The sequence below is a fragment of the Sesamum indicum genome, linkage group LG2, assembly GCF_026168435.1.
Source record: "Sesamum indicum cultivar Baizhima isolate 11 linkage group LG2, ASM2616843v1, whole genome shotgun sequence".
In the NCBI taxonomy this organism is placed as follows: domain Eukaryota; kingdom Viridiplantae; phylum Streptophyta; class Magnoliopsida; order Lamiales; family Pedaliaceae; genus Sesamum; species Sesamum indicum.
The window spans coordinates 19,829,407-19,895,012 of NC_142658.1; the positions used below are offsets into that span (position 1 = coordinate 19,829,407).

At 32.9% G+C, this 65,606-nt stretch overlaps 8 protein-coding genes across 12 annotated transcripts; 2 read left to right on the forward strand and 6 right to left on the reverse strand.

Moving 5' to 3' along the window:
* Positions 1 to 951: 951 nt before the first annotated feature.
* Positions 952 to 4,956, reverse strand: LOC148789257 (uncharacterized protein At1g66480-like). Its single transcript, XM_088877419.1, has 2 exons — positions 4,212 to 4,956; positions 952 to 1,249 (listed from the first exon to the last, which is right to left on the reverse strand). The coding sequence occupies exons 1-2, from the start codon at positions 4,821 to 4,823 to the stop codon at positions 1,190 to 1,192; spliced, it is 672 nt and encodes a 223-aa protein (XP_088733545.1). The 5' UTR covers positions 4,824 to 4,956; the 3' UTR covers positions 952 to 1,189.
* A 4,766-nt stretch (positions 4,957 to 9,722) lies between these two features.
* LOC105156258 (U-box domain-containing protein 11) lies at positions 9,723 to 13,475 on the reverse strand. The gene is made up of 4 exons (XM_011072336.3): positions 13,057 to 13,475; positions 11,777 to 11,893; positions 11,253 to 11,705; positions 9,723 to 11,142 (listed from the first exon to the last, which is right to left on the reverse strand). The coding sequence occupies exons 1-4, from the start codon at positions 13,372 to 13,374 to the stop codon at positions 10,072 to 10,074; spliced, it is 1,959 nt and encodes a 652-aa protein (XP_011070638.1). The 5' UTR covers positions 13,375 to 13,475; the 3' UTR covers positions 9,723 to 10,071.
* Positions 13,476 to 21,096: 7,621 nt separating this feature from the next.
* LOC105156259 (Heavy metal transport/detoxification superfamily protein) lies at positions 21,097 to 23,497 on the reverse strand. Its single transcript, XM_011072337.3, has 4 exons — positions 23,300 to 23,497; positions 22,896 to 22,966; positions 22,665 to 22,740; positions 21,097 to 22,375 (listed from the first exon to the last, which is right to left on the reverse strand). The coding sequence occupies exons 2-4, from the start codon at positions 22,932 to 22,934 to the stop codon at positions 21,324 to 21,326; spliced, it is 1,167 nt and encodes a 388-aa protein (XP_011070639.1). The 5' UTR covers positions 22,935 to 22,966; positions 23,300 to 23,497; the 3' UTR covers positions 21,097 to 21,323.
* A 7,686-nt stretch (positions 23,498 to 31,183) lies between these two features.
* On the reverse strand, positions 31,184 to 32,327 carry LOC105156260 (heavy metal-associated isoprenylated plant protein 21). Its single transcript, XM_011072339.3, has 3 exons — positions 32,162 to 32,327; positions 31,995 to 32,070; positions 31,184 to 31,573 (listed from the first exon to the last, which is right to left on the reverse strand). The coding sequence occupies exons 1-3, from the start codon at positions 32,234 to 32,236 to the stop codon at positions 31,281 to 31,283; spliced, it is 444 nt and encodes a 147-aa protein (XP_011070641.1). The 5' UTR covers positions 32,237 to 32,327; the 3' UTR covers positions 31,184 to 31,280.
* A 4,170-nt stretch (positions 32,328 to 36,497) lies between these two features.
* Positions 36,498 to 37,975, forward strand: FLA20 (putative fasciclin-like arabinogalactan protein 20). Its single transcript, XM_011072426.3, has one exon. It carries the CDS (start codon positions 36,517 to 36,519, stop codon positions 37,654 to 37,656), a length of 1,140 nt encoding a protein of 379 aa, XP_011070728.2. The 5' UTR covers positions 36,498 to 36,516; the 3' UTR covers positions 37,657 to 37,975.
* An 87-nt stretch (positions 37,976 to 38,062) lies between these two features.
* Positions 38,063 to 40,895, reverse strand: LOC105156261 (pentatricopeptide repeat-containing protein At1g71060, mitochondrial). The gene has a single exon (XM_011072340.3). It carries the CDS (start codon positions 40,632 to 40,634, stop codon positions 38,970 to 38,972), a length of 1,665 nt encoding a protein of 554 aa, XP_011070642.1. The 5' UTR covers positions 40,635 to 40,895; the 3' UTR covers positions 38,063 to 38,969.
* Positions 40,896 to 41,835: 940 nt separating this feature from the next.
* LOC105156262 (Core-2/I-branching beta-1,6-N-acetylglucosaminyltransferase family protein) lies at positions 41,836 to 46,115 on the reverse strand. The gene is made up of 4 exons (XM_011072341.3): positions 45,242 to 46,115; positions 43,193 to 43,268; positions 42,990 to 43,105; positions 41,836 to 42,879 (listed from the first exon to the last, which is right to left on the reverse strand). Exons 1-4 carry the CDS (start codon positions 45,744 to 45,746, stop codon positions 42,365 to 42,367), a joined length of 1,212 nt encoding a protein of 403 aa, XP_011070643.1. The 5' UTR covers positions 45,747 to 46,115; the 3' UTR covers positions 41,836 to 42,364.
* Positions 46,116 to 50,482: 4,367 nt separating this feature from the next.
* On the forward strand, positions 50,483 to 60,474 carry ABCG7 (ABC-2 type transporter family protein). 5 transcript variants are annotated; one of them, XM_011072343.3, is made up of 12 exons: positions 50,488 to 50,870; positions 52,305 to 52,495; positions 52,585 to 52,735; positions 53,297 to 53,429; positions 54,027 to 54,228; positions 55,642 to 55,915; positions 56,577 to 56,708; positions 57,675 to 57,895; positions 58,584 to 58,796; positions 58,913 to 58,997; positions 59,685 to 59,922; positions 60,057 to 60,474. In XM_011072343.3, the coding sequence occupies exons 1-12, from the start codon at positions 50,637 to 50,639 to the stop codon at positions 60,086 to 60,088; spliced, it is 2,106 nt and encodes a 701-aa protein (XP_011070645.1). In that variant the 5' UTR covers positions 50,488 to 50,636; the 3' UTR covers positions 60,089 to 60,474. The 5 variants fall into 5 exon arrangements, with proteins under 5 accessions (XP_011070646.1, XP_011070644.1, XP_011070645.1 ...); XM_088877777.1 differs by adding an exon at positions 52,038 to 52,152 and having other exon boundaries at positions 50,731 to 50,870; positions 59,685 to 60,474; XM_088877778.1 differs by adding an exon at positions 52,042 to 52,152 and having other exon boundaries at positions 50,737 to 50,870; positions 59,685 to 60,474.
* The last annotated feature ends 5,132 nt before the right edge of the window (positions 60,475 to 65,606 follow it).

Sequence of the window (65,606 nt, forward strand, 5' to 3'; positions counted from 1 at the left end):
ACAGACAATGGATAAGTAAGAAATGCAGAGTATAATTGTACCACGTTCTTCGACATATTTATGGAATTGACTTATATATTTTGAGAGTGACATCAACTTACCTATTTTTTAGGCAATTGACTTTATGTTTCAACTCACCGATTATATGTTTAACAAGTCTACATGACCCTGTGGCTGTTATACTGTGCTAATTATGCAACTTTAAACTTGAATATTTTGTATTTTCTTTTTTGAATAATTACACATCTTTGTCTGAGATTTGGTGTAATTATACGTAAATTTTCTATAATTTAAAAAATTACATTCAGTATCCATGACGTTTGTTTTTATCTAAATAATAAATTTTTTCATTAATCAAAATTCACCGAATATACTGATATTAGCAAAAAGGTTAAATGAAAATATATATTTACTCCCACTTATTGCAGGCCAAACATATTTTTTCTAATCAAAATACCTACCCTTGGTAAAAGATATATCTCCTCACACATATTAACGTGTGAAGATGTATAACAGTAGTTTGATCATAAAATATTTGTTTGACCTAGAACAAATCAGTAATAAGTCAATCGCGATAAATATAGATTTTCATTCAACTTTTTTTTTTTTATTAAATATGAACAAATTTAGTAAATTTTGAACTTAAAGATCTATTTGTTATACAAAAACAAACGTCGAGGATACAAAATGTAATTTTTCAAACTACAAATAATTCAATATGTAATTACATCAAGCCTTCAGAGAGGGCAGTGTAATGATCTCTTTCTTCCTTTTTATATCATGTTATTAATCATATCATTTAATACATTCAAATTCAGATAAAATCACAATAACAGATATTATTGCATCTGTCATTTGTTTAGCTTGCAGGCCATGTAAAAATGTTATGTTTTTTATAGGTACTTGTTTGTTTTCAAGAATGTAATAAAAGAAAAGTTGATGGAAAGAAACTTGAAAACAAAAACTGAGACGTACTCTCTCATAATTCACCTAGTCAATCCCAAAAACTAAAACATTCTGGTTCTCAGCATCTTAACATTTGCATTCATTTTCCATGTACAAAACCAACCCAAAAATACTCTTCGTTGCTGAGAAACCTTCTAGGGAATTTGGGGAGGAAAATACAGAATATATCGCTATCAGTTAATCACTTTGATTGATATGCTCTGCAAGCGCGACCTCTCTTTTGCTATGACGACACAGCAAGCTGAATCTCCCCTTCATTAATTGGCAAAAATCCAACACGCTTCTGCAAGACACGAATTTGTAACCTCAAAATAATTGTAATTCATGACACATGCTACATTGAGATAAATACTCGTACGTTCGACATGATTCAAATATATGACCTCGAATTTATTCATAGGACAAGAAGATTAAGACATTATGGACGACTTTAATTATGGGCATGTCCAAAGTTGTTAAAACATATAGCTTTAACCTTAAAGTCGTCACTGAGGTTGTTCCTCAACAAGCTAAAGCCATCCTTTACAGACTGCAATAACTATAATCCACCACACATTAATTTCAAAAGCGAAAAAACTGGTTGTCAAAGTGAAAAGACACCCAACTTTCTGTCAAGCACACGAAATTTGAAAAGAATTTATCGACAAAAATTAAAATGTAAAGAGCCTTTCCTAAAGTTAAAGTAAGGTAGGACCATTGGACGGCTTTGATCTTTCCATATAATAATTTGGGCCATGCTTATCTTAATAGCAAGCTGTAGCTTTGCTTGAGAAAGTAATAGATATTAATATTAAATAATTTTGTGTCTAACAAATTAATTTTTTAAATAAAATGATCATTTAATTCAATAACAGTATTAGAATCCGATCAAATCAAAGGTCCTTGGTTTGAATTTCATTATTGTCTATATAAAGAAAAATATTTACGTACAAAGTTTTTTTATGAGCGAGACATATTAAAATATTAATATTAAATAATTCTTCTTAAATGAAATGATCATTAGATACTTTCGCACTAAGCGACATAGCAAATAGTTCTACAAGAACAGTGGACAAATTACAGTGGGGGGGGGGGGGAGGAAAACAACTTAAGTAAAAGAAGAGACAGTTAGTTCAACTGGATATATATTTATTCTGCTTATGGAAGGCTTATAAATGAATAATTGAAAGCAAAAATTAGATTATTTACTTGCATATGGCAATGGATAGGTAGACCTACTTATAACTAAATATCTATATTTATGAATTAATTGGTTTAAATTCAATCATCCACTTTCAACTGCTGTTGAGTTGTGTAAACTGTGTATGTTGTAGTTTTAATTAGTTCCACCAGAATGATCTATTTAAAGTACTTACATTGTTGCCAATCCCATTGTATCTTATAGTCCGAATTTTGTTGTATCTTTTATTCCTATTATTATATATGTACAGTATCCTACTGTTATAGAAATTATTCCGTTTATTTTATTTAAGAAAAATATTTATACACGTATTTTATATATTAAATGAAATAAAAATGCAATATAATTTAAAATAGAAAATTTAATCCGCCTGGCAGGACATTTGCGGTCCGATTATTCTTTCCCATTTTGTGGAATAAATGTGAGAAAAAGAAATAAAGGGACCCATTGGTTCATTACGAACTAATATAATTATGTACCGACCTAATCGCAAGAATTGGAAGTAATTAATTTGGTACAGTTTCTTCTGATCTAAGCATGTTTATATGACTCTGCACGATGAGCCGACTTCCGGAAAATATAAATATTCAGCATGTTGGATGCTTTTCTAAGGATGATTTCGACCGAATAAAGTTGCCTACATTGTACAAAGACATGAAGTTCCGCGAAACTCTGATGAACAATTAATTAGTGAAATTATATTTTAATCTAAGTTCAATATTTTAAATTTTTTATTCTATTTTTTTTCAAACTGATCCTAAAATTAAAAAAAAAAAATTCAACATATTTAGTGACATAAATTCCAGTAAGCTCAACACATTAGTAAAATCATAGTATTATTCTTCTGAGCTAATCATTTTTCAATAAGGTAAATTGCATAAAATTCCTTTGTTTTTTGAAAATTCAGACAAAAAAACCCCTTCTAATTGAAAAAGGCAAAACAACTTTATGTTTTAAAAACTCAACTCACTCTCTTCTTTTGACCAAAGTTGTAACGGCATTATATTTATCACCGCGGACCATTATATTATATATAAATAATTAAAAAATATTATTATATATATAATTGAAAAAAAAAAAAGAAAATCTAATTCCCACCCCACCCTCGTGCTGCCCCCCAGATCTGGCGGCGGCCAAAAAGAAAAGAGGATGACGGTCGGCTGTCGTCCAGCGTCACCGTCGCCCTCTGTGCAAGGGCGGTGGCCGGGGCCGTCTCCACCAGGTTTTTTTTAAAAAAATTAATTATTATTCTAATAATTATTAGATATTTAATTAATTATTCAGTCTGATATACATATTATTAGATTTCTATTTTGTTTTAAGTACATATGATACTAATTTAAATATAAATATCATTTACAAAAAAAAATATAATTAATAAAATATTTAACATAAATAATAATTTAAATTAATTTATAAATTATAATTACTATAATTGCTTAAGATTTATATTCATGTACATATCTAATTTAAAAAATAAAACTTAGTATATTATTTTTTTAATGTAATTTTTTTTTGGTATTGTTAAAAAAAATTATAATGTAATAAATTTAAATATGATCTATTTAATATTTTTAATTATATAATATTTGAATTTGTTAATTGTATAATTTCTATAATTAATTTATATCCATATTTGTTGAGATATTTAAATTTTAATTTTTTAGAGAAATAAAAAAGAAAAAGAAATATTCAAAATAAATTAATAATTCAAAAATGTCATAAACTATTATATAGTCATATAGGGACATCTTAGTCAAAATAACAAAAAAAATCATGTAAGGAAATCAAAACAGTTTTTAAACCGCACCACTTGCTGGTTGCGCTTCAAAGGGGGTTTTTGCATGAGTTTACAAAATATAAGGATTTTTTGTCTATTTTCAAATCACTGAGGATTTTTTAGTTAATTTAACAAAACACATGGGATAAAAAGGAATTTAGCCTTCAATAATCACATCTAATTTTTGTGAAAAAGAAATCTGAAGGAACATATGAATTCAGATGTCGAACCCGGGAAAATGGAGGCGATGTTGGAATTGAAATAAATAAATAAATAACAACAAACCTGGCGTGATTTGGGGTCTGGTTCAACCAATCCACGATCACCCTGCCAATGCACGTTCTGCTCCGCCGCACCGCCGCCGGCCATGCAAAGGCTGACAATTTTCTCCGCTACCTCAGCCCCGTCCTTGCTCTCAGCCATCAACCTCTCCACCTCCGCCTTCGGCAACCTCATCCTCACCCTCACTCCTCCTCCTCCTCCTCCGCCGCCGCCGCCACTATTTTCCAGAATTCCTTTATTAATCTCCTTCTCGAGCTCAATGCTCACCGGCCTCATGATGGACAAATCCGAAGCCGATCTCCGCGCCAGCATCAGGCTCTCGAGCCGGTCTTTGGCGCTCATATGAATTCCGGAGCGCACTCTCCGCGGCCGTTTCTGCTCTGGAGATTTCGGCAGTTGGACGAGAAAATAGAGCCGTCTCGGCTTCAGCTCCTGGTGCGGCTCCAACGGCTTGGCTCGGACGCCGTAATGCCTCACCGCCTCCGAGTCCAATAACACATGACCCGGGTGGTTTCCAACCACCGACCCGACCCGAACCGGAGTTTTCAATTTGAACGTCTCCCCATTGATTTTCATCACCTTTGCACTTCTTTTTCCACCCAAACTGTTCCCCATTGCTTCAGTTGAAAATGGGGTGGGAGATGGAGAATTGGGCCGGTTTTATGGGGGTGACGGGTGGTGGGGCGGTTTAATTTTTTAATGGAGTAGGGGTCAAATAAAGTATAAATTTAAGAGTTGAGAGCTACTTTGACAAAATGTTATACAATTGAGCACACTTATAACTCCTTTAGCCACACTCTTTGCAACATAGCTCGATTGGGTCATCGCAACCCCGCCAATATATTAAAAAATTAAGTTAATTTTTATTAAATTAAAATATTTTTTATTGATAATTGCAATCTTATAATACACTCACATAATATGACAAGTTCTAAATTAATATGACAAGCACGACATTCTTCATGATATTCAAATTCATGACAAAATTAAACAAAATTTAACTGCCAAACTACCTTATTGGTAATATTTGTATGCGGGCCTAAGTGGTGTCCTGCCGTTCAGTGAATTTATACTCACATGAAGTGTGAATCATTAAATTAATACATAATGATGATATCATACATAATTTAATAACTAATAGTTTATGTGAATATAAACTTATATAGCCAAATCACGGAGACCTGTTTGTGATTTGTTACTTTTGGTTATAAAGTAACGGTGCTTGTAGATGTGAAAGGGATGAGTCAGACGTCGGAAGCAGACATGTCTTGATGTCAACATTGCCTGGCCAGTCGATGAGGTGAATATCATGGAAATTGGTCGACCTGATTTGCTAAATACTTTCGAGTAGAGAGAATAGAATGATTTTCACATCATAACTTTGTTTTTAAAAAAAAAAAAATTGCAACCTTAATTTCAGGCAAAAATAAATTAGGTTTTTACAACATAATAGTAGTAACAATAGTTGATTCTACATTTGTTATTTTACCAGTAACATCCACTGGACAATCTTGATTTACGTACTGTGGAACAACTTAATTATTAATATGAATCAATCATGAAATGGATCTTAACATTCACTAATTAAGGATCTTTTATCGCACTTTAATATTTACGTACTAGTATTACATCAATTTGTTTGTGATATATTACTTTATAATTTAATTTAATCATGTATTTTAATTTCCAGTGTAATAGAAAATTCCATCACTCTGCTAATTAACTATTTGTTTATTGCGAGTCTGGAGTACTTCAAACGCTACAGAAAGTATAACATTTTAATCATGACTAATTATCATAGTTAATAATAAAGACTCGTAACTAACAGTTATTGACCACATCATGCAACAGTTGTTTGCTGTAATTTTTACGATGATGGCTAAAGCATTTGTCATAGCTGAAAGTCGTGACAAATGTTTTTACCATGACTCTTAGATGCAGCAAATAACTTTTTCAATAGAAAAATTAGTTTTTTTACATCGATTTTATTAGTCTTACTTAATTATTATTGACCATAATTTTTATTCATGACCATAATTAGTGAAGCCAATAGTAAATTTAATTTAGCCTAAGTTAATAATAATTACGTTACGTTAATGAGGGATGCGTAACGAAATAGGAATTCCATTCATCGTCATTCCTGCATGCGGCCTCTTGACTACTTAATTAGCAGCCGAACCATGTTCTCTACGCTTCCTAAATTAATTAATTAATTTAATACAATTTCATTAATTTGAAATCATGCATCATTTAATAGTATAATAAAATCTATCAAAATTGATTACGTTATAAGTTTTTAATACATTCTTTTTTATTATTATTATTATAGTAAGTCATTCATTTTATCATTTAATACATTTAAATTTAAAGATTAATTCAATATATTAATAATTCAAATTAACAAATACATTCAAATGAGATAAAGAAACATCAAACTATTATAAACGCAATTATATATCTACATTTGAGGGACTCAAACTCACAACCTTAATTATGGAGACCTTACCAGTCGAATAAGTCCTATTGACAATTAATATATGGTAAATAGAAATTTTATTGTCTTTCTTATTAACCTTAAACGGGCTGGCAGAAAGACATTTAAATAAAAAACCGCACTACGTTATAGGAGTGAACTAAATTTTTGGAACAACAAAAAATAAAAATCCAGACATTCTTTGTGGAACAAAGAAAATACAAATATACATTTTGTAAATCCTTATAAATATACATATACATATTAAGTCTCTTGATTTTTACGATAATGTTGTAGTTTCAATCTTGGGAAAAATCTAGGAAATGAATTTATTGAGGTACAAAGATGCTCAAATACGAGACTCGTAATACTAATAATGTGGATTTATACTTTATCAATTGTTTGATAACATATAATAACCTCATCATATGTTAGATCTAGTAATTCATAATCCATATCAGTACGAGTGTACATGGGCAGTCGAGATACCTATATCCTATAGAAGTTTGACCAGTATTTACGGCATAAGGGGTCCATTTCGACGTTCGGCTCATCATCAACTTATAGAATTGTATCTCTAAAAGACTATTCTAAAGTTATGAGTTTTAGTTCCACTAGATATGTGGGTATTTGTCTTACTTTTGTATGAGTTTATTGTAATTTATTATTTTATAATTTTTTTAGTTATATTAATATATTTATTGAAGTGATGTATTACTCAATTAATCAATTTTATTGTTTATTTTTTTAAAGGGTCATGAATAATGTAAGAAAAATTGGTAAGCAAGGTGGATTTTCAACTGATGCATTGAATTGTGAGGAAAACATGGAATTCCATGTGCTGCGGCCCATTCTCTTAGGAAAATGACTCAACAACCACGAAATGTACGAAACTTACTACTTTTCAAATCTTCAGCCCTCATTTTGACTACTACGTACGTAGGGAAAGGTGGTCGATTATCAACTTTTTTGTGATAAAAGTTTGGGTTCAAATGCATTTTTGTTTCGTAACTTACATTATCTGATGTTTTTGTCTTTTAATTTTTTAGGACAATAACTTGATTTTATATTTTTTTATTTTTACAATTTGAATCATTTTTATTTTACTAAAATTCACACTTCTTGTCAGAAAAATGTATGTGTATATAATGTAATTTTTTAAAATTGAAACTAGTGTTATATATTGGCTTACTTTGATTATGTAAAGTGGTCTATCATCAACTTTTGTAACGAAAGCTTGGAAGGCGGCGGCTGCTGCTATTTCTTTAATTTGGATTAAAAACAAAAAAAAGAGTTGGATATAATGTGGAATGGTGGATGTTCAGATGTAGTTGGTTTTGTGCGTTTGCTGTTGCGTTTTATTGGTGTTCCTTTTGCGTTTTATTGGTGTTCCTTTTGCAGCAAGAGAGTACAGGAAGAACATCTTCTTTGAATTCGCGTGCCGTGTGTTTGTGTGAATGCGTACACTACTATTCGGGTCGACATCCTTTGTCCGATCAAGATTGTAGCTTTCTACCTCGTAGGAGTAGAAAGAAGGTGGGAAATAATCGCGTTGTTTTTAACGGATAATTAGGCTGTCCTCTTATGAGATTTGATGTAATTATGTGTGGGTGTTCCATAATTGGAGAAATTACATTTACTCTCTAATGTTTGTCTGTGTTCAACAAATGGATCAATCAATTATCAAAATTATCTATTGATATCAGTAAGATACCCTGACTTATCACATGTTTATTGCAGGTCAAATAATTTTTTTCTAATTAAACTACTCTTATATATCTTCGCACGCTAATGCATGTGAGGAGATACATCTTCACCTTTATAAAGGTGACTTGGTCAGAAAAGATGTATTTGACCTACAATAAGTGTATAAGTCAATCGTGGGTAAATTGAATTTTCAGTCAATATTTTTGTCGATTTCTATAAATTTTGTGAATTTTGCTAATAAACAAATTTATTTGTTCGATAAAAATAAAAGATAAAATATAAATTCTCAAATTATAAAGGATTTATATGTAATTATGACAGTATAATTATCCCTATTTCTAACAGAGTGAGGCATGCTTAAAACTTCAATCTGTTTTGATTCAACAAGATCAAGAAAGAAGATTGAAGAACTAGATTTTATTTGATAAGTGCATTTCTTTTGGTTTTTTTTTTTTTTTTTTGGAGGAAATGAATACTTAAAACACAGTATTTATATGATAATTAATTTAAGTACATCCAAGTCGGAGAATTTGTGTAAAAAACTATTATATGTATCCGATCCGATTGCAAAACAAAAAATTAGGGCATGAACGATAGTATTTCCAAAATTAGAGGCCGCAACTCTTTTACAACCCTAATCGAACTCTTCCAAGAGTACTGCAGTATCAAGATATTAAGTGAAATAAATGCAAGTAGTTAAAGAGTGAACTGCGAGAAATATTTATGGGTGATTTTGAGTGTCATTTATGGATCCTCGTGGCAAAAGCTGCATGGCTCAATGGTAGCATGATTAACGGGTAGGATCAAATTAGTGTTGGGTGCGACCAGTCCTGAATAAAAGTCGGGTTTAATTCTTCGGCCAAATCTTAGGGGGCAAACCTGACTTTTTAAGGGGGTTTACTAAGTAACCCCATCAACATACATGCATGTGTGTATATGTTGGTTTACGAGTGTCCCTAGAGAACAGTCTAATGGGTTTGAGCTCAAAATTTTCTAAAGAAAATCTTAGGTTCAAAAGGTTCGAATGCATGATTGTGTTGGGCGTATGCGGGAAAAGATAAAAAGACCCCCCCCCCCCCCCCACACACACACACACATATACATATATATATATATATATATATATATATATATTGGTTTACAAGCTTTTTCGTAATAAATAGACATAAAAACAGGGGAGGGAGTGAAAGTTAAGGAAATAACCCTGTTGCATCCGAAAATTCGGGAGGTAGGCAGATTTGATTGATATGCAACCTAAGTGAGTTTGAGATGAAATTTTTATGTATAAGCATTGCTGAGAAAATAATGTAACATTATGATATGCATAGAATAAGTGAGTGAAAATTCAAACAAGTTTTATTACATGAATGTTAAAAACATCTCATCTCCTTAGAGATTTGATGCATTGTCATATTCCACCAAGTGTATCAGAGAAGTAATCAGCCTTTTGTGGAGTCAATTAAAATTACAAAGTAGTAAACAGGTCAAACAAATTTCTGGGACACTCAAGAATGAAGTAAATAAATACAATGGAAGACATGAGAACTTCTTGGTTTCTCATGCTTTCAATTAGCCCTCTTCTTTTGCACACCCTAAAACTCGTGTAACTTCGGCTGTCAGAAGATGAAAATCCACATAACAAACAGATAAAAATGAGTCGTTCCAAGGGCAAATAAAAACCTGTCAGTGCTGTTGCGACTTGCGAAGATGCTCCAGCAATGATGTAGCTTTCCTCTTCGCTCTCTCTGTGCCGTTTCTAGCAAGCTCAGAAAGTGGGATTACGGCACCAAGTCGACTTAGACAAGCTAGATTTTCGTTATCTCTTTTGCACAAGGAAAGTAGAATGGCAGATGCATTCTCTTTGTTACGAGGTGAACCTGCCCGCAAAAGATCCATCAAGACGGGTATCGTGCTAGCTTTCACAATCGCCACCTTCGCCTCTTGGTGGCTTGCAAGAACCGAAAGAATGGTCAGAGCTTCATCAACCATACAACTGCTTGAATCTGTAAGCATCTTTAGTAGCGCAGTTATAATCCCAGCCCTAATGGCCCGCCCCTTGTTTCCGTGATATATACACAAGTTGAACAATGCTGTTGCAGCATCTTTCTTCCCTCTTGAGCTGCCACTCTGAAGTAAATCCACTAAAGCTGGTATTGCCCCAGAAGCACCAATTATAATTTTGTTTTCGTCTGCGAGGGACAAACTAAAGAGGGTGGCTGCGGCATTCTCTTTAGCTTCCATGCTTCCGGCTCGGAGGACTTGAACAATAGATGGAATTGCATTCGCGAGCATTATGAGTCCCTTGTTATTGTCGTAGATGGACAAGTTGAGAATTGAAGTTACTGCATTGTCTTGAATTTGACCATCATCTGATGTTAATAGATTAACAAGAATGGGAATTGCTCCTGCCTCGGCAAGCAAGATTCTGTTGTCAGTACTTCTCTTGGACAGTGATCGGATTTCAGCAACTGCAGCCCTACGTTCCTCAGTGGATCTGCTCGAGAGCTTACGCACAAGTGCTTGAATGGCTGCAATGTCCCCAGAGACATCACGAAATGATCCATCACTCTTTTTTATTTTGCCGCTCATTAAGGCCATTGGCTGCTCGACATTATGTTTCACACACCATTGCGATATTAGACTTCTTAGAACATAATTCGGCGTAAGAGTGAGATGCCGGAGCTTCTGCTGGGTTTTTGGGCACGTAGTGTTGCCACAGTCTATCCATCTCTGAATGTAAGATCTCTCGTAGGTCTGCAAGATTAAAAGATTATTAAATTAGTTCAAATAGATCACTCTAGCTTTCTTCGCCTGAGGACATAAAGAGAAAACAGATTGGAAGAGTAATGAAATGTGAATCATACCTGCCCGGTGGCCACAATTACTGGATCCCTCATAAGTTCAAGGGATATAGGACAGAGGAAATCGTCGGGAATTACAGGAGAATCAAGTTTTTTGTTCTCCTCTAGATTTTTGCAGGTTAAGTTTTTTATCCTCCCACTATCAGGATCCTTAGGGGCATTGATCTCATGTGACGTGGATGAGTTCCTTAAACTTTCTTTCTTCTTAATAACCTCATCTGTAGAATGGTGTTCAGAGGCATTGCCTTCTAAGAGAGCTTCCAGTTTTGGTCTAACTTCAAGATCAATACTCCCAATACTGTCCACGTGTAGACTTCCGCTTAACCTATTGCTTGGCTGGAACAGATCGATCTCTTTATCCAATGGCTGTGACAGTGCCCTACATAATAAGCTTGAATTCAGAGGCCCACCATATCTTTCAGTGGCCCGTCGCAATTGTGCCCTGACTAATTCAACCTGTCCAAGGGATTACGTCACATATGTATTCATCCTGTCCAGATAAGAATATAAAGATTCTCAAAACTAACCTGTTCTTGCACTTCTTCTGATATGTCAAAATCATCATAAGGCAAGTTAGTCAATGCTTTCTCCAGTTTCCACGTCACACATTGAAATTGAAAGTAAATTTTCTTTGTGGCCCCGTCCTTGAACCAAACATAAGCAAACTTTATGAGAGGCAGACCAGGTTAAGATAAGTTCATCCGCAAAATAACTTATTTCATCAGACAGGGCAAGGGAATTACATGACATAATTTATTTAAAGACAATCATATAATGGGAAAGAATGAAATGTCCAATCGTATCAAGGCTGACTGTGGAGCTACAATGAGTGGTGGCTATGCAACTATGAACTTCATTTAATTTAACTGGAACTCAAAATATCATGTGTAAAACACTGCTACTACGACGAAATCTACTCTTTAGTGACGTTACTTGAGAGATCAATGATCATGATGTTCAACCTCAGGTACCCAAACAAGTGTTGTTTCCAAAGGGACAATCTGTTCCTTAGCTAACAAAATGCGGTAGCGGCCAAAATGTTTTCTGTTCATTGTCTTCATGAACTTCGACAATTACGAAAATAAACAATAGGATCCATGTATAGTAACTATAGCTTTTAGTCCTAGTGTCCGGAAATCTGCCAGCTGGATTTGCACAAATCTGGAGACAGGTATAACCAATTAGAACTCAGGAAGCCATAGCATCCTCAGACATGTTCATATGTCCGCCTCATAGACAAAAAGCAATAACACATACAGATAGAGAGAGGGGAAACAAAGAGAGTAGTCGGTCATCCGCCACTTTCAACATAAACACCTCAACCATGAACACCATTTTGCCGGAAACAATTTGGGTCTGAAAAACTATCTTTCACCTAACACAAACACTCATCGAGGCAAAGACAAAGAGGGATCTCAAATGAATTCAGCAGACAAACAGCTAATTCGATCTTTATTCCCAAAACTCAGAAAAATTTATTATGTGCAGCAGCAGAGCAGCTCCAATACAACTCATCCAACACCCTTCCACATGTTATTTGACGATTGAACTATCAACTGTATAAATACTTCAGATCAGACACAAACCAGCCAACATCACATTTTGTAAAAAATTAGCAATCTTCATCATAAGTCAAGTTTAATATGTAAAACCTAGCAGTCAAGTCATTTCAATTCTCTCACAAACGCACAAAATAATAAAACCCCATTTCAATTCGTATCACCAAATGCAGTATACATTATGGAAATTCAACCCACGCATTAACTCAACCAGCAACATTCATATACGCAAAGCTAAACATACTTACAGAAGAAATCTTGGAACTGTCAAAGTTGTTAGCAGCAGACACCAGTCTTTTAGCAGCCTGAAGAGCCACAATTAGATCAGAAAAGCAGGAACTGAAGGAAGAAGAAGAACCCACTTCAACATTTTCTTGGATTTTCTTCGAATCCCTGATTTCTTCAAGCAAATGAGCCAAGAGTGCGACTCTGCGACCCAAGTCTGCACAATCTTTCTTAAAATACCCCGAGAAGCCGGCGCTGGAGATCCGGGCGACTTCGCGAATTAAGCGGAGGGGCGCAGTAGTGGCGCCGCCCTCAATCGCCGCTGTACCTCCGCCTGCCATACTGAGGAGAAAGAGTGGGAGGGGGGTATTGTGTGTGCGTTTCTCACAACCACAATGCACTCAACATTGTAGTAATGGAGACAACGAAATGATGAGCTTATGAGGTTTGAGGAAATTGTATACAGTTGGCAAATTCTTTTTAATAAATAAATCAATATATATTTATATATATATGTATGTATATGTCATGGTGTAACACACTAACTCCATCAATTGGGTGCCATGATTGCCCACTTTCTATTATTCTTCTTTTTCTTTTCTTTTTTTTCCAAAAAAAAATAAAAATGCTATTTCCACTCTATATAACTTTCACATTGATGGAAGGAATCAAGCTCAAAATAATGTAATTGAAAGCGGTACATTCTTATCAATTGAGTCAATAAATATTAAATTTTTTTTCCGTTTTCATTTGATAATATAAAATTTTGATTCTTCTACAATTTAATTACAATGGGCTCCTTTAAAATTTGTCATAATTATAAATATTTTTTTTGTAGGATAGTATTTATTAAATGACTATTAATCATCTCTAATATTTATAATTTTTCAAATAACGATACAGTATTTATAATTACAACAAATTTGGAGGAATTTATTGTAATTTATCCTTTTTAAATATAAGGAATTTATAAATTCGCCTAATTCTCCAATAAATTAAATTTTGATTTTGCGTTTGTAATACTAATGTATGATTTCTTGGTATAGATTTAAAAATAAATTCCTAAAACATTAATCAAAATTGACAAAATCAAGTTAAAAAGAGAAAAAGTCAAAATATTTTAATTAATTTTATTTAATTTGAACAATGTAGTGCAGTAGCACCAACTTGGTTGGACAAGTTCCACAACAATATGATTTTGCATTACTAACAAATTCCAAGCCAGGATTCTTCCTTTTCTTGTAATAGAATAAAGTTTGATGTAATAGAAGAAATTATTGCCACTTCATCATTCATACAAGAAATTTGTGTCAGATTTCCATTTAAAGGGGAACAAAAAAGGAAATTTGTGTCAAACATTATGCTCAATCAACAAACATAAACATGAAAATAAATTACAAGAATTTAGAATTATTTAAAAATAAAAACTAAAAGACAAGCCTCAAATTTAATATTATATATCAATTAAAGTAAAGGTAAATTGCATTGTCACATCTCGTGTTTGATCCAAATACACCTCCCATTTAGTTGCAAAAATCTACACAATATTTCCTAAAGTACATTACAGTAACACCCCCTTAAGGGATATACCCGTAAGTTTTGGATAAGGATTGTTTGTGTATTTGTACCTAATCTTAAAGGGTGTCAATGTAATTTATATATAATTAATGATGCAAACAATAAAATACAATGTTTCAGAAACCAACTAAAAGCAATAACAAAATATATTCGGACGAATTTGGTTCTCTCTTTTTTTCTTTTCTTAAAAATGTACCTCAAATCATAGTTCAAGATTTTATATTTTCTTAGAAATTCCCAAAAAAAAAAAGAATAAATATAACCAAAAAAAAAAAAGGAAATGTGTGTGTGTGAGAGAGAGGGGGGGGGGGGGGCAAAGATTCTAGGAAGCGAGTAAGAAAAATGAGAAGAGTTGCGGAGAGAAGAAAACAAAAGAATACAGTTGGAAGAGGAATATTGTGAATGGGCATATTAGATAGCCTTTGCTGTTCCAATTGCATACCATATATTATATTTCTCAAGTGCCAATTATTGGAACCAAAATTTTTTATCCAAATGCAGAATAAGTGTGATATATTTATTAAGTAATTGGTCATTTTTTTCTAAATTATACATCAATTACATCGTAAATGAATTACATTTGTCATATACTTGATTCAGCTCCGACCAGATCCAATTTGGATTAGAATTTTCCCAATTACTGCTGCATTCTCTTATTTTAATTTAAATTTTGGAGTTAATTAGACTGTCCTTCCCCAAAATTTAATATAATTACACTTAAACCTCTTGAAAATATAATATTGTGAATGGGCGTACATATATAGGTTGGTGCTAAGATAGCCTTTGCTATTCCAAACCATATATAATATTTCTCAAGGGTCAATTATTGCCATATTCTTTCTCTTTCATTTATTTTAATTTAATTTAATTTTGATACTATATTATAATGTCACAGGGTCAATCCCATTGGATGACTTTGACACAGTCTTTAGGAAATATTGTCAAAGAATTGCCATTGCCATTACCATCCTAGCTACTCATACAATTTACATTGATTTTGGCCTCAAACTTTTGTCTCCGTGGAATTATTATTATTTTTTTTAAGTAAAATGATAAAAATGTTATCTATTAGTAATTGATGGTTCGTGTTTTCCAAAGTTTTTATTTAATATTGGGTGAATCGAATATAATTATCATAAATTTTAATAATTAATATAGCAACAATAAATATTAAAATGCTTAATTTTAAAAAATACAGGAGAATAAATTGCTAATTTTTTTTTAAAATGAGGTATAATTTACATATTTGTAATATTACAAGAAGCTAAATTCTATTTTTTCCCATAATTTTATAATCATAAAATTTTAATTTTGCTAATTAAATTGGGCATGGTGGACAGAAACATGCTCATTCTGCGTGTCTTGAAAGTTGAATTGCCACTTGCCAGCTATTTCTTTCATTAAGCGTGTCATTTGAGTGTGATTGTGGGGGCATCAGACTTGTGAACTTCAAAGGTATGTCCAAATCTTGAATGAGGTCGGAATTGAAGATAACAGAATTCTTGGATAGGATGTTGCTGTTACCGCTGCTTTTCACTTCTCAGGATTCTTGCAAACTATTTACACAAACTTAACAATATTCATAGATACAATGTCATAATTATTTCTTTCTGTAAAATATATTCATCAGATTCACATGTATTACTATAACTGCAAGTGTGCTCAAATATTATCAACTGGGCCTTGCTTGATTGGTAAGATTGTGGGATCGAGTTCCATAAATGTGGGTATTGTTTAATTAATTAGTTTTATTAATATTGCGATAAAATTATATTCATTTTATCAGATTTCGAGGGAAAAAAAGATCTGTATGCTGGCTTATTATTGTATGAAATTGAATTTGTGACATAACATAGTTAATATTTCGAACTATTATATCCCATATTTTAAAATTGAAATTCGGACTAATCTCACGGATTTTCTGTAGCAATTATTGGTATAAATTAATAATGTTTGACCTCCAGAGCATATATAGATCAAACGTGACATGGTTTCAACTACAAGCCAAGACTATTCTTCTGCAGTGGACGGCCATTAATTGCGGACCAATTTTCCTTCATTATTTCATTTTTTCACCCTTATTTTTATTAATATTTTCGTAGGGACCATGTCAAGGAATAACAATGCGTCCATGTCAATATAGCCATCTAGCTAGTCCTTTATTCGCAAAACACAAATATAAAGAGTTAATGAAAATTATATTTTTTGTCCCATCATTTACGCTCAACATATTTCATCTCAAAATAGTCTCGTACAAATTTTTAAAAAGTTTCATTTTACTCTTTCTACCAATTTTTATTAGAAAATTGATTGAAAAATTACGTACACATCTCATAGTCGTTATCTTTTCAGAATAAAAGGAAACAATCATATGTGGTTTTTTCATCAATGTAGCAATCTAGCTAGTCCATTATTTTCAAAAGACAAATATAAAGAGTTGAGGAAATTGTATTTTTATCCCTAACTTCCACCCAATATATTTTCAGTCTTATTACTTACGGGATTTTTAAAAAAAAATCTCATGTAAATTTGCAAAAAGTTTCATTTTCAGTCATCTTACCAACTTTTATTTAAAAAACTATGTGTAAATCACGTGGCTGTTATCTTTTTAAAATAGAGAAAAACGATCATGTAATATTCACATGCTGTTTTTCATGGATTTTTTGACAGAAGTTGACAATAAAATTGAAAGTAAGAACGGTAAAATTATTGAATTATTTTCAAGAGTCCCGTAAACAATATAACTAAAAACGTACAGAACCTAAATTACAAGAGCAAAATATGTGATATAAATGTAATATTTAATATAGCATTGGCCTAGTTATTAAGATACTTAATAGTACTAGTAAACTACTAAAAAATTATATTTTTTTATCCCTCCAAGTGTGCAATTTTGAGTTCTTAATATAACAAATTACGCTTATTGAATCTGAAATGAGTCTTTATCTTTTGAAATATTCTTTATAAATATATAATATTTAAATTTTTTTATTTGTTAATTCATAAGAAATAGCAAGGTTCCCGGTATTATAAAGTTTTATTTGTTTGTCAATGTAACGAATAACAATTAATATATGTTACACTATATCAACCATATATACATATAAGATTAAATTTTAAAAAGAAAAAAATAATTTAAATTTTTGTCATTGTAATCATGCAAGGAGTTGCTAACACCATAAGATGAACTTTCTTCGGTGATGTAAAATTGAAGTAATTAAATTATATTTTCTGTTCAGTTTATTGATTAAAATTTATAAACAAGTCAATAAAGAAAAAGAAACATATTCAGATAAATTAATTAACAGTTTGGAACTTTTGCATGTGCATTTTTTTTTTCATTTTTTTTTTGAGTAAATCGATTGTAATTACATCATGAATTTCAGTTATTAACAATCAATATACATTAATTATTAATATCAAATTCAGTCATTAACAATCAATATACATTAATTATCAGTATCAAATATGTATAATAAATAAATAATTATTATTAAAGCATATTAATACCCACGTATTGGTTGGACTCAATTCATAATTTTTTAATAATGAGATTTTAGTTTCGCCAATCGAACGAATCCACAACTAAAATCTTGCGTCAGTATTACAGCACAAATTGGTCAAAATACATATTTGTTGAGTTACAATAATTTCTCCAAAGTCTGCATGAAGACACAGCCAATTATAGTAATATTTTGGCCAGTGATTCACCTTAATACCAAAATCTTGTAAAATTTCATGAACAAATTACATGCCATATAATATACTGCAACATAGTCATAATGTTTTATCTATTTAAACTCACTCGCAGACACCCAAAAATTTGTAAAAAGTAAATTCAATTTGGTTGAGAATAAAGAGATATGGGTTTGGTACCTTATCCACCGTGTGCGGGGAAGACTTGCAGAGACATCGGTAAATACCATTTCTTTCACACATACATACCTACACATAGAGAGGGCTGCGAAACCAGAAACCCTGCTCTGAATCAAAATCGTTTCATTTTTTTATTTTTTTTATAGGGATAGTTATATTTACATTCTCTAATATATGATTTGTTTATACAAATCAGCACTGCTTTTTGGATAATTATACATATACTCAATAGAAATCATGTTCATATCATTTACACAAATTACTCTTATTTTTTGACTGTTGGGAATGATTTTTGTAATTATACAAAAGACGATGATTATTAAACAGGCTATATTCAAGAGGTGTAAATTTAATTGTTCCTTTTTTTGTATATACATAAAATCATAGATAAGTTTTGATCCCTAAGTTGAAATCTTTGGTATCATGGTATGTAGGTGTATATATGTGTGTGTGTGTGTGTGCAGTTTATAAAAAGGCGTGGCCGGAGTTGGTGGGGGTAGAATCGTCGGCGTGCAAGGTTAAAATAGAACGGGAGAACCCAATTGTGACGGTGGTGATTGTGCCTCGTCAAGGGGGGACTATAGAGCCCGACTATTGCTGCAATCGTGTGTATCTCTTTGTGGACGAGAAGAACATCTGTTACTTCATCCCTACCGTTGGATGATAGAATCGAGATCAAGAATTAATCATGGTGAATCAAGAAGCCTACATCAATAATCAACTATATTATAATCAATTTCAATAAATTAAATTAGCTCCAATTTGAAGCTGGGATCCATATATACTTTAATACTTGTAATCTCTCTCTCTCTCTCTCTCTCTCTCTCTCTCTCTCTCTCACACACACACACACACACACATATGCATCTGGGCTACTGTTCAATTGAGCTAACATCTGATCCAAATGAGAAGTAGGATTATAACTAAATTGGCAAATATTTTGAATTTGTTGTAAATGGGCCAGTTCAGCGCCTGAGCCCTTTACAAATTTTATTGGGCAAAGGCCCATGGCCCATACTATTTCAAAATTCAACAGTTTGATTAAATTTAATTTTATATAAATACAAAATTTTAAAATAAATTACACTTTTGGCCCCTATACTTTGTGTCAAAATTGATTTAGTCCCTAAACTTTTTGAGAAACAATTTTGGTCCCAAATCTTCATAAACTGTTACAAGTTTGGTTCCTAAACTTTTTGGTACATGATTTTGATCCCTCATCTTTACAAACCGTTACAATTTTGATCCACGCAGTTCCTTCATTCTTAACATCTTTAATCCTAATCTTAACAATTGGATCAAAATCATAGAATTTATAAAATTTAAGAACCAAAATTGTTTCTCGAAAAATTTAATGACCAAATTCAATTTTGGCCCAATATATAGGGATCAAAAATACAATTTACCCTAAAAATTTACGCAATAAAGATTGTACAAACTGTATGGTAGCTGAAAAAAAAACCCACCCTTTTTTGGGGGTATAATGTGTAATTGTGATGAGCTAGCTAGTTAAAGGATGAAATCAAGAATTTGGTCCCTACATCCTAACTAATCCACTAGTTATGTATGTGTCAGACCCCTGACACCCTAAATTCAAACCATATTTAATACATTACATTTACACCCACTGCCAAGAAATTAGGCACATATACAACTGGTCTGTAATAAGGATGACAACAGTCCAACTCCAATCCTCAACAAACCCTTCAAAACCTTAATATATATTTTTTTTTAATTTTTACAAAAATTCTTATTCAAATCAGATTGAATTGATCACGTGAATTTATGCTGCACTCGCCTCCTCTAATTTGAACTAGGCTTGTTTGGTTAAAAACTCGATAATTTGAAATGCAAATTAAAAAAATTACAAAAAAATCATTAAGAAAAAAGTTTTTATAAACTATTTGATTTTAAATTAAAAAATATTGAAATGAAAACTTCCGAACTATTTGCTAGTAGTAGAACTGAAAAAAGTTATATAAAACTGAGTACCTACTCAAATGGCAGGTGAACTATATAATAAAAGTCAACATTTAATCAATAATTCAATTTTCCATATAAATAATACGATATTTCCCTGTGAACGCAAATCAAATATAAACCCTTGATTGCAACTTGTTGAATATACACAACGTGACTTGTAATTCAATTGATGTTTTGTTGTGCAATTCTTGTCCGTCTGACTGTGTATGAATTTTACAATTTGGACCCTGAAAAATTTTCTCAATTTAAATTATTCGTTTACAATCAACGTGAAAAGCTTATGTATATCAATCAACAAATGTGATATACAGAAAGAACAAAACCAAAACACACGAAAACGCACTTGATGATGTTGCACTGCCTGTATAGCAGTATGGGCATGATGGGTATTGGCTGCATAGAGTTGACAAGGTGCACGTGCCTGAGGCGTGCTCACCTACCCAACATGGCACCCATTATTTATTACCAACTCTTATGTAATAAAGTGGCAACACAACGGTTCCTACTCCTCTCTGCACAATGTTATCACATATCTGTACAGTCGCAGCAACCAATGTCACACCTTGTCTGCCTCCCAGATTATTAAAAATCACTTTGACTATGTTCAAATCAAACCTAACATAGGATTTATCACCACCTAGTTCATAATATTGCATTAGGATAATAAACAGGACAATCTTGGAACTCACAAGAGCTCAAGATCAAGTCAGCCCTGAAACAAAGGGGAACAACAACATGTTTTGAAACAAAGCCCATAGCTAAGAACATGGGATCCAACATCAACAGCTTCTTCACAACTAATACATATCCTTAAAGAAAAAACACTAATTCAAACTTCCCAGATTCATTCTGGTTACATAACTGAACAGCTGCTTGTGTTCTCATCACTGAACATGTGAGTAGTTGAATGATCGGATTCAGATTCAGTGCTGTATCCGGGCAAAGAGTACGGAACCGGACCGTAATTGTAGTAATAACCGGTCGTCGGAGGAACGAACGGAGCCCTATTGTACATCATCTGGGGTTGCCTGTTCTGCTGCAGGTTCATCATCATTGGTGATGGATGATAACCATTAATGTTCATCATCATGGACGAAGGACTATGCCCCGTTGCCAATCCGTTTATCGGAAACCCTCCAGAGGATCCCTGCAAACCATTGTTCTGTTGGACTTGGAATCCTCCTCCTCCTCCAACAATAACATTGGAACTGCCTCCAAGAATGGGAGCAACGTTGTTGTTCGCTCCATTTCCATGAAAACCAGCAAGATTCATCATAGCACTAATGTCATTTGCCCTCATCCCCTCACTAGGGTGGTGGTTGTTCATATTTGCACCAGTCATTTGTGCATTGTTCATCTTCAGGGCTGCCAGTGTTTTCTGATCAATCCCACCAGGATTTCCCTTCATCGCCATATTCTGACTCAAATTCCCTTTCTTCCCTGCATTATTACTATTGTTATTGTTATTCCCATTCTTGCCATTGTTAGGACCTGCAGCAGCCAAAACCCCAACACCTTTCTTTGCATTGTTTGCTGCTGCTTCAGCTTGTCCCTTGAGCAGAGCTAGTTGATTTATCTTATCCCTGAAAAGCTTCATCTCCTCCTCCTCATCATACTCTTCCTCATCATCATCAAAACAGTCATCATCTTCAGACATGAAAGGAAATTTCTGCTTGTTTTTGAGGGATTCAAGACTCTTCACAACATTGGGCTTCTGCCCTTTGTTGTTCTTGTTTTCATCTTTAATGGAAGGGGATTTCTGCTTCTGATTTTGGTTAGTCTTTTGGGACCAGAGCTCAGCATGCTTACCAGCCCTCACTAGCTTCTTGATTAGAGTAGCAGAATCCACACTTCCTGAAACACTGACCTTTTGTTGTTCTGAGTCTATAGTCACTTGGTAAACACCTGTCAGTTAAAATGGAATAAAATCAGACAACAATACAAGGAAACACAGCAACAAAGATCAATCCATTAGGACAAACTCAGGCAACACTACAACATTTTTAAGGAAATTCCAGGCAAATCTTGGTCGCATTTAACATTAGAAAGTCCTCATATCATACTTAATAAGGTTTGTTTATCAGCATCTAGAAGTTAAAACAGGTAAGCCCACTTTCAAAAACCTGAGGGAAAATGTGCCGTCACAAAAGATAATAACAATTAGTTGTTTTTTTTTAAAAAAAAAAATGACAACCTTCAATTCTCTGTAGGAGTTTCTTCACTTTCTGCTTACACCCATCACAATGTATGTTCACCCTGAGCACACAGGTCTGCAAAAGAAAAGTGTGAAAATACAAGAAACAGAAACAGCAGGAGATTTCATTAAGAAAAGACCAGAACTCAACTTTACTGTACAAATAGACACAAAGAGAAAAAGTTGGCTTTAAAGACAAACAGAATGTGTTATTACAGAGTAAGAAAATACCTGGATCTTGAGAAGCTTAAAGTCTTCATCTTTAGTCATTTCTTGGGTGCTGTTTGGGACCGACGTAAGATCTGCTATAAAATTACACAAACAAAATCATAAAGAACAAAAATTGTGTATCCCCCTAAGCTAGTTGGGGCAAAAAGAAGTGTTCTTGCATGTGACCCAGACCTTCTACACCACTCCAAACAGCCCAGAACCTTTTTTTCTAACTTTCTCACCCTCAAACATACACAGATAAACACATGGGGTAGGGGGGATTTTCACAAAATCATTTAAGATGAAGGCCTAGAATGCAAATAAAAAGTAGTAAAATTTATACACCAAGACAAAAGTGTGTAGGAAAAAAACACACAAACACACACACAATGCAGAGAAAAAGAGAGAGAGAAGTTGAAACTGACCAAGAAAATGAAAGTCAGCAGGAGGAGGAGAGTTAAAAGGTTGTAGGAGAGAAAGAGCTGCTTTTTAAAGCTTGTGTGTGTGTGTGTGTTGTGCTCTGAAATTTGAAATGATGTGATTTAACGTTAAATGCTGAGAAAAAACACACACAGACACACACACAATAAAAAAGAACAGCGACTTGACAGGCCAACTTCTATCCCCTGTCCTCTTTCTCACACTCATTTTCTCTCCTAAACACATATTTATTAGCAGAGTTAATAGGATTAGTAAATAATTAGACACACTAATCAGTGTCTTTTATGTCTGAGTGTGTGTGCTTTTGTCAGTTTGTGCTTCGTTCTAATTAATGAAAATTAATGAATTTCCATTTCCTTGCTTGTTTTCCACAATCCCAATTGTAATTAGTGATAATGTCATGAAAATAAAATTACTTTAATAAGTTCCCATTTTCAACGTACACAGAGTTTTTACATGAAAGTAATACTTTTTAAAGTAATTGTAATTTAATGACAGGAAAATATTATTTCAATTAAGAGGATATTTTTTAGATTAATTTTTTTTCTTTCAAAATATGAAACAAAATTGGACCACGTGGGGTTCATATATATCGAGTTTTACTTCACATTTATCTCTTCTTTCTAACCAAACACCAAATTATCTATTATACATTCATTATTGCTTCCACTTTTCTTATACTTCTATTTTTCACCCCAATCAATCAGGCTGAATGTCATGCACTTGCAAGTTAAAACAAGTTTCAAAGAGCTTTGCCTCATCTCTTGGGTGAGGTGCAGTAAGGGGAAGTGGGATTGGTGGGATATTTTAATTTAAGTTTAATTTCCCATGAAATTGGAAACTTTGCATTTTATTATTTTATACCTAATTTTAAAACATGGCACATGCAAGAAAATAAATCTTATTTATTTCAAAAATAAAATAGTCAAGAAGCAAATAGTAAGAAGGAATAAGGGCGTGTTTGGCAGTACCCAAATAATTGCAGCATTATTAATATATCAGAAAGTAGTGAGAATGAGAAGGATGTGTGTTGTGTTGGTCTCCTGCCTTCTGCAAAATTAAATGAGGCAATTATGGCCTTACCCCATTTCGCATTTACTACGCCATTTTCACTCCTTTCTTCTTCTTCTTCTTTTTTTTTTTTTTTTAACTCATAATTTTTCTTTTTTTCTGAAATTACAAAAAAAATTATAATAAATGTGTATGAATTTATTATAAAAATAATATTTTGTTGGGCGTCTTATCCTTAGAGAGTGTTTGCAATGGGTTTAAAATAAGTGATTATTAGCTTATTATTGTAATTAAATGAGCTAAAGAATATTTTTATTTTACAACTTTGGCTTTTGTACTACTTAAATTAAAACTAATAAGTAGTTCTCTATCATTTTCTTCGGATTATTGATAAAATTATAAATATCAAATTACTTTTTAAAATATTCTGATTATTTCAATTTTTAACTTTTAATTTTTTTTTTCAAATATTTTTTATTTTTATTACTGCTTAATTTATGTATTTTTTTTTTATAATTTATTCAACTAAAAATAAAAATTATCGCAAAAACTCGTGATTTTGAAGTTGTCGCACGCGACAATAGTAACTATGTGTTAGAAGAGGATTGGTAACAGTAATAATTTGTTATTTGCATCTCCTAGATTAATGTTTTCATTTTCCTTTTTTTTTTTTTTTCATTTTGTGCTTTGTTGCATCGTGATTAGGAGTTAGGAGTAAGTTACAGATGCTCGTACGAGGTTAAATATCATTCTTTATAGACAATTACATGATTATATTAATACTATAATAAATTAAATAATTAATTAATACATTAACATCACAAAAAATTATAACATATTGACAAATACACACATTTTAAGTCGGACTTAAAACTATGATTTTCAATATATTTATGAGACTTTAATTTTAATCACTAAATTAAAATATATTGTTAATAAAAATTAGAGATAATTACACTCTCTTTCATGAGGTTTGATGTAATTACACATAAACCTCCGTGGTTTGAAAAATTACATGTAGCACCCTCGAAATTTATTTTCATCTAATAAATAAGTCCATTCATTAGTCAATATTCACTAAATTTACTAATATTAATAAAAAGTTCGGATAAAAATCTATATCTACCATTGATTGATTTATTATTAATCAAATAAATCTTTTTATGATCAAATTACTCTCATATGTTATGCATATGAAGAGGTATATCTTCACCGTTATAAGGGTAATTTAGTCAGGAAAAAATTATTTAATTTGCAACATGTCGTTAATAAGTCAATCAAGGGCAAGTATCAATTTTTATTCAATTTTTTTCTTTTTTTGTTACTATTAGCAAAATCAGTGAATTTTCACTAATAGATGGGCATATTTGTTAAACGGAATCAAATCTCATAGATACTCGATGTAATTTTTCGAACCACAAGTAGTTTATGTGTAACTACACCAAATTTTGAAGGAGAGAAGTGTAGTTATTCCTCATGGATACTAGTTTGCCAACTGGGCTTCATGTGATGATCCCTTTGGTTCATTGCAGGTTATTACATATTTCTTAATTCCTCCCTATCTCCTCGAGAACTAAAAAACAGAAAATTGTGTCTCGCTCTTCAACTAAAGTTAAGTATTGACCTATGGTTGCCACTATTTGTAAACTTTAATAAATCACTTATTTACTTCGTGATTTTCGAAACACTTTGTCTGGTCAGATCCCTTTCTGATTGACAAGATAACAAATTTACACATCATTATCAACTCGATCTTTCATGAGCGTATCAAATACGTGCACATCGACTACCACTTGGTGCGGGATCAATTCAAGGAAGGTTCATTCTTCACCCTTCTTCATTTGGTCGATGTGTTCACCGAAATTCTTTGGTGTGCATGGTGGAGCTCCACCGCTCTTCAGCTCCAAATTGGAATGTCGAAGTTGGAGGCTTGCAGCTAAGAGCATTGAATAAAGAAGGCGCGTTCTTTTCTAAACTGCAATTTTATTAGTGATGTAGCACTTCTGATATAATACATTTTATTTCGACGACTTGTACACATATATCGCAATAACATTATCTCATATGTTTGATAAAAAGAAGCAAATAACTCTTCTATCTAAACCCGATAATAGTGGATAATTTATTTTATTTTTTAAAATAAAAAAATAATTTATTATTTTTTTTATATATGAGAAGGATAAATTGCATTTAAGGGGATGAACATATGTGATGAAAATCCAAAGAAAAGATATTGGGGGGGGGGGGGGGGGGGGGGGAGGGGATGTTTCACTTTTGATTTCAATGTTATGAAAAAGTGTGCGTTGGAGTGTTAAGTCCATCATTACTTGTGTTGTCTGACTGTCCTCTCATTTTTCTTCAACTTTCCTCATATTTCAACCTTGTCATCATTGCTTTTACTGTCTCGGTTTCCCTCACCACTCCTCCCAACCTCCTCTCCTCATCCTTTTTCCATCTCCATTTTAAATTAATTCAATTTTTTCTTTTATATATATATATATATATATGTTTTTTTCTTTTTTGTAATATGAAAAGTTATAGTTTAAAATTTCATTTACAATTAAGAAATTTGATATTTATGTTTATCTAACAAATAGAATTAAGTCAAAATTCAGCTAATTTACTGACATTAGCAAAGAATAAAAATATATATTTACTTTATATTGACTTATTACTAATTTATTGCATGCTAATTTTTTCTTTTATCAAACTACCCTTAAAAGTCAAATAAATCCATATAAAACCCTATATTTTCATCGATTGACTTAATACTAACTTATTACATGTCAAATAATTTTTTTAATCAAATTACCCAATTCAGATTTTGCAATTTCAACTTCAGATTAAAATCACTGTATTCATCGGTTGTTTTTGTCCTTTAGTATTGAATAAAGTTTAATAAGACAAAGGTTGAGTTCGTTGGTGTATTTATTCAGGAAACAATTAATACAAATAATAGATTGGATAGTTCTGCTGCAATAATTATTATGGTAAATTATCATTACAATAAATATAATATTTAATTATAATTAATTATCATAGTTAAAAATTAATAATCATAGTAAAAGTTATTCATCACGATAACGATGCTTGTCGATCTTAATGTTTGCGAATGTGGCTAATATATTTGTAATGACTAAAATCATAGCAAAAACATTTATAGTGGCTCATAGCCATGGCAAAATAGTTTTCATAGTGATTAAGTTAAATTTTTGCATCGCTTTTTGTTTAAAAATTTTTGTATCGATTTTTGTTTAACAGCAATTACTAATAATTCTTTACGACGGCTTCAATCCATAGCTAAACAACTTCGTAGCCAATCGTATTTTTCTTTTTCTAATTTGCAATGAGTTTCTTTGAAATCGATCATAATTATAAATACACCACGTTGTTTGAAAAATTATAAATTTTTCTTTTAGAATTAACAATCGTCTTATAAATACTCTCTTGCAACAACCCACTGTAAGAAAATAATTGTTAGTCGGCCGTTAATTTTATGAGGTATTTGTAATATTTCAAATAATAATGAAATATTTATAATTATGTCAAATTTTATAAAAAATTTATTGTAATTGTCCTATTTACTAATTTCATGACCGGGAAAAAAAAAGTTTAAATACTTTGCTAGACTCGTTCGAAAGTAAACAACAATTTTCATCAATCATGAAGAATGACTTCAAATGAGCAACCACTTTTCACATGCTGATTTAAGTCCATTATAAATGTAGGACCAGGACATGTTTGTCTCCTGCTGTACCTTAAAAACACAACCACTCGAATAATTGGACATCAACTTATACTGATTCAATGAGTAAGAACGACCAATATTTTCTATGAAAATTTTGTGTCTAGTTGTTTCTATTAACATGAGAATTGTTAGATAATCTGTAAATACTTATGCAAATAACCTGATATCATGTAATCTTAAGAAGGTCGTTTTTAGATCTTATTTTCAACTTAATTCGATCTATAAACAAGTTTCGAGTTTGCAATATTCGTTTAGGATTTTTATGACCTAGTTTCAATACCTTCAAAATCCTAATATTTATAGATTCATCGTAATTGTCTGATCATTTTGGAGTTTGTGGTTTTAGATTGCGGAAAACTAATAAATAGTCGTACTTTATGCCGCAGGTATAATTTTTGCTGCCCTAACACTCTGACGACCTTAAATACTTTTATCTCAATGACCTATTTGACTTACGTATTCAAGGGTTATTACCAGGTCTTCCTAGTTTGGTAGGTCTCGTATATGAGATATTTGAGGTGTTCTTTACTCGTTAAGACTAGCATCCCCCTAACTTCACTAAAAAGACACTAACTCGGTAAAACCGCAACAGTATAACATAATTCATGGTGGCAATAGAAGTCGAAAATTTTAATTTTTTTAAAAACAAAAAATAAAAAAGACCCAATAATTGGACACATAGAATCCCTTATAGAATTTGCACTATGTTTTCGCATGTGAATGTCTTCGGCTTTATTTGGAGCAGAAGAAACAAGAAACTATGATGAGACAATTGTGCCATTTCTTGAAGATTTGTTTAAAATAAGGAAGGTCACAAGTCTTTTCATTACCAAATCAGGTTTCAATGTACAAACGTTAATGCAATAAAATGGCCCAACTGCAGCATTTACTATCATTATTGCCCCAAAAGTTGGTTGTTCAGACCATGCCAAATATTCACCCAACTCAAATAAATTTACCTTAGGGTGATATCCTGACATATATAGCGACATGTTATGTTCTTATACCTTTTCTTTCTTAAATTGCATTTCGCCCCCTAAAAAATATTAAGTTTTCATACTAAATTCCCTAAAAACAGGAAAAATAAAATATACGCCCTCGAAAAATTATTCCGTGCACGTTTCTCCAAAACAATAATTATGCCCTTATGAACACCCAAAAAATTTAATTCTTTAAATTTAATTAATATGACGGAAGATGGGTTTAAGAGATTTTGGGCCTCACCAAAGTGTTTCTTAATATGAAAGACTAAAATCGGGTCTCATAAGATTTGGTGTGATTAGGGCTTAGGGTTAGAGCAATCGCTACGCGACATTTGGGCGTCAGCCCATCATCTCAGCAGGAGTAGAGACTTTCAGTGCTCTTACCAGTTTATCAAAGCTCCGAGGTTGACATAAGCGCAATGGGTACTTAGGAATGACAAACGCCTTGGCTAACTGGGTTTGTGGTCAGTTTGCCCGAATATAGAACCCGACGGATTAGACCCACTAAATAAAATGTAAAATGTTTTTGTATATATATATATAAAGACTAGGGTCCAATATATGTTATGAAACTAAAATTGATTGTTATAAAAAAAAATATGAGACTAATTCGGGAAAACAACATGTAGAATAAGACCAATTAGAGTTATATTGGAGGTAATGATGATGAGCGACAGATGCAGAAATGGGGTTGATGAGCTGATAAGCATATATGACTTGTGATAAGGTTGTAAAGTATAGTATTAATATTTAATCATGTCCTGATCTACCCATACATTGGCAGATCCAGCAAACAGTGAAAAACTAATCATTACAGTCTTGTTTTATCCTTGTTAATTAATCGTAATTAGTGCGCCATTAGATTTGTAAACACATCTCTAAATGTTGGTGGGCTCAATCAAGAAAACACGATTCATTTGGGAATAACACTTTTTGTGTGTTTCTTCTGGAGAAGAAAAGTTGTAATATATAATCCAATATTGTGTGTTCCTCAATTATTTTTCCCACTTTCCGTTGCAAATTGAGAAAATATTTATAGTTGTTACCATTTCCTTGAAACATTTTGAAAAAGACTTCGTTTCTTCTTATAGAAATATTAATTTGACATCACTAACTTTCAAGCATTCTTTTTGAGAATACAATATAATAGAAATATGATTAATTTTCATGATTATACTATAGTGAAAAGTCAATATCATAAGTGAATACTAATCGAACAGTTTTACGTCGACGAACAATTAGTCGTCGTTTTGAAAATGAGGCCAAAATATATACGAGCCTAAAAATCATAAAAAATATTTTGATCATAACTAAAAGAATGACAATTAATAAATATTTGATTGTAGGAATAGTATTATTAATCATGATTTTTAAGTTACAGTAATTTATAATATTAGATAATAAATCATTTTTTTAGTGATGATACCATAAAATTGTACAATTTTTTTTGGAACTTTTGTCTAAAATTTCATGTCCAGTCAGATTGAACTTGGTTTTTCAAATCCTCCATTAGGAGACAACGTAAGTTAAGTTGTCTGTTTAGTGGGAAACTCATTATCTCCATAATCTATTAGTATAGAGCATGGAGTGTTTAGAATCAGAAGTAAATTAAAGTTGAGGTTGTGCAAATTATGCCCAATTTTTTAATTTATTTTCGGGAACAAGATTTGGGTTTTGATCTGCCCCTTTTGTATATATGTAAACCCTAATTTTAAGGGATTGGCATGCACTGATTAATTTTCAATCCTTTTTTTTTTTAAATAAAAATAAAATTGATACTGAACCAATCATTAATGATATCTATTTTTAATAATTCCAAATTAAGGCTAAACATCTCATCTTGATTGTGATAGTTATATATGGTCACGTAGTATTTAGAGTGAGAGTGATCAAGAATTACGACAATTAATTTTAGTAATTTTGTTTTATCATTAATTCAATATTAATTAAACAAAATTGATAGTGAAGAAAAGAATTACTTAAGTTTAAGAGAATCCTAGGACATTATCGATGCCCATTACATAGCAAGTGCAACGTTGATTGAAACTGATCGGATTTTATTTAGACAAATTTGTAATGAGAAAATCAAAATCTTACCATAAAACTTGTCTCCACGAGCATAAAGAAACAAAAATCGAATTTCCCACATTACTCATTCTCCACTTCTATATAAATTCAAAATTTTGAATCCAAACACAGAACGTTGGAACATATTGTATCTGATTACATAATTGAACAGGCATTAACGTTGTCATCACTGAACAGTGTGGTGTACTTCTCGACAGGGGCGTTGGGGCTTGGAAATGCCTGAGCAACATTCCTCACAAAGCCAGAAGGTGCCTTCTTGTCATAGGCTTGAGGGGCATAAGGGTAATAAGCCAAATTGTATTGGACATAGGGCCAAATTTCAGCCTTCTTTCCTGTGCTCTTCACTCTGTTTAAGACCTTGTTTGGTTCCACGTACCCACTCACTGTTACTCGGCTTTGCTTTCGGCTTACATCCACCGATTTTACACCTTCAACACAAACGAACCAAAACACAAAATTATTTACAACATTAATGTTAAAATTACACGAATCATAATTTGAATTAGGTTTGGACAAATTGAAATTAATTATATGGTACAGTTCAAAAAAATAACCAATCATACAACAAGTGTAATCCTATATAATTATTTAGTTCGAAAATTTTACTAAAACTACATAACAAGGAAAGAACATGAGAAGAATTCAACAATAACATACAAACTTACCATGTTCAGATATACGGTCACAGAAAATCCTTACTCAAATCAGATACACTTGTTATATAATTCGTAATTTTTATCGTATTATACATCAATTATACTTATCATATAATTAATTCAAGTTAGATTAAACTCGATTTGAACTAGAATTTTCAGACTGAGAAAGAAGAAAAGGAAATTATATAGTGACCTTTCATGGAGGAAACCGCATTTCGAACTCTTCGTTCACATCCCTCGCAGTCCATTTTCACCTTGATTTCCACCGTCTGCATCCCAAATATATATAACTTGAAATTCCATACTATTAATGAATATATATATATATATGTATGTATGTATGGAGGTGGTGGGAGTTACCTGCATTGGCTTTCTTTTGCTCTTTCTTGTGCTTGTAACTGCACATACATCTGAAATATGGTCAAGAAATCCCATTACTCTTCAAATCTCTACTTTCCTATGTATGTCTGTCTCCGGGAATTGTGGGGGGGGGGGGTGTTGAGAGAGTTGAGACAGCTTATTTCGAATGTTTGATATGAATTATGTTTTTTGGGGGTGTGTGTGTAGAGATAGCCGTATTTATAAGGTAGAGAGAAAGGTAAAAAGAAATGGAGGTGAGTAAGCAAGCTGTATATAGCTATACGTATACGTATACGTAGTAGTTTAATGATTAATGGAAGTAGTAGGTAGCTAAGACAAAGAAAGCGACTTGTGTCGCCCCCGCTTCCTTAATCATTCACTCTTAACTCAAAAACACATTAACAGTGAGTTGGACAAACTCCACTCTTGTGTGACTTTCATCCCACAATTATGATTTTTTTTTATTTACGTAAAATAAATTTGACAGAATTGAACCAATTGTATAATAAGTGTATTATACGATTGGTCACTTTTTTTAAATTATATGTCAATCATACAATAAGTATATTACATTTATCATATTTGATTTCAATCTAATCAAAATTCGATTCAAATTAAAATTTCCCCTCGCCTCAATCTCGATGGGTCTTATGCTCTCATTAACCAATCATTTCAAGAAATTTATATACATCTCGTACGAAGCTGCAACCGATATTTCATTGCAATTTTGTCTCTCCTTAATTTCTTCTTGGTAGTTCAACACGGATTTAAATGTCTTAACTTTGGGGTAAGAGATCAAGTTGTTTTCTGTGGGAGCCAGCCTTCATCTCTATTGACCACAACTGAAGTTTTGCTGGCACTCAATTGGATATCATGCATGCCCAATTTGAAACTATAATGTTTGACGATTCAAAGTTATAAATTTGAATTTCACCAATATATCGTATCACTCTATTATAATAATATTATATTATTGATTTTCTAAATACTACATCATGAAATTATTATCATATACATATATAATCAATACATATAATGTACAATATATATTTATAATTAATATAGTCTGGAGCCCATCATAGTTGCATTATTTGTGTAGCTGCAGCTGATTTAGGTGTCTACGTTCTTACAGTAGTGTTCATATATATATATATATATGTATATGTATATATAATCCGTCAGCCCACCACAATTAAGACAGATTGAGATATTGGTTTTTCCCATTGAAATCTACTCTCAAATCACATTACTTGTCCCTGTTATCATTGCAAGTGGGACTTTAATTTCCCATTGGGAGCCAATCAAACTCAACCTGCATCCACTTATTTTCCTTCACTATTTTCAATTAATGTTTCCTCTTATTATTTTAAATTACAAATTTATGCCAACTATATAGTTTTTTTTCTTAAAACAAAAAAAAATTCAGGTCCGCTATATGTAATACAGAATAAAGTATCAAATATATCATAATTAGAATATTTATTAAAAAATTTAGGGGTGAATAGTAATTTACCTCCATGTGATAGTGCACATGAGCAAATTATCCTCCTCAGAAAAAAAATATAGTAATTTACCCTCTATACTTTTTAAAATAAAGCAATTTACCTCCATGTCTTAAAAGGTAAATTACTTTATTTTAAAAAATATAGAGAGGTAAATTGTTATTTATTTATTTATTTATTTTCTTGGAGTGCGAGTATGTAACTGTAAGAGGCATTTAAAGTCTGAAATAAATGCAAGAATGGCGTTTGTTATGTGGGCAAGATCAACATCCTTCTTCCTTAATTAATTTGAGATTTGGTATCAATCTATTTCTATATATTTAAGTTGAGTTGAATATTTCCGTGTTCTCCGAGTTGATGGTCTGAATTGCTCGTCCTTCCCTTGTCCATGTCTTTATATATCAATTCATAATTATTATGCTGTTGTAAATACTTTGAGACTTACCAATTTAACACCCCAATAATTTGGGACTAAATACTCCAAACTCTTTCATTCGTTACAAAATAGGCTAATATTCGGATTTTTAAATTCAGATTATTCTGACCTGGTCCGACCGAGTTCAAATTCAAGTATGTATGAACTCACGATGATCACTTGATCAATCATGGACTGTAGTTCACGTGGATTAGTACATCTACAAAAAATTATAAATACTAATATTTCATACTTTAAGTATAATTTAATAAATTTTTTATTTATTTCATAGATTAATCCCATCATTTACGGTAAATATTAATCTCTAAGAACATCTTTTACTCTTTTGAACAGTAAAAATTTTGTATAATATTTTTACCGAGCAAAATATGTAGTGCTTGAGAATTAATACTAAAAGAATATTTTAAATCTAATAATTTGTATTTAAGAGTCCTAGTTTGCAAATTATTGCATCAAATTTTGAGGTATTAATTTGTTTACATAACATCATTATTATGTTTGAACTTGAAGTTAGATATAATAAACAATTTGATGATTTAGAAAGATTTCCAAACCTCTCTTAATTTTCTTTTCTTATTTAAAATTTTAAAAAAAAGTAAACATGATGTAAGAAAATAAAAAATAAATTAGAACGGACTTCTCTAAAATTTATCACAATTATAATTATTTTTATTTAAAAAATTTAAATATTTATAATTTTTTTTAAAATTAACGATCGTATAATAAATATTTTCTTATGATGGTTTATTATATATATATATATTGTGCTGTCATTTGATGTAGCGACTGGTGAAGTGTACCCTACGGTAAAGCTGAACTAATGTAACGTGGCAGTTTTCAGGTGTAAATCCCTAATTCAACTTCAACAAGTAATTGAATCGTACTTGTATTGATCAAACTCCAAAAACGTGCTCTTTGGAATAAAAAACGTGGCTAACAATTATTTGAGCTTCTGTTTGGAATGTTGGATTTAAAAACTAATTTCTTTTTAATTTGTAACAATACATTCTTAAAACTCGTTCAAATAATTTTATATTGTTACGACCATCGTTTATCGAGATTTCGATCATCGATTCTCCTGTCATTAGATCAACAACTTTTTTATGCTTCTAGCACTAGGCATCCGTTAAACCCTCCTACATGATTTTACGACTTTATAAAAATTTGTGTTTTCGGTAAACTGGCTCTCAGGCTTGATCACTGCCACTCAGGAGGCAGCCCTTTTTCCAATGTTATGGAACTATTTTGTCGAGTTCTAAAAAAACTATAGATCCTTCGGCTCGTACTTCGATGAAATATTAAACAACTTTAAATCTTTTTAAATATCGAGTCATTTAATTTTCTTTCAATATAAATTTTAGTTCAGATTATTGTATTTAAGTGTAGCATAATTGAAGAGATGTCATATAATTTTATAGGATTTTAGGTTTAAATTCAAATTTGTTACAACCTCACCATTGGGCCAAACTCACTTGTAATTGTTTAACAGCCGCTTCCCACATCAGACCCAAACTTATATTAGTTGGGTTGGGCTGAGGGCCAAATTTGTTCTCTTTCCCATAAATACTAAAGCAAATTCGTAGCCAATTTAAAATGAAGGGTAAATTACATATACCTCACTTAAAATTTAGCATTAATTATGATTATTTCTTATTATTTTAAAAATTATAAATACTTACTTAAAATAGAAAATAATTGTAGTCTATAAATATTGAGATAAAAATTACTACTCTATCCTTACTGAATTTTTATTTTAACAAAAAAAAAAACGAAGGTTTAAAGAAATGTAAAAAATTTGAGAATGAATAAAATAAATAATGTATAGGGCATAATAAAATATTTTAAAATTTTAAAAATAAATAAATAAAACTATAACTTATAATGCAAATGAGTATTTTGGACAGTTCAAAACTTAACAAGATGCTAACGTAACAGATTTGGTGTTAGACGAAAATTAAAATTAGGGGGTAATTATAATTTCTGGAGGTAGTATCTATAATCATATAAAATTCACCCTTAAAATAAATTAAAGAAAACATAGGTTTAAACTTTAAAGATTTTTAAAATTCTTAGGTTAGAAATAAGATTGTGACTATTGTGCTTTCATCTCATCTCAATAAAAAGTATATATATGAAGGAGTGGTTTTTAGATTTTTTTTGGAATATGTGATTGGATGTAAGATACAAATATAACAATAATTAATTGAAAGTGGATGTGAATTAAAATTTTTGATCAAGTTTCAGCTGTCACAATATCCGATTACTGTGAAATGTGAATTGATTATTAATTAATAACTCGAGGAAAAAAAAAGAAAAGAAAAAGAAAAAACAGCAAATCTTTAACAAAATTCAGTTATGAAGAAGCCAATAGTAGGCGTCCATGCGTCCCCTCCACAACTCTCCCGCCAAGTAGAAACATGAGAACAGTTAGACGCACCTCGCAGTTCAGATCGGCTATGGCGTCTCTCCAACTACTCCTCCCCCTCTTCCTAACTTTCTCTGCAGTCTCCGCCGCCGGAGAATCACCTCCGCCATCATTTGTCAACGCGGCGGAGACTCTTGCCAGTTCGGGATACACAGCAATGTCCCTCACTCTCCAACTCATCGCCCCCACCCTCCCCCTCCCCCTCCCCTCCAATCCCATCACTGCTCTCACCATATTCTCTCCGCCCAACGACGCTTTTTCATCATCCGGCCAGCCTTCACTCGCCCAACTCCTCCTTCATTTCTCCCCTCTTTCCCTCTCACCTGAATCTCTCCTCTCTCTCCCCTTCTCGTCAACTATCCCATCTCTCTCCCCCTCCAAACACCTCACTATAACCTCCAATGTAACCCAAAAACTCTCCATAAATAACGTTGGGATCTCTGACGTTCCCATTTTTGATGATGGGTTTGTCATAGTCTACACAATTGACAATTTCTTCGACTTGAACTTCACACTTAACCTCACAAATTCGACCAACACTAAACCAACATCCGATTTCCAATGCCTTAAGTTAGAAACAATCTCCCGGTTTGAAGACGTATCCAGGCTGTTGAAGTCCAGAGGCTACTCGATTGTCGGCACGTTTCTTGAGTTGCAGCTTATGGGATTTCTTGATCACGGAGGGTTCTCAGAGGATGTCATGAAGTGGACTGTTTTTGCTCCAGTAGACGAAGAGTTAGTGCAGTTCTCTGGGGATTTTCTTAGTTACTTTTCATTATTCATGAGGCATGTTGTGCCGTGTAAAGTGGGGTGGAGTGATATTGAAGAAATGGTGAATGGGACTGTTGTTTCCAATAATGTCAAGGGGTTTAGTCTGGAGATTACAAGGGATGAAAATGATGAGATATTGATGGTGAATGGAGTTGACATAATGTTTCCGGACATGTATGAGAGTGAATGGTTAGTCATTCATGGGATAAGAGGGGTGATTGCCCTGCCAGAGAATACAGAGGATCAGGACACTGAATCAATAGAGGAGTTCCCTGTGGAGAAAGTTGAGGCTCCGGATCCTGAATCAATGGAGGATTTCCCTGCAGAGAAAGTTGAGGCTCCAGAACGTGAGGAATTTTAAGGTTGGCTCCTCGGATTGATAGTTTCCATGGAGGTTAAGAAATTAGTAACGGAAACGATGGTGTTTGTCTATTTCTTGAATTTTCTTTATGCATTTTTTGAAGAATTTTGTTTCTGGAAAGAAATTGGAGTTTTACTGTTCGTAAACTTGGAAATGCCATTGTATTGTCAATTCTTCTAGAGTCCCTGACGTCGAGTTTGCTTTCTTTCCAAGTGCTTTATTGTTTGTTTTGGTAGGAATACAATGTTGTGATGGTGAATGTCAGGGAAAGTGTAGAATGCTATTTGAAAGTAAGTTGCAGCACAATTCTTTCCTCTCTGCTACTTGTGTATGTTTGCAGTAACTTAATTCTTTGCAGATACATACTTGTATTGATTTTCATGTCCAACAGTTGAACTACACTCTCTTAGAATTAAATAATTCTTTCATAGATATACATACAAATAAAATCAGGATCACTGGTTATTCATGTCTTAAATGAACAGTGATTTTTTACCCTCACCTAGTAAACTTTACAGCAATTACATATGTTGACAGTGATATTAATCTTTGCCTCTCAGTTTCTTTCTCAGCTAAGCTTTCATTTCCTTTTACATTTTCCATCTCATCTCTCTATTTCAAGATTTCTTCCCTTTGCTTCTCATGTTGCAGCTTATATGTCCTTTTCTCTCTCCGATTCTTATGTAGGCCAACTGGTGTTGCATCCCCGTTTGGCTGCTTTCTCTTGATGCAGTTACTGACTTTGAAAGAAATCTATTGTTTCCTCAAATCAGGGCCGCATAGTGAACTGTTATACATTTCCAAATTTCTGTCTTTCAGCTAGTCGCTGTGGAATTTTTACCCATTGCTTCACCAGTTCAGTATCGATAATCTTCCATATCTGCTTGCTTTCAGAAGTAAAGAATTAGCATTTCAAATTTATTGTAACTCAGCCCCAGCACTGTATGATCCTCATCCAGAATAATTAAGGTATGAAGAGATTAACACTGATGTTTCTGCTGCAAGATGGAGCTGTTACTACAAGCGTCCGCGTACTTCCATGTTTATTCTCTGAAAGCATTGAAATTTAGTTCTTGAGGAATAGGACACGATTTGCCTTTTCAAGTTGTTCGCAATAGACAGACATAGAGACAGCACCCTTTTGCTTGCCTCATTAGGCCAACGGACACAGAAAAGCAAAACAAAGATGCACGAGGAACATCAGTCCATCTCAATAATATGTGTGGATTTCTGACATGTATCATCAACAGGTGAAACTTGATGAGTAATAGCTCCAGCAAACAAATATTCAACATCGTCACAGTTGCATCCCCTTAACCGACTAAAGGAGTTCTTCTTAATTCGTCAATTTTGTGAGACAATATAATGATGATATCTTCTTTCCCCTCGTTAAGAAGAAACTGCTTCAGATGCTTAAACATGCAATCTGGAGGCCGCATGCCCATGTCTAGCATTTCTAGAAGGTATTTGCATGCCTCATCTAATTTACTATCATTGCACAGGCCATTGATCAAAGCTGAAAACATATGCATTCCAGGAAGTACACCCCTGGCCTTCATCTGATCCCAGACTCTCAAAGCCATATCCGTGCGCCCCTCATTGCAGAACATCCTCACCATTATCTCATATGTACTGACGGTTGGCTCACACCCCGGCTCATCGCTCATTTTCTGGAAAACACAATAAGCCTCTTTTGTCTTCTGAAGTTTTATAAGATGATGAAGAATTATATCATACGTCCTTGCATTAGGCCCAACTCCACATTGCCTCATCTCGTCGATTACTCTATAAGCATCACGCATTCTTGTTGACCAACAATAAGCACCCACTAAAGCATTATAAGTAGGAGCCTCAATAACACAATCACTACTACCCTTGCACAACTCGAAAAACTTGACAGCTTCATTTAACCTCTTCTCAGACCCCAAGCCATTGATCAACGTACAATATATATGAGGTGTCGCCTTAATATTCTTCCTTTCCATTTCCGAATAAAATCCAACTGCTTCATCATACCTTTTACCTTTACAATAAGCATTGATCAAAATCCCATAAGTCACTACATCCGGCTGAAATCCATCCTCCCCCATTTCACGATAAACCTCACTCAGCCTTAGAAAATTACATTCTTGACCCCACCCTTCCAACAGTATTGTGTATGATTTAATGTCGGGTGTAAACCTTCTGTTCTTCCATTTGTCAAACACTTGTTGAGCATGCTCTACGTGCCTAGACTTGCTCAAAGTATCGAGCAACCTATTATAATCTTGCAACTCGGGCTTCAAGCCGTACTTCTTCTCCATCCTCTCAAATGCATCTACGGCCTCTTTCACCCTCTTTGCCCTCGCAAACCTCCGCGAAACGAGGGCAAAAGTATCTTTACAAAGCAGGCCCTTTGATTTCATCTCATCCACCAACAACCAAACCATTTTGAACTGTTTTATTTTCCCTAATGATTCAATGAGAACGTTGTAGCACTCTGGAGTGTGTTGAAAACTTTTTCTCTTCTCAGCCCACCGGAAAAACGAGAGAGCCAGAACTCCAGCATTGTTGAGTTTCTTTAACACTTCAAGAACCAAACTTGGGGATAAACATTCACTTGAATTAACAGAACTTAAAGCAGAATCGAGGGTTCCCGAATTTCCAATCGTCGATACTAGTTTGCAGATTATTTCAGCTTCTTGTTTGGTGTTGGCATCTGGGTTTTGGTTATTATCGGCCCTTCTACAGCCAGTGGTTGTGTTCGGAGGAACATTATAAAGATTTGATCTTTGAAAGCAACAGGTCTGGGATGTATGCACGAAACGTGTTTCGAGTCTATGATTCGTGGAAAAAAACCCAGTTAGATTTTGGTGATATAGCGATGATGAGTAGCTTTTGATGGGATTTAATGGGGTAAAAATTGTGGAATAAAGGGTTGAACCCGATGGTTTTTCAAGGGCTTTTGGTATATTTCTGAGGATATTTGGAAGACCCATTTCAGCGGGAGCGGTAATGGAGGGAGAATGGCGACGGGATTATATGCAAGTAAAAGAATTTTTTGCAGAATATGAAAACGGATTTTAGGTTTTCCTCAGTGCAAATTCAGAGATACAAGACATACAACTCCTAATTTAGGCTCTTTCGGTTTAGGCTTTGGTTCATGTTTGAAAACTGAAGTTTAGTAGTGCAGAAGAAAATATGGCCAAGAAAGTGTAATGGATCCACTTTTTCTTTGAATTAAATGCAATTTATCGCTTTTGATATTGCAAACTAACAAATTACTCCCCCAAAACTTAATCATTTATAATACCACAAAGTATTTGCTTCCATTTTTCCTCTTTTTCTTTCTCTCTATTTGTTTTGTGAATAGAGTTGTTCTTAACAAAAATCACTTCCCACTTTTTACAACCATCAACCGGGAGAACACAAATTGCAACGGCACTTCTTCATAATGTTTGTATTTATTTTCTTAATGTTTTATTGTATTTTGTGAAGATAGAGAGAGAAAAATAAAGATAAATAAGTATGTGTTAGAAATAGTATGTATCTTTGAATTTGTTTTTTAAGATAATTTAAAATAAGTATTGTATATTTAATGTTGTGTTTTGGGAGACAAAAATTACTATTCATTATCAAATCATTTTAAATCATGTCTTTTTTATATATATTTATGTATATATGTGTGTATATATATATATATTTATGCTAAAACAGTTTAAAACACTTAGATAAGGTGTTTTTGAATGATGGCAAACATTGAGTATGTTTTGACTCGTCCTGAAAATAACTTAAAAATGAAAACAAACATAGTGCTTGGATTTTGTTGGTTTGTGCTTGGAACAACAATTTGTGGCTAAATATGGTTGACAGTGAGACTCTAACAATGACAAAGATAGCCTTAACATCAAATATAAGAACCAGAAATATCACAAATACTTCCCACTTAAAGCATTAATTCAACCATTTAATACCAAGATTTCTTTTGATTTTGATTCTAACACTTCAAAAAATATCTTGTAAGTGAAAGCAAAGGAAATAAATCTGCAATCTAATCTGGGAACATACAATCTTGAATTCTTGATGCAGTAAAGTTCAGGACACAGCGCATAGTAACAAAAATTGTTACTACAAAACCTGTGTGGTTCAAGTACAAAGCAAGTGAACTGTCCGTGATCGACTAGGAAGAAGATGGCGAAATTTGTGGACCCCAACTCAAATCATCCATTTATATTAAATTGATTGATGAAATCTTACAACAGTTTCAGGATACAATTGCTTTTCTATGTGGACAGCGTCCTAAATTGCCTTTAGCTAGGGATCCAAGTGCTGTAATGCGCTCTTTGCGCATGCAAATCAAAGTCTACGAGGCAATAAAATGAGACATGCTGCAAAAAAACGAAAAAGTGACGAAGTAGGGTTTTGTAAGTGTACAGATGCATACGGAGAGGACTTCCTTGTATTGATGGAAGACTAACTGGTGTCTGTACAACAAATACTTCTGCCAGACTCCCAACACGGTCCAAGAATCAGGAAATGTTTTGTGCCGTGTCTTCCAACTTCAATCCCCTGTATGAACACAGAACGAGCTTGGAGTCACAAGAACAATTCCCCCCAAAAGAATAGCGCACAAACACCAAAGAATGCATTCCAACGGAATGTATACTCAAACAGTTCTCAGTTGACAATGTCCACGAGTTTCAGATGTTCTTCTTCCCATAAACCATTATCATGTGCACGTATTTGACTGTGATTTCCAATCTTCAAGAATTTTGTTTAAGGACTCTTCCAACATCTTAGCCTGCGGTCCTGGCTTGACAACATTCACGTCATCCCACTGTGAACATGGATCCATCAACCAGCTCTTCCGGCCCGTGCACCATGCACCAGGTGTAGCACGATTACGACCACGCATGAGGATATTTCTATCTATCATGTTCAGAACTGGTTCATCTTTTCCAAACTGTCTCGCAAACACGGCTCCACTTTTGACCATTTCATCGTAATCTGTGGTGTTGAGGAAATGGGGCTCCATCTTAGGGGGATCGTCCCATACAAAATATCTTAAGTCCGCATTAACAGTGGTGTTTTTGAACTCTGGTGAATTACAAATAACGGAATGGAAGTAGACTTCTTGTGGCAAAACAACATTGGTGAAGTACATTAGAAGAGTTCGTGGAAGATTGTCCCAGCCGAACACACAAAATTCAAGGAAGGACCGACTTAAGACAACCCATGGAGAACCTAGAACACAGTAAATAAACACGTGGCATTAGCGAATAGATAGTTCAGTTATATTTGTCATTAGAAAGTCCAGACTCCAGGGTACTATGATATTGAGTAAAAACACTTACCTGTGAAAACCCTGAAAGCATCGGGCATTGGCCGCTTTTCAGTTGCATGAAAGATTTGAGTCCTCCTGGCCAAGTAAGTACCTGGGTCCACTACAATGGGCTGAATTCTTTGACCCCTGGATTGACATTTTGAGAAATAATAAATAAAAGAATTGGAAAATTTGTTGCACATTGACGACGATAAGTGGTAAGGATTTGCCTACTCTTTCCATCCCAGATCACTAGTGTGATCAATGAAGTTCAGGTCTCTCCTAACTGAGGCGAACACATGGGACAAGTCTGAAAGCAAATTGGAAGGAGAAAATCAGTACATGATAAGTAGTTATATAATTCACAATTTGAATTATTAATAGACAACATGAAAGCCTTTTAACAGACATCTACAGAAAAGCATTACTCAGCACAAGTTAGTAATTTAATGACAAAATAACATCATGCTCAAATAATGCCGAATGCGACCTACTCATCAATTAAGTTGTTACGGTTTTCCATTGATTACGTGGCCTCAAGAATATCTTATTTCTGGCACCCCCTTCAACTCAAGAAATAGTGCATCTAGTGTGTGTGTGTGTGTGTAGACTCCACAATGAAAGCCTTCAAAGTTAAAATATATTCTCTTTTACACTCAATAGAGTTAACAGGCTGAAAGCATCCAAGTTAACATGCAAAGGGAAGATAATCATGCAGAGAGAAATTTGTAAGATATCGTTCAGTAACTCCAAAAGGTTCGATTTCTTAGTAGATATGTATGAAATCTTACCCGCAACACACATTGCAAATATATGAGTGAATTCACAACCATTAACGGTCAACAACAACAAAAAATTCACATTCAACTATATTGCTTAACATTGTGAATCCTAGAACCACCTCCAAAAGATCCGATCCCATTATGTTGGATCCATTATGTTGGATGTAAAAGTAAAAATGCATAAATAAATAAATTACCAAGTGCAATAAATTAGACGTTCCAACTTTCAGGATTTCGGGCTCTTAAAGCAATAAATGCCTACATGGATCAAAATATAGCCGTAAAATTAATCAGAAATTGATTCCCCGATGTCACCAACTAAGAAACTATTTATAATAAAGAAAAAAGAAAAAGAATCTGAAGCAACTGGTGTGGTGATTTTGTAAAATGTCATTTTGATCAAGAAACTAATATCTCCAATAATATTTCATCAGTAGCCGATGGGGTCAGACAGCAGTAGTCCATATACAGCACTTTGCTTCAATATCTTTGCTTGAATGAATAACTGACAAGGGATGTAAACCGAGGACAGGATTGAAACTAAATATATTAAAATTTAATAAAATGCAGAATGCAGGTAAGTGTATGCCTAGATGCTCCTGAACAAAAGGGTTGACCCCTGTATGTTTCAGAAGAAGTGCTAAATCCATTTAAGAAAAGCAAAATTTATGAAGGCGCCGTGATCTATCTTTATTCCCTGGCACCCCTTTGTCTTAATAGATAACAGAAATTCAAATCTTCTTCAACCAACAGACAGATCGGCAAAATGGCTACAAAGAGAGAAACTACTAAGATTCCTCCCTTCGGTCGAAAGGGCTCAATCAACTTAATTTAAAAGCTCTCCATAAATTCAATCAGTGATTAGAAATGTGAAAAAAATAAAATCTATCACATTTATCAAATTCCGAATAGGATTTGCTTATTTCTCATCCTGCAGTAACTTAAGAATTCCAGTTGAAAAGCAAATAAATTAGAGATGGTTCCCAATATGGAAATTTTGGCCACAGTTCAAATTGCTCCCAACTCATCATAAACTAGGATAAACACGAGGCAACAAAGATCTCGGACAAGTCAAAACACTTCTCCAAAATTGGATGCTGAGCAACAAGGTATGAATATGATATGAAAGATCAAGATTTGCGACAACGGCATTACTCAGGCAAAACTTCAGAATCACTTCAGATGGAGCATTCACCCTAAATCAGCCATAGGATATCCACTAGCAATGGCTAATGAGCATTTAACCAAATTCTGTCAGAAAAGATTACATCTTTCCATCTCAATGTTGATCCCTTTTATGTAAGTAGCAACTGCAACCAAGACTTTGTTACTACTTAACACAAATACCTGGACGAATAAGTTTCTTTCTGAAGATAAATGAAATTCCCAACCCACAATTGGTACTATAACAAAAACAAAACTCAAACCTCTCATCCTACAAACAATTCCAGCCACAAATAAAGACAAAACAGAAATCAGAAAGAATTAATCCACAGCATACCATCTTGCGTAATCAAGGGATAATCCAGCGCGCTCAGAGTGACAAACCAATCCCAACTTCTATCCACCTTCAACAAAACAGCAGCAGCCCTCAGCACAGCCGCAAGATTCGTGGACCCCATATAAGTATTTGGATCGGGCTTTCCAATAACATCCACATTCCCAAAGGCCCGAATCGCAGGTACCGACTTCACTAATGCCCCTAACCTCAACCTCTCCTCATCGGCCCCATCAGCCGAAATATGAAGCAAATACCTGTTCCTCGGGTGGTAAACCGCTAACAACAGGCGGAATAATCGGCTCGCATCCCCCCTCCCGCCCGAAATGTAGTAGGCGAAGGCCGGAGGATAATCGGGCCCGTGATGAACCGTTGAAGGAAACGCCTTGTGGGGAGGAAAAGCATAGTAGTATGAGGAACTGAAGCCCGAAATAAACGACAAGAATATGAGGAATGTGATGAAAGCACCAGAGAACAGGGTGAAGAGCCATTTCTTTTCAGCTCCCATTTAGATTCAAACGCAAATTCACAAAAACGAAAGAAAAACCAAACAGTGTGGTATCCAAATTAAGGCAAATTGACAAGAATGCTAAAGGGTACAAGATTTCGGAAATGTAAATGGGATTTTACAGATCTTCATGGGCCAGTCAAAAATTACTCAACCAGATCAAAGTAACCGCTGATTTCTATTTCTGGGTTTTGATTCTTGGAGATTATTGCTCTGAATTTTGTGTTGGATTAGGGTTTGATGGAAAGGGAGTTAGATTTAGGTGGAAGGAGAGAGAGATGTGATGTGAGGAGAAGAAGAGAACAGTGAATGAGAGTTGAATGAAGGACTGTTTTTCTTTCCTTAGCTGTTTCAATTTTTTGATGATCTTAAAGATTGATATTTAAAGTCTGATAATATATCACCAAGTAGAGTACTTTGCCTTTGTCTTGAAAACACTGTTCCTTGTGCTTCTCACTCACGCTCCTAACTGTAGCGTGTAGAACACAGAGGAGGTGCATTCCCATTGTCGGCGGAAGCTGTTCGTCCACGCGCTATAAAGGAACCGGTGTCTAATGTAATGAACTCTGTTTGATTTTGTTTTTCCCAAAAATACAATAATTATTTCTTCTATATGGTTAGGTTTATTTCCTTGTTTCAATTACTTGCAATTTCACCTATTCAAACCTTTCCAACACTAACAAACATTTCTATTTTTCATAACTAGTTTTAGCCCACGTTACCAAAATTTTAATTCAAATCGAATTCCATCCTATTTAAATTAATTATTCATCCATATATTTTAATATAATAATATATAATTTAAATAAAATAATTAATTACATAAAAGTATACCACAATTACTTCGTGATTGATTTAGTTTGGTCAATCTTAATTTTAATAAAAAAATTCCGACCAATAACAAAAATTTACTACAGTTTGCAAATTGACCCCTTTTTCCTTTTTCACCTTTTAATGTTTTTCAATGTGTTAGTTTTTAAGAAGTTGGAAAAGGCTTTATTCTGTAAATATTATAATTATTCATATTGGAAATGTCAATCGTAATTGTTCAGCTTTCAAAGTGCTACGGCTAAAATTATTCCTATTATTTGAGGGATGAAATTGCAAATTTCTTCGATTATTCAAGTGGTATGGTTGACCCCAGTAGTAATTTGTTCTTTATTTACTTTAAATTATTGGTTAATTTTAAAAATATTAATTATATCTTAGGTATTGAATGTTATAATAATATATACATTAATTTAAATGCATAACGATCCCTATGTTAACTCAAGTATCCCTCACGTAATATAAGGTTAACGAAGAAGTATACCTGAAAATTTACGTCTCAAGTCGTATGTTTATTTTGTTGTTTTACTTATCTCCCCCGATTCTTAATACTAATTTAATCCAATAAAAACAAATTTAAATAAATTCTAACATTTTTTCGTATAAAGAATTTTCAATTACGACAAACAATAACCTTCCACGTAAAAAAAAAAAAAAAAAGACAAAGATGCAATTATGTGTTTACATATTTTTATTTATGGTTGTATTTGGTTGAATTTATATTTTTTTTCCAAAATATCATATAAAATATCGAAAAGTCATTGGTCTAATTACAAAATTTACAATTACTAATATCTTATAAATTCCGAATATTATTTTATCCAAACACTTTAAAGTTTTAGTTTTAAAATAAGATACAATATTTTGTAAATCCAACGCATGATATTCTTAATGGATAATTACACTCTCCTCCTCTAAGGTTTAGTATAATGGAAAATTACATTTAACACCCTTGAAATTTGTTCTATCTAATAAAGAAGTCCCTCATTTAGTTGAAATTTACTGAATTTATTGATATTAATAATAATAATAAATACTATTTATTATAAATTGATTGATCACTGTCTTATTGTGGGTCAAATATTTTTTTTTGGACTAAACTACCCTTCAGACGATGAACATATACCTCACTACACGCATTAACGCGTGAAGACGTATGAGGGTAATTTAATCATAAAATGATTTATTTGATCTGTAATAAGCTAGTAATAAGTCAATTAAGAGTTTTTTTTGTTAATATCAGCAAATTAGGCGAATATTGACTAACAGAAAAACTTATTAGATAGAAGCAAATCTCAAAAATGTTAGATGTAATTTTCCTAACCACAAAAAATCTATAATTACACCAAATATAAAGTGTCATTGTCCCTATTCTTAATTATTTGAAGGAATCCCAATAAAAGGAGGATAAGTATTAGAAGTAAATGAGGAATTAAATATTTTGGGGAAGTAAATTAAATGCATGTGGAAGCAAAGTATCTTAAATTATGAATGACGTTAGGTTTACAATAAGCACGGGATTTTTGTCCCCTAATAATGGATTTTTTACCTAACTCTAATTAAATATTCCAATAATACGTACCCCGTCGAACATTCAATATTTGCAAGTCCAATACCTCAATTTATTAAATATATATTTTGTTTCCTTGTTGGGATGTGGAATAGAGTTATATATGAAAATGATTACTATTTTATAATGCTTTGTTGGAAAACAGGTTAACTATTCTGTACCAATATGAATTTAATTTTTTCTGGTAGTTAATTAATTTGGAGTTTTTATCAATAATAATTTTGGAGGAAGTTTTTATTTCAATATTTTGGAAAACAAACTATACTTTAAGTACGAGTAATTTTCATCTAATTAATTTAATAAAATAAATAAAAATATTAAAACTCTCGAGATTCAACAGTTAAATTTTTGTAAGATTTTTCTTATTGGGAATGAATGAATACAAGTAATTTGGATCGGGAGTTGGGATGTCTCGAGGGTAGCTCAAATCGGGTGTTTGGGAACTTGAGAAAGAAGAAAGAAAAAGATTGTTATGTTCACTGGGTAGTCCCAACAAAAACCATACGATATTTAAGTCATTTTGTGAAATTGGAAAAAAAGCTTATAAGCTAGTGGGAAAGCAATAAAATGGCGTACCATGACCAATTTGGGGGTATCTATCTGTGCTGGTACAAATCCACATGCCTTGATCTTGAGCTTAATTACAGAGTTAATAATGGTCCTGATTCCTGAAAATCGAGTCTGAATCAATCAGGGTTAGGTATTTTTGGTCATATTTGAATATTTTGACATGTAGGTTCTTTTCTAGTACTGCATCGTATATTCTCATCAACAATTAATAAAGACCAATTAATAAAATAACTCATACCGTAAAAATATTAAAGATAAACTTATTTGAAGTTAACAATTGCATTCTCTCTAAATATTAATGCAGTGAATTTTGGGATTACAAAGTATTTTTTTTTAATTTAAAAAATAAAAAGACATTAATATTTTTTTCAAAAAATAAAAGGCACCTGAGGTGTAGGACGAGGTCTGAGATCACTTCAGCGAATACACTTTCCGAAAAGATGACTTTATTCGAAGAAAATATAACATAATTTGTCAGTTCTCATGCGGTGTCAAAACTTGAATAAACTTCATTTTTCTAAGACCTAACTTAATTTAAATAATAAAATACTCCAATACTTTATATGGAAAATACTTTTATTTGTAATTCTGCGTGGTTGATTAAATAATAAATTGTTTTTTTAACATTCATTCAATGTTTTTCTCATTAAAAAACTAGGAACTTATTTCAATATTTTCAAGTAAATTTTTATGTGTATATCGACTTTTATATGAAACGAAAGTATGTCTAAATTAGTATATATTTTATAATAAGATTTCCTGTAAAAAATATGATAGAATGAAAATATATTTGAGTTGGTATTTTTTGCGTATTAATATATATGATAAAATAAAAATATATTTAGATTAGAGTATTTCATGATGGTGTTTGTATGAATTCGACTATATAACAAAGTTTAAATTAAAGAATACATATAAAAAAAGCAAACAAATATTAAATTATTATAAATAGATGTAAATCCTCATTCATATTTATATAAATTTAATTTTTTTGGATACCCTCCTTGCAATATCCTTAATTCGATTTTATCTTTTTTAATTTATTTACAAAATTCCTCATCTAAAAAGTTGATGTTAATTTTTTTGAAATTGCTCAAATTTATCTTTTTATTATTGTCTTAATAGAGGTTAATTTGAGGATTGAATTATTTATTTTAAATTTTATTGTACTTTTTATTTTATTTTATATATACATACTATGTACATTTAAAAAAAATTAAAATAGATGTTATAATTTTGTACACATAACTCATGTGTATATGTTTAGGCTCTATTTTTTTTTATTATTTTAAATTGTAGAAGCAGCTTAATATATCTAAGTAAGATGTACATTTTACATTATAGAGGCTCGTTTTTAATTCAAAAGCATTATACGAATTATTGTTTGGATTGAATAATTCAATTTACTTATATAATCTAAGTAAACATAATATAATTGTTACATGCTTTTTTTATTTTATCACCTAAATAACTCATATTACAAAATAAACGACCCTAAATGAATAAAAAATATAAGGCTAAATACGTATTGGTGAATTTGGAGTTGGGATTTCAAATTCTTAAAGATAAATAATTTTTTCATTGATTCAAATTCTTCTATCCAAACACGACCTAATAGAATGTGGAGCGGAGCCCCGGCCCGTTGGGTTAACAAGGATTCAAAGACCCAAGTATTAAGCGGATCCGGAGAAAATCTAATATCTTATCCTACTTAGGGACACGTGTCAATCAAACAGACGGATTTCCCACCCGTCATTTTTTCTACCGTTTGTTGACAACAAACACCGAGCGTTACTACTTACTACGCCGTAGTCCAATCCACTGAAACGATGTCGTATCCACCCCCCATACGTACACAAGTATCTCTTACTAGCCACTGAGAAGTGGATTGAACCAAAGACAGGCACACAGAGCAAAGAGAGATGCTGAGAATTGGCGGGAAACGAGGAGGAGGAGGAGTGGGGCAGCTACTGGCGGCGGTTGCGGCGGCTCTGCTGCTCCGCCTCTTCTCTGCACCGGGCCCGGAGTTGCTGCCGGAGAGCCTGCCCGAGGATGAGGAAGAAAAGGACGACGTTCCGGTGAAAGGGAAAGTTGCGCCGGTCACTATTAAATGGACCAACATTAATTGTTCGCTTTCGGATAAATCATCCAAATCGGTAAGTGGATACACATTCGGACTCACAAACATAGTGCATTAGAGTCTCTGCTTTTATCTGTGTATATATATTATCGGATAATGATTCCAATGCTTGTAAGTTATATTTTCGCGTGAGGTAAAATCAAGCATTATGCGGATGGTGTCTTATATGCTACGTAATCCAGAAGGAAGACAAACTGCTAGCTTGGGGATTAGGAAATGAGATGAGCTGGGGAATAAAAATCAGTGTTTATAAGCTTAGCTGTTATGTACAAATTTACATACAATAAAACAGAAACAGTGAGGCAATCCAAGTAAGCCTCGTATATGCCCCATTTTTTTGATAGCTTTTTGACTTTTATTTTGTCATATAAAAAATATTTTTTATTTGAATTCAAATAAGTATATGATTGTTTATTTTTTGTCAAAAGATTAATAAAAATTCATTGTGATATCTACTAAGTTTATACTTTTATACGTTTTGATTATTTTTAACTTAACTTTTGGATTATATATATATATTAATTATTCATGTTTTTTTTAAAATTTATATTATTATATTTTATTTATTTATTTGTCTAGAAACATAATCCTGTAGTTTGCTTTGGCTTTGGATAGCGTCTTGAATTCTGTTTTCCCACATAAAAGGTTGTATTTTATTTTCTATTTACTTTGGACAAGCATCATTGTTTATGTTTATCTACAAGATTAATTCATTTGTAAAATTATTTAAATTAAGTGTTATATCTAATATATTTTATAGTTCTATAGTTACTAATTAATAATTTTAAATTTTAGATTAATTATCAATAACTTATTTTTGTATTTTAAAATTTGAATTATTTTTTTATTTTAGAAACACAACCCTCCCATGCTTTGGCACGGGTTACCAACTAGTTTTGAAGATATTGCTGGTTCATTTCGTTGAAAATTTGCTTCGATTGAGTTACATCTATTTAAACATGAAGAATGCAAGGAGTTTGAGGTTTAGAAAATTGTGCCATGAGAATATGCTCAAATAGGAGTAATTTGGTAAATATGTATATCATATCATGCATTATTTTGTGTACAACTGAAAAGAGTTTGAATTTTGGTTCTCCTTTTCTCTTAATATTTATTTGAAAGGAGCCCCTATGAATTCTTTAAAAACAATGGGAGAAAACTAAGATGATTCTTGTCTTTGAAGGCAGTTGAAGCATTTTTAAGAGTACAAGAGAATCTAATGATGCGGTTAAGAGTATAAGAGGTACCCGGGACACAGTACAGGATAAAGTGGGATTCACCTAATGTATTTTAAATAGGTATTATACTTTGGTGTAAAACATTGTCATTTTGGTTTTGAGATCTCTTTTGAAAGTCTAGTTATACATGTTTACTCTTGGGGTCAAACCTTGATAGATGCAACACTATTTCGATGACAAGTTTTAAAGCATCCTGATCTATCTATTGTTAGGTCCGGTTTTTGCTGAAAAATGTTAGTGGAGAAGCGAAACCTGGCAGATTACTTGCAATAATGGGTCCATCTGGATCAGGGAAGACTACCTTGCTAAATGTTTTGGCAGGTCAGATAGTGGCATCACCTCGGTTACATTTGTCTGGCCTTTTGGAGGTCAATGGACGACCATTCTCGAATAAAGCTTACAAGTATGTCATGCTTCAACATCAAATGGCTCAGAGATTTTCACTCCTTGAGAATTTTTGTTAGCTAATTGATGGATTAAATGTCATTGCAGGTCTGCTTTTGTTAGGCAGGAGGATCTTTTTTTCTCACAGTTGACTGTTCGAGAAACACTCTCTCTTGCTGCTGAACTCCAGCTGCAGGATATATCTTCGGTGGAAGAGAGAGATGAATATGTAAATGATCTCTTGTTCAAACTTGGCCTGGTAAGCATGACTTTGTTTTGATCGAATTTCGCGGATGTAAGTCAGTTTTTGCACTTTAGAACTCACTGGACACTACTGTGATTGTTTATCTGAACATTAGCTATTTTCTTCAGTTTAGTTTGATTTTCGTTTTTTGAATACCTTCGTTGATGAATCTTCCTGGCCTTATATATATAGACACACACATATAAACTTTCAGTTATCACAGTAAAGTAAAGGCTTGTATAGTGGCATATTATAATGATAACTTATAATGTTGATGAAAGCAAGCATTGACTTGATTTTCCTTTTATACATTTTGGTGCTATCCGGTAATTGGTTCTGGCTAAATACTTGCCGCTTTTCTTCTGTATTTCAGTTAATATTTTGTAGTACACTAGTTCATGTATCTTCTTGGCCTTATATATAGAGACACACAAATACACACACACATATAACCTTTCTGATTGCTGCCACGAGTAAAAGCTCATATGTTGGTGTTGCAACGAGAACTTAGACTTTGATGCAAGTAAATGCTGACTTGATTTCGCTTTGATACATTTTTGTGCTATTTCTTAAAAGGTCAGTTGTGCTGATTCACGTGTCGGGGATGCAAAAGTTCGTGGGATAAGTGGTGGTGAAAAGAAAAGATTGTCACTAGCATGCGAGCTGATTGCTAGTCCATCTGTCATTTTTGCTGATGAACCTACAACAGGCATGGTTATTTCTGCTTCCGCAATTTTCTTTTGATTTAGCTAGTTGGTTCAGTAGTTTCTTTTGATCTCATGATTAAGTGCAAAACTTGTAATCTGGGTTTTTCTTTTTTTCTTTTCTTTTTTCCCTGGAGGCACAGCAATACTGTTTGAATTTGGAAGAGGGCATATAAAATATACTCTAATAAATTACTTGCTCAACTAGGTGCAATAACTTTCTTAGGAAAAAAATTGTAAGCGGTGATGTTTGCATGCGTATTACCATTCAACCAATTCAGCAAGTGAAGATTATTCGGTGATAAAACTTCACTACAATGCTTGAGTGTATTTGGCTTATGCATTTATAGACAAACAAAACCTATTCTTACCAACGTACCTTTCCCATACAAAGGCGACCATCTGAGGTCAAATTAACGAAAACATAGCTCATATAAATTCTGCAGGGTGGAAAATTCCTTGCAAGTATCCTGTGTGTTCCTGGTTTAACCCCTTGGCATCCTTTCCTCCTTTCTTCTCCTGCCATTTTACTTGGATCTTGCTATATTAGATATATAAATGCAAAAGTATTGTGGTGTGAATTAGTTGAGTAATGCTTCCAGGACTTGATGCCTTCCAGGCTGAGAAAGTTATGGAAACACTACGGCAACTTGCGCAGGATGGCCATACTGTCATTTGCTCTATACACCAGCCTCGAGGATCAGTATATGCAAAATTTGATGACATTGTGCTGCTTACAGAAGGCACACTTGTTTATGCTGGTCCTGCACGTGATGAATCACTTGCTTACTTCTCAAAATTCGGGTTGGTTATCTGATTCTGTTCGCTTAAATGTGATTATGACAGTAAAATTGTCTAATATCTACATGCTAGACACCAGAATGCATGTCTCTATCCAATTTAGTGTTTATTAATTACTGTTGCAAGGAGGATTTCTTAAGCATATTTTTTTGAGTAACTTTTTCTTAGAGCAGATTTCGTCCAATGTAAGGGCATTGCATTATTCATCTAAACTATTAGAATGACCGAGTAATTATTCTCTCCATTGTTCAGGAACTTAAGTTGAATGATTTTTATTTCTTTTGTGTACATTCTTCTGTTTATATGTGTATTCTTTTTATTTCTATCAAGAGTTTTTTCCCATTTCTATTTTGTTCATGTGATGTTGTCTGTAATGTAAAGTCTTCATGATCTTCGTTCTTGAAAATTATACATATATAAAATTTTATCCATATTAAGACCCAATTACGATAAGTGATGCGGTATTTGAGCCACCAGGGGAATGTTTTAATTTGAAAGCATGTGAAATTGGCTTCATGTCAATGCTGAGACTTAAAGTGTAAGTTCAGCCTTTGTGATTTGGGCTTTTAGAAGGCACACTAGCTCTATGGTCTACCATAGGCAACCATGTTCCTTCTGAAACTCCATGGACTGATGTTATTGTGCAGCATGGTATAACCTCTTCAAATTATAATTACAGGATTAATTTCTGGTTGAAAACGCTACATCATTTCAATTTCTCGTCGCGGGTGCATCGGGCACTCAAAACATGCTTATGTGCCTTTAGTGAATTTACAGAACTTCCCGTGGTGTATTCTTTGGATTCTTCTGAAATTTGACCTTTTTCTTTCAATCCCACTGGGAAACTTTTGCAATTTCTTTAATGGACATTGTTATAGAAATCTGCCAGTTTGTCCTATGATGATTGCAACAAAGTAACTGGACTGATTCACTCTCAGACTTGAACAACTTATGATTTTTATTTGCTTCATAATTTAGTTGAAACAGCAGAGATAATATACTCTCAGTTTCTTTTTATATAATATACTGGAGGACAAAGAATAATCAATAGCATGGATATGATGTTCTGAAGACTAATGTCTGATTATTGTAGCATTTAAGGAAAACGTTCTCCTATTTCTTAATGCATGGCGAAGATCTTGCACTTTGATTCTCAAGAAGATCTAAACTTAGTTTTCAAGTACGCAATATTAAAACAGTATCTTTTACAAATTTTGAACTTTTCGTCTTGTTGATGAAATATTGGAACTATCATTTGGCGTATTTGGAGGCTTACAAGTTTTAGAAATTGGATCTGTTCATCAATCAGTTTGGATTGGGTATAATTGCTTGCAGTAAAGTTCATTTGCTTTATGGATTTAGCCGGCAGTTCTTGCATCTAACTAAGCGATGATTGACTTTCTACACAAATGACAGGTATATTTGCCCTGATCATGTGAATCCTGCAGAGTTCTTGGCGGATCTCATTTCAGTAGACTATAGTTCTGCTGAGAGTGTCAATGCTTCCCAGAAAAGAATAGATGCTCTTGTTGAGTCATTTGCTGATCAGATGTCTTCAACTCTATATGCAACTTCACTCACCAGGCTGGATCCTAAGGATGGCACAAACCTAAGGAAGAAAGCTAGTACCAAAAATAAAGGTCATTGGTGGAGACAGTTTTGTCTACTTCTTAAACGTGCTTGGATGCAGGTACACGTGATTGTATCTATACTTAGTAATGTTACTAGGAAGCCTCAGTAACTTGGTAGAGTCATATTACACAGAAACCTCAGGAACTTGGTAGAGTCTTTCATCTGAAGAACCGTGATTTTGTCCAAATGAGTCATTGTCCATGTAAACCAGAAGCTAACTTCCACCATATACTTGCACGGTGGAATGAGATGAACAAGATGAATGAGTGCCACATCAGGAAACTTGCAAAATGAATTGTGCCTCGGTATAAAGTGATATAGACATAAGATGAACTGGATTTTTTTGCTATTGCTAAGTTGGCTAAACCAGCATGCAGATCTGCAGCCTGGAACCTCTGTATAATTCCACTCTGTTTTTTGTTATTTACAAGTCTCTTTATAGTAGTTGGTTCTTTCCATCATCCATGAGACAGCTTTTCTTTCTGGAAGGTAGATGGTAGTTATGAACTTTAAACTTTAATTATCATTTCCCAGTTTAACCCTAGTCCTGTTCTTTGAGCCAATAACAAATATTCGGAGCTCATGAATGATGTACAATCTCCTGTACCTAGATCTTGCTTGTAGTGCATGTTTTAGCATTTCTTGCAACTTGTAATTTACACGAGATGATTGGTTCTGCTTCTTGTATGTTTAGCCCTCTCTGTTGATGTGCAAAATAGGCTTCTCGTGATGGTCCCACAAATAAAGTTCGAGCAAGGATGTCCATAGCATCAGCTCTTATATTTGGTTCTGTCTTCTGGAGGATGGGAAGATCACAGACATCCATACAAGATAGAATGGGATTGCTTCAGGTGTGCAAGTGCTTTGATTGGTAGAGTCATGCATGTCTTTTGTTAGATGTGTTACAGATAGATCGCAAAAAGGTCAATCTGATGTTGACCTAATACTATCTTGGGAAAGATTATCTTTTGATGCAAAGTCCACTTAGTTAACAATTAGTATTAACTTTTAGAAAGTGCTACCTGTCCTGCTTCTTGATTTGCCTATTTTAGCTGTTGCATGCTGTTTCTCTCTTTAACCAACATGATTCTTCGATTGAACTTCAACTCATACTTTTGTCTGATGTTGGACTATGAATGGTGCATGGATGGATTTTGGAATCGTGGAATTTAATTTTGACCTTAGTGTCATTATAACATCATCTGATTTTCTTATCGCTGTGCAATACAGCTAAGTATGTCTTCCTAGATCATCTTGCAATTATAGGCACAAAAGAACAGTATTTCTATAAAGTCAGGTTAACTTTTTTTTTTAGCCATAAATTTGCAAGAAATTATTAAACTTGGCAAAAATATTATTTAAAGTAAATCATCTTCTATCTTTTCCAGATCTTGTTATTTGATCCCTGTTAATGGTTTCTTTACTATTTTAATTACTGTTAGAGGCAGGCAACGGTTAGATGCTTCATAGATTGGTCTTTCAAGTTTCTCCACTGGTTTACCTCAGTGCTTATGCATATGCACAGTAACTATGTTATGATTGTGCCACTTGCAAGTTTATTCATGTATTATGCCTTGGCATTTTTGTAAGATCAGTGACAACAGTGTTCATCCACTTTCTAGAATGTTTGTGCTATCTACTGTCAATCAGGGTGTCAATGACTTTGAGTCTTTTCGTCCTTCATCAAATGTTTAACCAAAGTGAATGTATATGCTTAAACTTAACTAGAATACGACTTGTTACATGCAATGAATTAGCATCATTTGCCCCTGTATTAGGTCTCTCATGTCTTGCCTCATTTTGGTTCTCTTGTTCAGGTTGCTGCTATAAACACTGCAATGGCTGCACTCACAAAGACTGTAGGTGTTTTTCCTAAGGAACGAGCAATTGTCGATAGAGAGAGAGCCAAAGGGTCCTATTCATTAGGACCATATTTACTCTCTAAATTGTTAGCTGAGATCCCTGTTGGAGCAGCATTCCCATTGCTCTTTGGTACCATTTTATATCCCATGACTCGTCTTCATCCGACAATGTCAAGGTAAGATTTTGGTGTTGATAACAATAGGGCAATACTCGGGTTGGTGGTAATACGAATGATATTTTAAAGTCTCTTTGCCAATGCCTTATTTTAAGGTGGCAGAGCACAAATCAGTAAGCAAGAAATAGTAAAATCCAAACAAAACTTTTTTATCTGTTACAATAGATTCCAAGCTTTTCAGAACCTACAGCACATATATGATTGGATAAAACCAATGCCCAACTCCTGTGAAACTCCTATGAGAAACGTCCACTGATTGATTGCTCCTCAAAATCTTTTACAATGGTATCTGGATGCACACATATTTTATGTATGATCGCAGAATGAATACACTTGATTTTTTTAGCTTCAAAGGAACCAATAAAAAAATACGATTGCCCATTCAAATCTTTATTTGGTCCAGGACCCTCTCTGTGTGGTTTTGTAAGATTGTAATAATTACAAAATGTCCAGTAAGTGCCCATGAATTAGGGATTTATATAATCTACGTCACCAAGATGCACATCGTCATTCTGTTAATTATTTAAGTGAGAAGATTCAAGATGTCAGAGCTAGTGGAAGCAATTCCATCCCAATAGTGTATATCTGGAGCTCAACATGGAAATTTATTTTCTTGCAAGAGTTGGCAATGAATTAGTTAAGTTAGGTAATTATGTATTCTCATGAGACTAAGAAGTTTTTCTTTCAGATTTGGGAAATTCTGTGGAATAGTAACAACTGAATCCTTTGCTGCATCGGCGATGGGCCTAACTGTTGGGGCTATGGTTCCAACCACTGAAGCAGCTTTGGCTTTAGGTCCATCACTTATGACAGTTTTCATTGTATTTGGAGGCTACTACGTTAATGCAGAGAACACACCAATCATCTTTCGATGGATTCCTCGTGTTTCTCTCATCAGATGGTACCTGCATTCGCACTTTATTGTTTCTCTATTGACATTTTATTGAGGTTAATTCTCTCCTCGCCACTGATAAAATTATGAAAGGGTGGCCATCTTTGTTGGTTTTTTACTTCCAGGGCATTTCAAGGGCTCTGCATCAACGAATTCAGTGGCCTTGAGTTTGATCATCAGAACTCGTTTGACATTCAGTCTGGTGAACAAGTAAGTTTCATGAACATTCGAATTTAACATTTCTTGCCTTATTCTGATGAACAAAATACTTGACAATAGTCGTCGTGTCATCAATTGCATTGTCCTTACATGATCATTACTTTATTGCATATACTACTGGTATCCTACTTACCTGAACCATTTTAGGAATTCATTTGTCTTCTCTTGTGGTTAGCTAAACACAAGGCTTCCCACTTATTAACATTCAATTGCCAGGCTCTCCGGCATACGCTTGTTACTGTTCCACTTTTGGGCTACATAAAAATGCATGCGTAGTTATCCCTGAATTCCTGGTTCTGCTTTACATTCATTTCCATATTCATTCTCCTTTCTCTGTCAGTGACCATAATTAATTGGTATCCCCAGTGTACTCAAAACCTTGACATACCACCTGGAACGGCATTAAACAGTAGACCTCATTATGTGTCATGTCCTTGATAGATCTTGTGCCCCAATACAGTGCTCACATTCCTTAAGATATGCCTCTGGGACTTTTGAAGGCAAAAAGGCAATCGAATTGCTCATTGTCCCAACACTTTCTTTGATGGTCAAAATATTATAAGATTGACATTACTCTGAAGTCCCCAAGATGTTCTAGATTATACCTGATTGTATTAGTTTCTCTATCAAAGTACTAGTTTAGGCGATCTGGATTTTTCCATTTTCTTCCCTTTGCAGGCACTCGAACGACTCTCCTTCAGAGGCAGTCGGATCAGAGACACAGTGATAGCTCAGAGTAGGATACTACTATTTTGGTATTACACCACTTACCTTCTCCTGGAGAAAAACAAACCCAAGTACCAGCAACTTGAGCCGCCTCCTTGTGATGAAATTCAAACACCAGTAAAGCTTGAGCCTCTTGAAAGTGATCCCGATGAACCATACCAGCCACCCGAACCTCCCATTTCTGACCAAGGTAAACCCAACCAGCCACTTCAATCTCCTCCCCCTGAACCACTTAATCTCTTTACCTTAGAGGGCTTGTAATTGCTTGGGCTGTCGATGATCTTAATACGAGATGTGCCACTTGCTATTATTTATCTCATACAGGTGCTAATTCGGAGGAGGTAACTGTCCCATAAAGAAGTCATACAACTTACAGAGCTAATGAACTATTTTAGGAGAACATAATGATAGTGAAATTCTTAGCACTGGTGCTTGTGTATTCAGAATACTCATCGAAGCTTAGGCACTTCACCTCCGATGGATTGCCTTGTTATCGAGTCATTAAAAATGTTGGTAAATACATACATTTTTGTGTTTGTCTTATTTCTGTGAATAAGGAGATGATTACCAAAACATTTTTCTCCCAGCTCCCTGATCTTTTTGTGCATTTGGTTTGTCCAGTAGGTCTTTAATGCAGACATAAGGGAGATTGTTTACCCTTGTATTAAACTCCGAAGGTACCGTATGAGCTGCATATGTAGGAACATGAGTTTATAGGATGGAAATTATTTGTTATGCTCAATATTTTGATCATAATTTGTTTCCAATAAGTCGTGATTTATGAAAAGAATGATAGATTAATATAACTTTTTTTTACCATTAGATGAAGATTGTTAGATGGGTGAATAGCAATTTATCCACTGTGATATTGAAAATGAGCAAATTACCTTCTTATAAAAAAAATATAGCAATTTATCCCTCTGTACTTTTTAATATGAAGCAATTTAGCTCCCCGTCTAAGGAGTTAAATTGCTTCATTTTAAAAAGCATAGGGGAGTAAATTGTTGTATTTTAAAAATACAGAAAATTAAATTGCTATTTAATTTTATATACGGGAGTAATTTACTCATTTGCAATATCATAGGGGTTGCTTGTATTTTTCTCATATTTAAATTTACATATCATTAGAACAACAGTAAGAAATATAGATAATTTCTGATTTAATATATAACAAGAATTGAAGTAAGACATACTTGAACGGATCGTTACTTTAGAAGATTAAAAATATAAGATGAGATTTTAAATTGAATTTCTAGAAACTAAATATAAGAGAAATAGAAAACATCATTATGTGTTACAACTTCAGCTAGTAGGTCTTTTTAGTTTCGTTCTCCAGTCAATTCGATCTGAAGTTTCACAAAACTGTATAGATATACAATTAAATTGCATTTCATTTTTCGAGTTTGCATCTCCAAGTAATATTTCCTACCAAACTGAGCCTTACTGGATAAATAAAGCATCATGCACAAGTGCTTGATGATATAGGATTAATGCATTATTGGTCTCGTTATTTTAGGTTATTTGGCGTTCTCGGCTCTTAATTTTTTATGATAGTATTTTGATTTTAATTTTTGCATTTTCAGTTTGTTTTTGCACCAGAGTTCACCTCCATTGATGAGAAGGTTGAACTCCGACACCTATATTGTGAAAATTAAAGATATGTAGAATCAAAATGCTGACTTAGAATAAAAATGCTGGTAAAATTAAGCCAATAAGAACAGTATGAATATTAAAAGGTCAAGTGAGACATTTTTTTGGGCGAGAAGTGTGACACAAAAAATGCTGATCACATTCCTCTAGTGGTTTTCACACTTACACTATGACGTTACACATTCTTATGCTTGTCTAGCATTAAATAATTTAAATTGATGTATATAAAACGAACTACTAAGCACGTGTTGCAAACTTTTGTCTTGACCTCCTTAGCCTGTGATTTGGCAAAAGGAGTATAAACATTTTTTCCATGTTTAGCATAATTGTTGCACAAAGTAGATTGAATTCTTTATTCTAAACTTTATTGTATATATTATTTTAACATATACACATAATATATTCAAAGATAACGGTTTCGTTCCACATTCTAGCATGTATTCCAATTAGTACTAATTAAAGTTTTATTGTCTTTTATTGGAAAAGTACGTGGACTCAGTTCACGTTATGTTTGCAGCAAAAAGAAGATCAAATGAAAATTAAATTCGATCAAATAGAATCTAATTAAATTATGAGTATAATATATTTATCATATAATGTTAACTAATTTGATTTAAAAAAGTACTAATTGTACAAAACCTACTCAAACCGTAATTGATTTGATGTGGTTAGAACTCAATTTGAGTAATTTTCTTGTAAAGGTGATTGTAGCTACTCATATATGATCAGTACTGTATAGCATTGACACTCCCATTCCGGCGTAATGCAAAAGCTGCAACCTTTTTACTTGTAAATTATTACATTTTAATTAAACGGCGGACGAAACTTTCGTAGTTGTTCAGATGTAGTAATTTAGAAGAACCCACTAGACATGTAGACAAATTATAAAGGTAAGGATATATTAATATTTTTTTATATTTGATATAATTATAAATATTTTTTATTATTTTAAAAAAGTATCAATACTTATATGATTTTAATACCCATCTAACTATTAGTTTGATTCATAGATTCTATTAGGTTTCAATCTATTCTATATGGTGAACTGATTGATACACCTTGATGGATTATGAATTATAATTTTATTAATTTATTTTAAAATTTTTGTATATTTTTTATGGAATAATTAGATAATTTGTTTACAAAATTTTTGAATTTTTTCATCCACTTTGTTCGATTTTTTAACAATTTTTCTAACAATTAGTATGATACGTTAGATCTGGTAGATTTTTATCTATTTTTTTATGATAAGCTAATCAAAATATTTCTATAAACTATGTTAATTATTTTTTCTTAAATTTTCAGACATTCTTTACCGACAGAGTTGATAATTTTTTTGTACATTTCTTAAAAATTTTCTATTCATATCATCTGATTTTTTTTTAATTTTTAATTTTTTAATTAAAAAAAATATAGTAGGAACAAAATTGAAATTTAATTTAGCCCAATAGCAAAATGTTGCTTTAGATGTAATTAATGATGCCTTTAATCAAACAAATTGAACCCCACCCACAGTTCCACACTGTGAATTCAGAAAGCTTAAATAATTGGTACATAACATATGTTGCAATAACTTTTCATAATAGCACCAAACTTTGCATAGTGTTAGGTTTCATTTTTGGCCCATCTCGAATGGTAAATATTTGCCTTGATTTGTCTTAAAAGTTTTGAAACAGTACATCATTTATTTTTGATCAAAATAAGTTTACACTAATTATAGGCTCTACAATTAAAAAAAATATATAATACTCATATATATATAAACGACATGATTTGACAATGAATAGTAGTTTTTGTCTCCCACTAAACAATATCAAACATATCATACTTATTTTATATTATTTCCAAAAACAAAATCAAACATATACACTATCTCTAACACATGCTTATTTATTTTTGTTTTTCTCTCTATATCTCTGCATAACACACCAAAAGACGTTAAAAATAAAACCAAAAATAGTGTTGGGGTCTCATAGCATATGCCATCCCAAAAAGGAAAAATATTAATTGCACTGCCTTCAAACTTTACAGTAACTAATTATTGTTTATTGCTTTATATATAGAATAGTTAGTAGCTTATCAATATTCTAATATAGGTGTTTTTTGGCTGAAGACTTTATTATAATATAAACAACTCTTTTGGTATACCAAAATATCATTTTAATAGGTCAAATTTCTTGATTAGTCCTTCATTTTAACTTTTTATTTTATTTTAATCCATCATCTTTTGAATGTATAATCATGTATAGTCCATCATATTTTAAATAGATCTCACTATGATCCCTGATCGTTAAATTTAACGGAATCTAATGAAAATGGACGGAGAAAAGAATGCATGTACTTTCATACTTTGCCAATTATTAAAAAAATCATGTCATAACTAAACAAAAAAGCATTAATAAAACAACTACTAATTATTAAAAAATATCAAATGCAATAGATATATTATAAGTTTAGGTATTAAAATGAAAAATATATAGCAGAAATAATTTTCATTAATCTCAATTAATATATTCTTTTTCATTTTTATAACTAATTGATTATTATTTTTGTTGGAATATATAATATTTTTTTAGTTATTGATAAATAATTATAATGCATGAGTTTTTTCGATTTTATCTTCTATTAGTGGAATGTCCCATTCAGTTTAATTAGATTTCGTTATTTAATTGTCAGTGACCATAGTGAGATCTCTATAAAACTAAGGGACTGTTACAAAGTATTTAAGAGATGAGGGACTAAAATAGAATATAAAAAAAATGAGGGACTAATTAAAGGATTTGGCCTTTTTAATATGACCCGTGTAGTATTTAATAATTTCTCCCAGCGCCCACAACCTTCTCCTCCATCTCCTTACTTCCCTCTTCTCTACCAATATCCATCTCTCTCTCTCTCTCTCACACACACACACACACACACATATATATATATAAAAGCTGGTGATGCTGTGTTTTCAATTCCCTTCTTCATTTCTTGGCAATTTGAGGCATCAAAATCCCATTATGAGAGCACAAATAAGAAGGGTTCGGAAGAATGCAATATTTGGTATGAAAATGGACGCTGATCATCGCGGTAAAGATGACAAGCACCACAACGGCAGACTAGTCGATCAAAACTTGATCGTTCTTCGTAGGAGAATCCATGAAATGAAGATGATGGAGAAGTTGGTGGAAGAGCCACCCTCCAAATGGTGGGCGTGGGAGAAGAAATGGCACAAGTTTTATACTTCTGATGTACTTGAAGCAGTAGGGCTTCTGCAAATTCTGCTCATGAATGCTAGGCCAAGCATGGTTTTAGGGTTGGGGGCTTTCTTGGTATTTAGTGTTTTCATATCCTTGTTTGTAATATTGTGCTGTTTGGTCAACATTGTAATAAGGGGTATACAGTTTTAGTGCGTAAATATATCCCTATTAAGGTTATGGGTTTCTTAATTATGGGATTTGGTCCATTAGTGACATTTTGTGATGATATTACAGGTATCGATTAACTCAAATATAACAAATATATTATATTCATTATATTTGTGTTAAAATATTTGTAATAATATTTTATGAATTATACATATATAATAAGAATATTACATTTGTTATATAATTGACTCAATTCAACCAAATTCAGTTCAAATTCAAATTTCCATACTATTAATTGGGCATGCATGCTTTAGCCGGGGGGGGGGATGCATTTGTGAGTAATGTCATTTATAGACTTTGAGTAGGTTTTGAAATGATCTACGAAAATGATGATGATGATCTTATGATGCAAGAATTTGAAATCTCTAATGTAGACGGGAATCAAAGTCCTTGAAGAAAATGACAAAACTGACAATTTTAATTGTCTACACATCACCAAATCCATAATTATATTGATAAAATCAACTTTTTCCTGTCAAATTAAGGTCGACGTTTGCTGTCGTATTTGGGAATTGGGCGCCGACAAGTAGAGTTTTGGTGCATTAACGGACGCATAATTGTTAACTTGATTCATAATTAGAACATGAGTTATTATATATTTCTCTGTTTTGTGCACTAATTTTTCAGAATCATGGTGCCAATATTTACTTTAATTTTTGGGGCTCAGCATAATTAATTAGCCTCCCCGGAATATTGTCATACATTGGCTTAAATGTAATTTTCCTCCTATATTTTGATTAATTTGTTCTGACAATTTTTTGTAAAATTGGGCATGGAAAGGACAAAAATTGCAACGATAAGAAAATTGCAGGAC

Excerpts from the sequence above, each read along its gene's own strand:
- LOC148789257 (XM_088877419.1), bottom strand. The coding sequence starts at position 4,823 with ATGGGGAACAGTTTGGGTGGAAAAAGAAGTGCAAAGGTGATGAAAATC. Across the intron at positions 1,250-4,211 it reads CAGACCCCAAATCACGCCAG|AAGCGTGTTGGATTTTTGCC; the intron begins GTTTGTTGTTAT and ends CGTGTCTTGCAG.
- LOC105156258 (XM_011072336.3), bottom strand. The coding sequence starts at position 13,374 with ATGGCAGGCGGAGGTACAGCGGCGATTGAGGGCGGCGCCACTACTGCG. Across the intron at positions 11,894-13,056 it reads ACAGTTCCAAGATTTCTTCT|GACGGGGCCACAAAGAAAAT; the intron begins GTAAGTATGTTT and ends GTTTGGTTCAAG. Across the intron at positions 11,706-11,776 it reads CAGAAGAAGTGCAAGAACAG|GTTGAATTAGTCAGGGCACA; the intron begins GTTAGTTTTGAG and ends TCCCTTGGACAG.
- LOC105156259 (XM_011072337.3), bottom strand. The coding sequence starts at position 22,934 with ATGACTAAAGATGAAGACTTTAAGCTTCTCAAGATCCAG. Across the intron at positions 22,741-22,895 it reads TTAAGCTTCTCAAGATCCAG|ACCTGTGTGCTCAGGGTGAA; the intron begins GTATTTTCTTAC and ends TTTCTTTTGCAG. Across the intron at positions 22,376-22,664 it reads ACTCCTACAGAGAATTGAAG|GTGTTTACCAAGTGACTATA; the intron begins GTTGTCATTTTT and ends TTTAACTGACAG.
- LOC105156260 (XM_011072339.3), bottom strand. The coding sequence starts at position 32,236 with ATGGGATTTCTTGACCATATTTCAGATGTATGTGCAGTTACAAGCACA. Across the intron at positions 32,071-32,161 it reads GCAAAAGAAAGCCAATGCAG|ACGGTGGAAATCAAGGTGAA; the intron begins GTAACTCCCACC and ends TTTGGGATGCAG. Across the intron at positions 31,574-31,994 it reads TGCGGTTTCCTCCATGAAAG|GTGTAAAATCGGTGGATGTA; the intron begins GTCACTATATAA and ends TTTGTGTTGAAG.
- FLA20 (XM_011072426.3), top strand. The coding sequence starts at position 36,517 with ATGAGAACAGTTAGACGCACCTCGCAGTTCAGATCGGCTATGGCGTCT.
- LOC105156261 (XM_011072340.3), bottom strand. The coding sequence starts at position 40,634 with ATGGGTCTTCCAAATATCCTCAGAAATATACCAAAAGCCCTTGAAAAA.
- LOC105156262 (XM_011072341.3), bottom strand. The coding sequence starts at position 45,746 with ATGGGAGCTGAAAAGAAATGGCTCTTCACCCTGTTCTCTGGTGCTTTC. Across the intron at positions 43,269-45,241 it reads TCCCTTGATTACGCAAGATG|ACTTGTCCCATGTGTTCGCC; the intron begins GTATGCTGTGGA and ends ATTTGCTTTCAG. Across the intron at positions 42,880-42,989 it reads TGCTTTCAGGGTTTTCACAG|GTTCTCCATGGGTTGTCTTA; the intron begins GTAAGTGTTTTT and ends ACTGTGTTCTAG.
- ABCG7 (XM_011072342.3), top strand. The coding sequence starts at position 50,637 with ATGCTGAGAATTGGCGGGAAACGAGGAGGAGGAGGAGTGGGGCAGCTA. Across the intron at positions 54,229-55,641 it reads GCTTACTTCTCAAAATTCGG|GTATATTTGCCCTGATCATG; the intron begins GTTGGTTATCTG and ends CACAAATGACAG. Across the intron at positions 57,896-58,583 it reads CTTCATCCGACAATGTCAAG|ATTTGGGAAATTCTGTGGAA; the intron begins GTAAGATTTTGG and ends TTTTTCTTTCAG.